At 32.6% G+C, this 72089-nt stretch overlaps 2 protein-coding genes, 2 long non-coding RNA genes and 1 pseudogene across 4 annotated transcripts; 4 read left to right on the top strand and 1 right to left on the bottom strand.

Moving 5' to 3' along the window:
• Window positions 1-5066: 5066 nt before the first annotated feature.
• On the top strand, window positions 5067-7382 carry LOC143084992 (uncharacterized). The gene has a single exon (XM_076261108.1). It carries the CDS (start codon window positions 5104-5106, stop codon window positions 6802-6804), a length of 1701 nt encoding a protein of 566 aa, XP_076117223.1. The 5' UTR covers window positions 5067-5103; the 3' UTR covers window positions 6805-7382.
• A 5746-nt stretch (window positions 7383-13128) lies between these two features.
• LOC143084991 (uncharacterized) lies at window positions 13129-17211 on the top strand. Its single transcript, XR_012981222.1, has 2 exons — window positions 13129-13379; window positions 15155-17211. It is a non-coding gene; the product is annotated as an uncharacterized LOC143084991 (long non-coding RNA).
• A 6794-nt stretch (window positions 17212-24005) lies between these two features.
• LOC143084990 (uncharacterized) lies at window positions 24006-28686 on the top strand. Its single transcript, XR_012981221.1, has 2 exons — window positions 24006-24203; window positions 26946-28686. It is a non-coding gene; the product is annotated as an uncharacterized LOC143084990 (long non-coding RNA).
• A 17151-nt stretch (window positions 28687-45837) lies between these two features.
• On the bottom strand, window positions 45838-52195 carry LOC143043098 (uncharacterized). Its single transcript, XM_076215565.1, has 5 exons — window positions 52031-52195; window positions 50470-50555; window positions 49581-49670; window positions 46597-46611; window positions 45838-46203 (listed from the first exon to the last, which is right to left on the bottom strand). Exons 1-5 carry the CDS (start codon window positions 52075-52077, stop codon window positions 45959-45961), a joined length of 483 nt encoding a protein of 160 aa, XP_076071680.1. The 5' UTR covers window positions 52078-52195; the 3' UTR covers window positions 45838-45958.
• Window positions 52196-62907: 10712 nt separating this feature from the next.
• Window positions 62908-68169, top strand: LOC143042955 (uncharacterized; annotated as a pseudogene).
• Window positions 68170-72089: the final 3920 nt, after the last annotated feature.

Genomic DNA, 72089 nt, shown 5'->3' with positions numbered 1-72089 from the left:
ACCACTATCTGTCTCATATAGATATCGAGTTATATTTAGCATCCCATGTTGTTCTACAAAAGGTTGTTATAGTTACACCAGTAATAACTTACACACCATAAGAAATTAAAAAAGATATCATATAGAAGCTTTATGTTGATGATTTGTTTTATGCATTTATATATTTATGAATAGGTATGGCAAATATGTTGATTGTTTTTAATGTTAAATGCATTGACGTACACAAAATGTATTACAATATATTGTTTTTAATGCTTTGCATTATGTTAAACCTAATCTGAACTTTCATAGTTGAGAGAAATGTATTCAATTATGATAACATAGTTATTGTAATAAGCAGGATATATTTTTGATATTGAAAGTTAAACAATATAAACTTTCAAATGAAATTAAAAATTTTCAACTTATAATAGTTATGCATTATGTTTCATTAAATACATTATTATAATTTTACTTGTTCCTAAGACATGTTCATATAAACATCAATTTCAGACACCTTCCTTATTGCCAAAATATGGGCATTTTGTTTCTGACATGCTAATGTATATTAGAAAGATCTAAATACCTTATTATACCCCCGCTTTAAAAAAGGGGGGGTATACTGTTTTACCTCTGTCTGTCCGTCCATCAGTCCGTCAGTCCGTCCGTCAGTCCGTCCGTCAGTCAGTCCGTCCCATGAAACTTTCGTCACATTTTTCTCAGGAACTACACATCCACCCTTTCTGTAATTTGGTATCAACATTTATATATGTCAGCCATACCGTGTGATGCGTTTTCAGATTCATCACTTGACAACTTCCTGTTTACCGAACACTTGTCTGATTTTACACATGATAGCCAAGTTGAAAATTTTCGTCACATTTTTCTCAGGAAATACAATACAAGGATTTCTGAAATTTGGTTTCAGGATTTATATAAGTCAGCTATACCGTGTGATGCGTTTTCAGATTCATCACTCGACAACTTCCTGTTTACCGAACACTTGTATGATTTTACACATGATAGCCAAGTTGAAAATTTTCGTCACATTTTTCTCAGGAACTACAATACAAGGATTTCTGAAATTTGGTTTCAGGATTTATATAAGTCAGCTATACCGTGTGATGCGTTTTCAGATTCATCACTCGACAACTTCCTGTTTACCGAACACTTGTATGATTTTACACATGATAACCAAGTTAAAAATTTTCGTCACATTTTTCTCAAGAACTACAATACAAGGATTTCTGAAATTTGGTTTCAGGATTTTTATAAGTCATCTATACCGTGTGATGCGTTTTCAGATTCATCACTCGACAACTTCCTGTTTACCGAACACTTGCATATTTTTACACTATTAATATTATCCACTTGCGGCGGGGGTATCATCAGTGAGCAGTAGCTCGCAGTTTCACTTGTTTATACTGTTTTTACTTCATGACATTTTGAGTAAGTATTAAATTATTTTTTTTGAGGGGAGGGGGGGGGGATTATCTTATCAGTTAGTTTATGTTTGCAAATGACATTTTGATGCTAAAATATCCAAATTATCATATTCCTAAATTTAGAAAGAATAGACAGTAGAATTTCTATTCATCCTAATCTTCAATTTTCTATTTTGCAAATGTCACTGTTCATGTAGTTTTTATTTTCAAATATTTATTGATTTTAAAATGCTTTGCTAGAGAAATGACATGTGTTATCAGCAAAGGTGAAGGTATTTTTTCATATTGATTTTCTATCATTGTTTGGTATGGTTAATTTGTCTGAATATATTTTTCATTGATGTAAAAAAAATAAAGATAGTTTTAAGTTTGTTTGATTTGGTATTTGGGATCAAAAGGTAACTTATACATTCCATTATACTGTTTGAAAATAAATAAAGCAATTATATATGTTTATTAATATTTGTAATGTTTTCATGCTTTCTAAAAATTCCTATGTTTTGGGTTTTTATCTAGTCCTCATTTGTCTTTAGTTTCTTTGAGATTTTATTCTTTATTTCACAATTTTGAAATTAATCAAATGGGCATTACCAAAAGTATGGAAAAAAAGTACTGTGGATTAATTTATTTTCGTGGGTATCAATTTTCGTGGATTAAGGAAAACTTGCATGTTCGTGGATATTCAATTTCGTGGTTTTGCCGAAGTCTGCATACAGGCTTATAGAAAATTTGTTATTCGTTGAACATTTAATTTGGTTGTTCACCTGTACCCACGAAAGCCACGAAAATTGGTATCCAACGAATAATAATGAATCCACAGTAATTGATATTTTAAATATTTTCAACAATTAAATTAAAAGAGGTACTATACTTACATATATACATGTATTTTAATTGTAGTATATGTTGATTATATCTTATATTACTACTATCATGCAACAAGGAAAACATCACAGCATAAACAAGCAGAATCTTTTAAATTTTATTCAGACAGGAAATAAAATGGAGGGGTATGATATTTGGCAGACTTGTGATAAAATTAGATTTTTGTAATCATGCTGCCCTTTAATATCAAACATTCTCCTTTAGAATATCTAATATTTGTTTTTCAATTGAAAAGAATGTGTATAATTGTCTTTGGTCTTTTTGATTTTCCTACCAACTTCAGTTTATGTAAATTTAACTTTTAGAGATTAGTTTTATGTAAATTTAACATTTAGATATTAGTTTATGTTAATTTAACAGTTAGAGATTAGTTTTATGTAAATTTAACATTTAGATATTAGTTTATGTTAATTTAACAGTTAGAGATTAGTTTATGATTTAGTACATCTAACATAGATATAATATATTTATAGAAGTATTATAGGACACACTGAATTATACATACATTTTATGTTCGAAACTTATTTTCTTTGACCATGTTTATTTATTTGCTCAAGTATTTTGCTGGCTTTTAACAATCTTTTATTTCATTGAATTGACACATAGTCAATAAAATTGTTGACATTAAAATAGTTATTTATTTTATATGCATGTGCAACCAACTTATAGGAATATTTGAGTGAAGGGTGTACAGCAGTTTTCTCTCTATTCCCCCCTAAATCTAGTGTTGATGATAAAAAGAGGATTTGGGGTATACTTAAATGAGACAGAAATCCAACCACACACATGACAAAATCAAGTTTTCAACAAAACACAGATGTCTTTACAAGATGTGGACTAGATTGATTCTTCAGGTACTCACACTTCATCACACACTTATAACTACTGGCTTGCTGTATCCCATAGAACATGGCATTAACCAGTCCATCAAAAGAGTCAACTTTTTAACCGCCCAAGTATACAAAATGCTAAATAGTGACCATAAAAGACCGTGTTCTCGTAAAAAATGAAAACTATTCACTGATGAGTTCTGTCCATTCAAAAGTTAATGTGTGCATTGACTACTGCCAATATTTTACCTTTTGCAAAAATATTATTAATATTTTTAATGCAAAAGCAGAGATTTTATAATTAAAAATATCAACAGAAAAACTTGTACTGTCACATGTTTCACATTAATCAAAACAGCATAAAAATGTCGGAATGCACATTTTACTGTTTGGTTAGGTTACTTTGATCAATGAACTCAAAAGGCACAAAAAATAGAATACATATAAAACTCTTACCTCAACTTCATTTCATGGATAAGTGATCAAGGTTAAAGTTTCATGACTAGGTCGGTTTCTCAGATACTATTAGAAGAATGTCAACTATATGTAATGTATAGAATGATTGTAAGGGGTTCATATAGTTATCAAACGTACTAGGCTTATAATTTTATAAACCAGACACAGGTTTCGTCTACATAAGACTCATCAGTGACGCTCAGATAAAAACAGTAATAAAGCTGAACAAGTACAAAGTTGAAGAGCATTGGGGATCTAAAAAGTTGTGCCGAAAACGGCTAAGGTAATCTGTCCCACATGTCAGTCTAGCCGGTTTCAGATGACTTTGACTTCATTTTCATGTTAGTTTTTTATGCCCCATTTATGGGCATTCTGTTTTCTGGTCTGTGCGTCCGTTTGTCCGTCCCGCTTCAGGTTAAAGTTTTTAGTCGAGGTAGTTTTTGATGAAGTTGAAGTCCAACCAACTTGAAACTTAGGAAACATGTTCTTATTGATATGATCTTTCTAAGTTTAATGTCAAATAAGAGATTTTACCCCATTTTCACGGTCCACTGAACATAGAAAATGATAGTGCGGTTGGGGCATACGTATACTTGGGACACATTCTTGTTCTGGTTTAATTTTGGTTCGTTTTTCAAATACTTATAACTATAGGTCAGCTATGTTTGGTGTATATGACAGATGTAAGGTTTACATATTTGTCTTATAGATATTGTATATCTGATCTTTACCTCATTTTCATAGATCATTGGTCAATGATAAGTTTTCTTAATTTTATCAGTTGATCAGATATGTTTAGCAAATAGTCAACCACATTTAGCATATGGAATGATTGTTATGTGTACATGTCTGTCTGGCCTGGTTCATCTAACCATGACCTCATTATCATAAAACATTGATTATGTAAAGGGTAGTAGATACTTGTAGTAAAATGTTCATGTCACAGACTTTCAACATACATGTAGTTTGTACATGCATCCTCAACATACTCAATGGAGGAAATTTAATTTGTGCAAGACACCATCAGTTGTTATCCTAGATTTGTATGATATTGTCTTTCAAGAGGAAGCATGAAAATCTGTCGATATTATAAATAACATTCTAATTAAAACAGACACTTTCTGAAAGGATGCAAACATACCATAAACAAATATCTAAATTTTTTTTTTTGTCAAATAGAGTTATTACTTGGGAAGGAAATTCTAAAAAGATGTTTACTAACTTTAACCGAGTTACATACATACTGATTGTTTCTGAAACTTTTACTTCAGTAAATGTACTTCGGCTTATGGTTATGCATCCACTTATTATTCATTGTTTTAGACAAAAACTGTTTATAATTGTATATACATTGTAAGATAAGAAAAGTTTATTAAATCTTACGATAGTTTGCATGTGTAAACAAACAAAACATGTTGTGATAAATATTTCAATTGACAGTTAAATGCACCCGTAAGTATTACCTGTAATGCATACACATATGTACAAGGAAGCTTAAACTTTGTAAAATGGCTGCCAAAAGTTCCTCGACGAAAGCACAAGTACACCAACAATGTAATATGTGCGAAGAAACTACAGAAGTAAAATTTAGATGCTTGGATTGTGAATATCTTTTATGTTTAAAGTGCCGTAAAATGCACGAGAAAGTGAAAGCACTACAGAAGCATAAAGTTGTTGATTTAAAAGACGAGACGGTAGTTTTTACAAAGTCGATCGTGGAAAAAACAAACAATTGTCATCTGCATAAAGATGAGACGTGCATTATGTACTGCAAAGATTGCGAACAATTGGTTTGTCCTTCGTGCATCATTGAAAATCACCAAAAACATACATTGGGAGATATGAAAGTTGTTCTTCAGAAAATAAACTTCATAGAAAAATATGGCACAGAAATTGACCAAAATATACTTCCGAACATTTCAAGGAAACTAGCTGTTTGTGAAGATCTGATAACGTTTCATACCAAAAAAGCTGAAACTACAAAATCTAAAATAAAAGATTGGTTAGGTTACTTTGCGAGAGCGGTTGAAAAAGCAGTGAAAAATCAAACTCAAGATTTTTACGAAGAAATAGACAAAAATGTCGATGAAATTAAGACAAGAATTTTACCGCAAGTAAGCACTTTGAATGAGATGAAAAAAGAAGTTCAAGAAATTCGAACAAAAATCGATACCCTTTCAAGCTGCAAAAATCTTTCCAAAACAGCTGATTTAGAAACAAGTATTAATAAACTATCCGAAAACCTTAACAAGGTAGGAACACAAGAAAGGACAAAATTCCTGGAATTTGTAGGAAAGGAATTTAAAACTTCCTTTATGCCTTTACTCGGGGAATTAAGATTAAGAGCTGTCTTTGAATTGAACCTTGTTGGTTCTATTGCAACAGCAGTGAACTCAATAGATAAAATCATATCATGTAATAATAATCAGATCTTAGTCAGAAATTGGGAATCTAGGAAAATGTGGAAATTCAAACTTGAGAACAAAAAAGCAATTGAGCTTGGAAATTGGGCTATGGATGTCAAAGATATAGCCGCTTTGAGATCAGGTGATATTTTGTTAATTCTGGCCGACAAAACGGAAGTGCGGCATATACCCTATCTTCGACAATTTGATGGCGATCATAATCAAAGTATCACCGACATTTCAGCGTTCTTCTTTGATACAACCCCACAAATACCGACTACGGTACATGTGACCCGTAAAAATAACGTAATCTTAAGTACTGTCGAACCTGGGCGAGACTGGCTACCAATGGATAGTCCGTGTAAAGTACAAATAATAGTACTGACAGAACAAGGACATATCATCTCACGCTTTGATTACGACAAGGATTTGTTCTGTTTTCCGAACAGAATCGCCTCCTTTGGTTCAGACATTTGTGTAGCAGATTCTATTTCCGACTACTCCGGTAGATTGGTAACACTGGACAGTACAGGGAAAGTCAGATGGACTTACGGAGACGAAGAACAAAATTCCGTCGTGATAGCCGATATGGTTTCTACGCCGCTTTCAAACATCATACTGTTTGACGCTTGTCAACGTGTCTTACGCGCTCTTGATTCTGAGGGAAGATTTTTAAACACATGGAGATTACAAGACTTTAGTATTAACGATGCGTATGCAATGACGATGTCAAGTGATGAAAAATTATTGATCGGTTCTGGTCATACAGGAAAAAATTTACACGTTCTTGAATTGCGAGAATAAAACAGATATATTTAAGTTGATCGAAAAGTTCATTCATGTTAACAAAAACTTTGCAAGTACAAAATCTTGCTCGTCACTGTATATGTAGTCTTAAGTTTATTTAGAATGTGTTAATCCTTATATTCATTTCTTTACGCTGCAGTCACTCGTAAATATATGTTCTAGATTAAAATCTTTGGAGTTGTTGATAAATGAAATTTACCAATTATATATAACTTTTTATAAAACTGAAACCCGAAGTCTTCTAATTTAGAAACGTTTGTAATACGCGTTTCATTTTATTTCTCACTATTCATGCGAAAACCTGTGTGTGATGGTTTCATGAACCTAATGGCAGTTTTACCAAAAATGTATATGAATTAGCAATTGAAAAACTCCCTGCTTTCGAAGATAACTACAACTTTGATTTATTGAATATACAAAAGAAAACAGTCAATATTAATTTGTTATCTCCTTAAAGTTTAATATTGGTTCAAGTTTATGATAAACTTTATATATAAATGTATATTCATATATTCACATGATTTATTATGTTCTGTATTGTTACTTAATGAAATAACTAAAAAGGTAACATTGTATAGTTATCTTATAATTATGAGGAAGTAATATTTAAAAGGTGAAGGTAGTATCCTTATGAAATAACAAATATCCATTTATTTGAAATCAAAAGATGTAGAGTGATTGTCAATGATAAAACTAATCACAATAGAACAAAGAACCCGGATGTCTATTTCTATTTTAGGTAACAACAACAAATGTTGAGCAGTAGAACTATTTTCTATGTTATATTCCCAACATGAAATTGAGAATGAAATTGTGATGAATGTGTCAAAGAGATAACAACCCGACTAAAGAGAAGAAAACAACCAAAGGCAACCAATTGGCTTCAACACAGCATAAAAATTCACTCACCCAGAGGTCGGCTTCAGAAATGTGAACTAGTTCAGTGAAAATGGACGTCACACTAAACTCTAACATAAACTAAAATCAAAAATTATACAAGATTAACAAAGACCAGATACTCTTGAATTGGGACAGACGCAAAAAAGCGGCGCGGTTAAACATGTTTTGTGAGATCTCAACCCTCAAAATATATCTCTACCCAATGTAGAAAAACAAACACACGACAATACGCACAGTAAAATTCAGTTTAAAAGAAGTCCGAGTCCTATGTCAGAATGAGTAACAAAAGAAACTAGGCAAATTGACAATTATACATGAATTGATAAAGGACCACTAGTAGTTACTGAAATGAAGTCATTTAATATAACTGAAATATTTTATCTGCAATCATGTAAGCTTTAATATTAAGACCTGTTGAACTATAAACTACTTAAAGTATATGTGTATAGGCATATTGTACTTAAGGATATTATAATAGTTACGTCATTTCCGTAGTTAATATGGTTTCAGTGTTATGGTTTAGTAATTCCGTGGTTCCACGTTTATGGTTAAACAATTTCCGTGTTTGGACTAAAATAGGCTACAGATTTGTTTCTGTTATACTAGCAGGGCTGAAAACTAAGGTTAAGATATTTCCATGGTTCTGTTATAATGTTTAATTAGAGCTCTCCGTAATCAAGGTAATTGTACTACTATGATTTAGAGATTTCATTGTTGTATTATTATGTATTAAACTTTTTCCGTGATTATACTACTATGGATTAGAGCTTTTCGTGGTTAAACTACTATGGATAATAGTCTTTCATGATTGTTCTATTATAGTTTAAGGTTTTCCTTGGATGGACTGCAGCTATGGGATAGACCTTTCTGTAGTTGAACTACCGGTATTATGGGTAAGACCTTTCCGTGGTTGTACTATTATACTATTCTGGTTTACAGCTTTTTCTGGTTATACGTTCATGGTTAAAATCATTGTGTGGTTGTTCTATGATTACTTAAAGCTTCCTGTGGTGGTACTATAGTGGTTTTGAGATTGCCGTGGTTGAAACATCAAATTTAAGAGATCTCCGTGGTTGTTTTATTACAATAAAGAATTTTCATTGTTTGTACTATAGTGGATATGAGTTTTCTGAAGTTGTATCATAATAGTTAAGGGCTTTCTGATGTTGTACTTGTTTTTTTATCTTTCAGACCTTTAATAAGCTGTTATGTAATGGTTTGGAGCTTTCTGTGGTTTTACTATAAAAGAGGGACGATATATACCAGAGGGACAGTCAAACTCATAAATCGAAAACGCCATGGCTAAAATTGAAAAAAAACCAGACAAACAATAGTACACATGACACAACATAGAAAACTAAAGAGTTAACGACACGAACCCCACCAAACACTAGGGGTGATCTCATGTGCTCCGGAAGGGTAAGCAGATCCTGCTCCACATGTGGCACCCGTCGTGTTGCTTATGTGATAACAAATCCGGTAAATAGTCTCATTTGGTGGGTCACATTCATGAAAGGGAAGGGGTTTGTAGTTACGACGTAAGGAACATGTCCGATATCATTTGTGAAATGCTTATTCCATAACGGTCAACCAACTCGTGATGGCGTCCGTAAGATTTACGAAGTGATGATTTCAACTTCACCATTTGGAACTCTTGGTTTAATAGCTTTCCTGTGAGTAGCAACCCTCTATCAAGAAAATCATGATAGGAAATGCAAGTACGGGAGTATCGTATCAATTAGGAGATATATTCCCCGTATGCAGGTGTTGCTGGAATGTTGCTACTTAGAAATGAAAAGTTCACAATTGGAAAGCTGAAATCAAACCATTTTGTCGTAAAGTTTTGTTTTCAACCGACCCTCATTGTCAATTTCTAGATGTAAGTCAAGATATGAGACATACTTAACTGTATCTGTAGTATCCTTTATCTCTAGTTCGATGGGATAGATGCGTTTCACATAGTCACCACATTTTCAATTATTTATTGAAAGAACATCATCTTTATAGCGGAAAGGATATTGCTAACTTCTTATCTATCTTTCTAAAAAGTTCCTGCATGAAGTCAGCCTCATAATAATAAAGAAACAAGTCGGCACGTAAACCATGGCCAGATCTCACTAAATTTTACATTATTTGAAAGCTCTGAACCACAAAAGTAAAACCACTATGATGTCTATACTATAAAAGTACCACTACACAAAGCTCTAAACCATAATAGAACACCCAGACAATGCTCAAAAACAACGGAGATCCTTAAACGATAATAGTACAACCATTTAAATCTCAAATACGTGAAGGTCTAAACAAACAAGTACAACTACGGTAAAACCGCGGAAAGGTCTAAACCTTTACGATAGAACCATGGAAAGTACTTAACAAAAATTTTTCAACCATAATAGAACAATCAAAGAAGGATTTAAACCATCATGAGAGACCCATGGAAAGAACTTTATAATATTATTAATAATGTTGTGTCATGTGTACTATTGTTTGTCTGTTTGTCTTTTTCATTTTTAGCCATGTCAGTTTATTTTCGATTTATGGGTTTGACTGTCCCTTTGGTATCTTTCGTCCCTCTTTTATGTGGTTGTATTTGAATGGTATTAACTCTTTTTTTGTTGTTCTGTTATGTCTGAGAGCTTTCACTTAATAAACTTCAATATTGCTCTCCATGGTTGCACTATTATAGTTTAGAGCTTTCCTTATATTATGAGTTTTAATTGGTAAGAACTTTCCGTTACTTTTGACACTAATAGTATTTCTGTAGAAAACTAAATTATATCGGGTTACAGTTTCGCTTCGGGTTTTTTCCGCGAAATGTCTAAGTATGATTTTCGCTGTGCATTATATGTGTCTACCGGAAAATACACGCGAAATTTTAATACGAAGTAATCAAAAATACAAAAAGTCAAAATTCTGAAAAAAGGTTTGAAATGATCCTCAATGCTCTTCAACTTTGTACTTGTTTGGCTTTATAAATATTTTGATATGAGCGCCACTGGTGAGTCTTATGTAGACGTACTAAATTATAATCCTGGAACTATTTACACCACTGGGTCAATTCCACTGCTGGTGGACGTTTCGTCCCCGAGGGTATCACCAGCCAAGTAGTCAACACTTCGGTGTTGACATGAATATCAATAATGTGGTCACTTTTATAAATTTCCAGTTTACAAAACTTTGAATTTTTCGAAAACTAAGGATTTTCTTATCCCAGGGTTAGATTACCTTATCCGTATTTGGCACAACTTTTTGGAATTTTGGATCCTCAATGCTCTTCAACTTTGTACTTGTTTGGCTTGATAAATATTTTGATATGAGCGTCACCGATGAGTCTTATGTAGACGAAACGTGCGTCTGTTGTACTAAATTATAATTCTGGTACCTTTGAAAACCAATTACTGACATAATCAATTTGTTATCAAATTGAAAAGTAGTAATTTAAGTGCTGTCTTTTGTCTTGTACTAAGAACGTTTTGATACTGCTTTTTGAAACAATGAACTGTGCTTTCGTTATGCTGCGAAAACGTTTTATTCTGTGGCACTAGGGCTATGCTAGTCAGCATATTTTCTCATTTCGAGTCTTTGAAACGGGCTGTTCGTAACATATGTTACAATATTCGATAACTTAGAGCTTTCAAACAGTTTGAGATTTTATTTAATTTGTTCACATACTTGTATTTTCATTACATACTAATAGTAAATGGAAAGAACTTAAGGAATGTTTAAAGACATCTTTGCAGCCCAATTGTTACGATCGTGTACCCTCCGCTCCAATCTTAAGCATAAAAGTGTTTAAAAAAAATTAAATGTTCAATTATACAGTTAGTATATATCAAACTCAACGAGAGAATTAGTATTTGAGGCGAATTAAATCAGTCATTATGTTTTACTTGAAATTTATTTTAAAAAATCATGAAAACAATGCATTATTGCGTTAAAGTAACAATTAAACTAAGTCAAATTATCTATTAAATCTTATATGCCAAAAATCTTGTAATATCAAATATCATGCCGAGTGATGGTATCAAAAATTAAATGGTCTCATTTGTCGGGGGGAAAGCAAATGAGAAAAAAACCTCCCATTATAAATTATAAAGATCTACCTTTATAAATATTATCTATCCTTGTACAAATATACATGTACATGCAATCATTATCGATCTATATATGTATACCCCACACCATATATAATTATTTGAATTTATAAAGTATTTGTTTTATCTTTCTTTATTTCTCACAAAGGCTGTCTGTATTTATTAAGCAGTTTCACTTTTATACTACATCAAGTCGTTTTTTGTTCTTTTGAAAACAGTATTCCTTAATCAGTTACTCTCGGGTCTGGTGACTAGTCATTCTATGTACAAACTTCTTAAAACCTCAATACAACTGCAACATAAAGTAAATGAAATGGGGGTCTCATTGAGGGGTTTTCTGTGTCCCGCTAGACTTAATTTCCCGTCTTCACGGTACAAAACTTTGACTTTCACGTGTCAAGGTTAAAAAAATCGGCAATGCCGCGTTACGCTTAGACCCCAATGATACCCACTGAAATTTCCAATCAAATGGGTTTTATCTTAATATGAAACATACAGAACCGTACGTACACAGCTACTTTTGCATAGGTACTATTTCTGTACTAAAAATATGTAGTACTGGAAATTTACTTTTAATATTTAGTACTATTACTTTACTTTAAAATTATTGTAATATTTAGGTACTTGTATTTTACAGTACTTGATTTGTACTAAATATTTTGGTACAGAAATAATACAATATTCCATGTTTGAAAATCATGATTTTAAGAGATTTGAAATAGAATAACTTTCAAAATGCTGAAAATGTAAAAGTAGTTACCAAAAATCTGTAGTACCTAAATTTCCAGTACAAATTAAGTACTGTAAAAGAAGAGGGACGAAAGATACATAAATCTAAAACAAACTTACAACGCCATGGCTAAAAATGAAAAAGACAAACAGAAAAACAGAAAAACAATAATACACATGACACAACATAGAAAACTAAAGAATAAACTACACGAACCCCACCAAAAACTAGGGGTTATCTCACGTGCTCCGGAAGGGTAAGCAGATCCTGCTCCACATGTGGCATCCGTCGTGTTGCTTATGTGATTACAAATCCGGTAAATAGTCTAATTCGATAGGTCATATTCATGTAAGATACAGGTACCTAAATATTACAATGATTTTAAAGTAACAAAATAGTACTGAATATTAAAAGTAGATTTCCAGTACAACAGATTTTTAGTACAGAAATAGTTCCTATGCAAAAGTAGCTGTGTATAAAGTATACATCTATTTGAAACATTACCACAATTAAAATAAAAACTAAATTTTATTCACAGAAAATGGTAGCTTATTTTAAATTCGGGGAAAATACGATATCGGAAAATTGTTACTCTATACTAAAAATAATTAACAAGATGTTATACGGAAACTGATAAAATTTCATCAGGCATTTTATCACGAAATCTACGAAAACAGGAAACCGCAAAATTTGTCACATATAATGCAAATTAATATCTCTGATAAAGTTAACTAGAAAAAAAAACCTAGTTAAACATCTTATGTCAACCAAATGGTACAGCAAGAGGAAGGTTTACTTAGACGTATCGGTATTTTCATGTTAAAGATATCTAACATATAGACAGGGTAGGTCGACTTTTAATCAGCTTAATTTACATCTGGAATTATTTTTTTTATCATTATTGAGTAAGGTCGATTGCTAGAATTTTATTGATCAAAGTAAATCACCGAGTATAAATTTTACTTTGAATTAATATTTGAATTAATATAATCTTATTCCGATAAAAATTCGAGTCTTGGAAAAAGGCAACATTTCTAAGGGTTTCCATTCAACGTTTCTGAATGGAATTATTCCAATTTCTAGTTTGACAACGTTGGTTCGCAAGAAACATATTTTTTTACATTTTCCTTCAGTTTATCAAGTAACGTGTGTAAAATCATTGTTTAAATATTTGCATATAGTCATGATTTCCTGTATCTAACGATTATCTGAATATCTTTATAGGTTGCACTTTGTAAATACAGCTGTTTCTCAAAACACGCCTCTTTTGGGGAGTAATTGAATATTCATAGAAAATTAATTTTGTTTACATACTGGTTCCCAGTTATGCTTTCTGTGTTCCATATCGCAGAGACAGAACTTGGGAATGTTACCAGTAAATAAACACGTGTATATTGTTTACATTGAAATCTGTGGTAACCTTTCATTCGAGGTAGGAGTAGTTAAGAAAATTAGTGTAAGTTTAAACTCTGAGAAGTTCAGGCCATATAAACGTTGAAAATATGCCGCACAGCCCTATATTTTGACCTTTGAAAAGAATTGTGGTGCATATGAACTTTCAATTCTAGGATAAGATTTTTTTCAAAACTTCATAGTAAAAGTGGTACAGTTTTAGCCGTAGAAGGAGTTCCTATGGGAAATTGCATTGTCAATATTTACAGAAATGCAACCTATAAATCGTAATAAATTTATCTGTGCGAAAGATTACGATGGATAAGTTAAGCCTTTCGTTGTTACAATAGGCCCCTGTTGCCAGTATTTTTGGTTAACGCTTCTTGTGTCGCAAATAGTAGACATTGATTGCTAACTTTCAGGTTTCTTATCCACTGACTCAATCTTGCGCTCATTTTGTATAATTTTTCGCTCATTCATATTATTTAGTTTCTTAATTTGATGATAAATAATTCATTTTATTTGTGTATATAATTATATGCTAGCCTTTTTTGTTTTGTTAAAGTTTTTTAGTTGTTTTATGTTGAGGGAGACGAGGGGGGTGCTCGCTTTTGCATTTCTGTGTCGAATATTTAAAATATTCTTCATTTCTAATCGCTATAGATATGTATATCTATAACCGCCATTCTGCATTTTTCTAGGACGTCAAAATACCCGTTAAATTTCATTTCTTAAGTAGTATGTCAAAGAGAACAAATTTGAACACTGACGAACCAATGAGAGTTAACAAACTAGAATTGTGAACACATCATAACCCTGAACAATAAAATGGTAGACGACCTGTTGTACGAGAATTGAACTGTCTTTGGCGGAATGTACTGCATTCCCTTTACATTATTTTATCAGTTTCATAATTTATAATGTTTTTACCTTCATCTAATAATTGACATCAAATTCAACAGGCAGTGAACAATTCGAATGCCAATGATACCCCATTGATCCAGTTTAAAAACATTTTTTTCATAGTCAAAAACTACCAGATAACTTGATAAGGTATATGGAAATTTTATATAAAATAAGATTTTTTATGTGTAAAATAATAGTTTAATACACAAACTTTTTATTATCTCATTTCGCCAGGGTAATCAGATTTAATATTAAGTGTTGTAAGTCACAACAAACAATCTAGATAATTCAATATATATATAATTTAACGACATATTCACAGGTATACATATTGCCAACAGCATTTTAAAGGAGGGAGCACAAATGCCACAATTATGCCATATGTGTGAGGAAAATTCGGATATCAAGTTCAAATGCGTAGACTGTGCACTCCTGTTGTGTCCTAGGTGACGGAAACTCCACGCCAAGGTCAAGACTTAGTATGTTCATCGAATTGTCGATCTTAAAGACAAAAGGCAATATCAAGTGGTATCAAAACCAATCGTGTTATTCCAAATCGTTGTGAGATCCACGATGACGAACATTACATTATGTATTGCAAAAGCTGTCAGCGACTCGTGTGTATTACTTGCATTGTAACCATGAATCAAAAACACGAGATGAGAGATATGAAACTAATAGATTCTGTCGAAAAAACAAAACTTAAAAAGTATGAGGAGAAAATTGACAAAATAATTCTTTCAAAAATATCTAGAAAATTTGATAGATGCGATGATTTGATGGAATTTCATGCAAAGAAGTTCGACACAGCAAAATCTGAACTTCATGAATGGAATATTTACTTAAAGAATACTATTATAACATAAAATTGAGAATGGAAATGGGGAATGTGTCAAAGAGACAACAACCCGACCAAATAAAAAACAACAGCAGAGGGTCACCAACAGGTCTTCAATGTAGCGAGAAATTCCCGCACCCGGAGGCGTCCTTCAGCTGGCCCCTAAACAAATATATACTAGTCCAGTGATAATGAACGCCATACTAATTTCCAAATTGTACACAAGAAACTAAAATTAAAATAATACAAGACTAACAAAGGCCAGAGGCTCCTGACTTGGGACAGGCGCAAAAATGCGGCGGGGTTAAACATGTTTGTGAGATCTCAACCCTCCCCCTATACCTCTAACCATATTTGGATGACCAAGCGGAGACATTTTGTGAGAAGATAGACAAAAATATGGACGAAATAAAGCAAAACATTCTACCACAACTTTCCAAACTAGACGACATAAAGACAAATATAGCAGTTGTACGTTCTGAAATTGATCGTGTAACAAATTCCAAAGAATGTACAAAAATGATTTATATTGAAAATAGCATTGAGTCGTTTCTTAAGGATGTAAATGCACAAAATATGAAAAAACGGACACACTTTTTCAAATTTTCTCAGAGCGAACTAACATTTCCAAAACTCGGGGAGCTGACATTAACGGCGGTGTTTGATTTACAATGTACCCAATCTATTCAAACTGCACTGTCGTGTATTGATGAAATGACGGCGTATACCAATGGTGAATTACTGGTTAGAAATTTGAAGTTAAAATATATTTGTTTATTGAAAACTGAAAATGAGAAATTTATTAAAGTGCAATAGTGGAAATTCGAAGTGAAAGACATATCCGTTTACAAACCGGTGAAATTATAGTGATTCTCTTTGATAAAACAGATTTGAGACTGGTGTCGAACAGAGAACATATGCCTAGTAAAGCCATAGATGATTGTACAACGATATTTTTTGAAACAGCCCCACAGATACCAACAGCATTACATACTACAAGGGATAACAAAGTTATTATAAGTACAGTTGAAGCAGGACGAGACTGGCTTCCAATGGACGTCCCGTGTAAAGTTGAAATATTAGTTATTACAGCAAAAAGTGAAGTTATTTTTCGTTTTCTGTTCAATAAAGATTTGTTCTGTTTTCCTAATAAAATAACGTCGATCGGTACAGACATATGTATTGCAGATTCCATTTCCGATTATTCTGGGAGATTAGTTACGCTGAACAATAGAGGAAAGATGAAATGGACTTATGGAGATAATGAGACAAATTCTGTTATTATTGCAGATATGGTAGCATATGAACAATATTGTATTATTGGATCCATGCAAAAGTGTGCTACGCGTTCTTGATTCAAACGGATCTTTTCTAAATACATGGGGATTGCGAGACTTTAAAATAACTGATGCGTATGCTATGACTATGTCAAATGATGATAAAATATTTATAGGATGCGGACATCATGAAAGCAATTTACATATCGTCGAGTTTAGAGAGTAGAATAACTCACTTCAAATTCAAATAAATGTTAATAAATATTTTATCAGATTTCCTTCAAAAAACAATATAAAAAAGAAGATGTGGTATGATTGCCAATGAGACAACTCTCTTCAAGCTAAGAGACCAAAATGACACAGCAATAGACAACTATAGGTTACCGTACGGCCTTCAACAATGAGCAAAGCCCATACTGCATAGTCAGCTATAAAAGGCCCCGAAATGACAATGTAAAACAATTCAAATGAGAAAACTAACGGCCTTATTTATGTACAAAAAATACCGGAAAAAAACCCAAATATGTAACACATAAACAAACGACAACACCTGAGTTAAGTCCGGTTTGGAACGGAGTTTACTTATAATGCAAACTCTGTGTACAAATTATAAAATGACCAAAACAGATCAAGTGATATAAAGCAATAGAGAATGTTAGTCCAAAATGTTTGTTAAAATATCTAGCAATATTGGCGTAACATATGTATAGAGGCATACACTTGACTATCATATTTATCCCGCTAAAAATGCAAGACAACCAAACTTAACAACAACCCTACCAAAAGCCGTATGTTGAAACTAGTAATCGTATATTGAAACGTCATTTTGTCATTTCTAGTTAGTGCTTAGTACCAATCTGATTAGTCTAGCTGTGTTTTAGATTACTTTCCCAGTATGTATTGACTGTACAGTCGGCGGGGATAGTTATTTTCTCAGAAAAAGTTACTTTTCTACGTTCTTTGCAAGCTTGAACTTAGCCAGGAGCATGCAGTATTCTATCTGTATCTTGCTGTTTGAGATTGTATTTTTGGTAAACGCTTCTATATAGCTAGTAATAATCGACCTGTTCATTTTCACTAACGAATTATTTCACAGCATAAGTTGTCATCCTTTGGCCCTTTATATTTGTCTGTACTGTAAGTGTATTGCTCATTGTTCAAAGCCATGAAGTGACATGTAGTAGTTCTTTGTTTATTATTATGGTGGATCATTATCTTAAACCAATTCTGTTATACTAATTTGAATAAGGTACATTTGAGACCAAAAGATCAAATGATACATTATGCTATCTCTTTTTGTCGTAGAAATGAAACAAAACGTTACCAGAAATACTGGAATTAATGACGTTATTAATAAAGCCTCTAAAGGCGATTTGATGATTCGAAGTGTTAATTGGAAATGTTGTTATGTACTACAAATGACATAACGGTGACAGAAATGTGTGATACGCCGCCCTTTGTAAAATGTAAAATAACAAAAATACAGATAAAAAGTCAAAACAAAAAGTCCATAATCAAACGGCAACTAAAAAAACTAAAAAAAAAACAACACATGAAACGAATGGATAACAACTGTCATATTCCTGACTTGGTACCGGCATTTTCTTTAGTAAAAAATGGTTGATTAAAGATATGCTAAACTCATGATTTTTTGAGACTGCCGAATTGTTAATATGATGAGTCCCCATATATATTCGCTATTTTCATTCAGTTTCGTCTAGTATTTAAAAAGATGTCAATAGTTGAAAGGTTGATATATGGATCTATAATTAGTGTAGATGCATATATTCATTTTTGTGTGAGTTATTATTCATATTTGATAAAAAAAAAAAAAGAAAAAAAAAAGGGACAGTTGTACATTTACATCAATTTATACTTTCCAACGCATTCCATTCTTTTAAAGGTGTATTAGTCTCTTTTAGATTAAAAAGAAGAGATAGCAAGTGAGGGAGGCTACTATTAATGATTTTCTGATGTCGTTAAATTTTTGTTATCTCCTTTCAAAAGGTTGTTTCATAGAATATAATAGGTTTCATATACCCCAGTTACACATTATTAGTATGGTCTTTTAATGCTTTCAAGGTGTACTCGGGATTTAGAAAAGATTATTTGTTTACGAGTTTAGAGATGATGGCGGTTGTTGTTTGGGTAGAAGCAGTTTTTTTTGTGTTTTAAAGGGGTAATCAAAACATATATGTAGTACTCATTTTTCTCTAATTTTATCATGTTTCCTCTATCAAATAAGAGCGCACATGCTGAAATGTCTCGTCTGCTTTTATGACCAATTTTGTGTTGATAGTTCCTAAATGAAAAGCTTTACTCCAAGTATCACATAAACTTACATGATCCAGGAAAATAAAACCCATGTCAGATAAAGCAAACAGGAAATATATGTACAACACACAATCATTCCATGAAATGTATATAGTCCACCTATTGCTTATAGATTCTAAGAAACAAACTTAACCTTTAAGACTTTGACCAATGTACCATCAAAATTGGGTCAAGGCCAGGCAGGTATTTACACCTTACAATCAATCTATGTATCAAATACAGTTTAAATATTACTTATAGTATCTACAATAAACTCATCATAGATACAAGGACTAAATTTTGTCTATACGCCAGACGTGCGTTTCGTCTACAAAAGACTCATCAGTGACGCTCGAATCCAAAAAAGATAAAAAGGCCAAATAAAGTACGAAGTTGAAGAGCATTGAGGACCAAAAAGTTTTGCCAAATCCAGCTAAGGTAATCTATGCCTGAGGTAGAAAAGCCTTAGTATGTCAGCACAAAAAAGGATGCCTACTGGACTGGTGATACCCTCGGGGAAATAAATCTCCACCAGCAGTGGCATCGATCCCGTGGTTGTATTTAAACTCATCATAGATACCAGGACTAAATTTCGTATATACGCCAGACGCGCGTTTCGTCTACAAAAGACTCATCAGTGACGCTCAAATTAAAAAAAAACTTAACCATGTAACTTAACATTGAAACTGACCCATGAAAATGATATCTGCAAGACAGACATATACAACTATAGTTGAAATAATTGTACATTCGCGCAAGATTGAAAAGACAGATGCGCAATAATAACAATTTGTTTAAACAAAAAAGTCGGATAAATTCTTAACATATTGTGAATTTTTTATAGGTCATAGCTGTTTATCTTGATCTATATCTTTCCAGGAAATGATTTATAACTGTATAAGACATGTAAAAATTATTTCAAATTATACCGGAAAATTGGACATATAGGTAACTCAAACTTACCTGTTGATTGATTTTTTTTTTCGTGTTAAAACAAGTTGAAGGACAGTCATTATCCGTTTGTTAATATCGATGACATGATACGTGTTTTCCTGTTACTGATAGTGACTTTCTGGCACAGAAATTAACCCTTAAGTTGCATATATGCTTAATTAATATCTAATCCCTCTACTTGTATTGTTTTTATTTCAGTAAATATACCAATCAGAGGATTTGTTTGAATGTGATATACACATCAAGACATATCATGATAATGTAAAATCATTTTTTTGTTTTGCATACTCATCGCAAAGAAGTAATTCTTAGTAATTATACCTTGTAACATTTTTTCATTTCTAGTCAAGTTTTGTATTAAAATATTGCATACATGTATAAACCGCATAGCAAAACAAAACTCCAAGAAAAATTCAAATCGGAAAGTTTTTTTTTTATCAAATGTCAAAATCAAAAGCTCAAACACATCAAACGATTGAAAATGAGCTGTCATATTCCTGACTTTGTACCTACATTTCCTTATGTAGAAAATGGTGGATTAATCTTGGTTTTATAGCTAGCTAAAACTTTCAATTGTATGACAGTCGTTAAAAATTCCATTATTTGTAACATATGTCGACTAAAAAAAGCTACTTTTAAATTATAACATAAAAATGTAAAGACCCAGCAACAAGAACAACACAGTGGATGATCACAGTTGGTATGCAAGGGTGGTTATATCCTGATCCATGTTTTGCCTTTGGAAAGCTTTATTGCTGAAAAAATATACAGAAAAAACTCAATCCCAAAGCAACAGTATTGACAACCCTCAAATCATCCTATAAATCTATTAATATAATTGAATATGTTATGGAAGTAAAATTAAGAAAACAAATTAAACTATATAATCAATGCATTTAGTGACGTTAAAGCTGATATAAACATAAAATAAAAACCGTATTTTACAAATTGCATGCTTCCGAAGCGCTACTTGTGTCACTTAAGTCTCACTTAACATGTGTTTTTATGTTAAATATATATCAGTCAGTTAAAAGACATGTTAACTCAGAATTATCGTTTTCATTGAAAGGTAAACTAATAAATGTCTTGTACAGAACGAGTGTGGCAAATGAACACAGTGATTGAAAATTATTACATATCTGAAATCTGAATTAACGCACCCAACTCAAATTTTGGCAGTAAACGGCGATTTACTATTGGTAGCTAGGAGGCTGATATACCTTCGCGATATATAGGAACTGAGGTACAAATGTAGGTCAGGGGGGCTGGTATTTGTCCCTTCGACACACAAATTCACCAACATGTTTCATCTATTAGGATCCGTAGTTTAATCTTTAATTTGCAACAGATCTTTATAGACCTCAGTAGCCAATAGTGAAAAGTAAAATATTCTTCATGCTACAAAATTAATTTAAATCTTTAAATTGTTTTGGTCTGAGTCTTTGTTGACGAAACCTATACAAAATTTTAAGCATGGTGTATAAGGTGAGTTAAACTTTGTTATTTGGTTTAATATTAAAAAAAATTAAAAAAAAGATTATTTGGTATGATTGCCAATGAAACAACTCTCCACAAGAGACCAAATGACACAGAAATTAACAACTTTAGATCACCATACGGCCTTCAACAATGAGCAAATGCTAAATATTGTGTTTTAACCAGGTTTTAAAAATAACTAATTCGTATGCTTAACAGGTTACCGAATTGCTCTAGCTAAATCCAAATGTTTACCGTATTAAAATTGACCAATGAGCATAAACCAGCTAATTCATTTTAGTCCGGCCGGTTGGTGCAGATATAGAGCAGAATTGCACACTTGGTGAGGAAAGCATGAAACTTTGCATAGTAGTTCTTGGTTATACACCCTTTGATTTCAGCTATTGACCCACTCTGAAAAATCCAATATGGCTGACATTTTCAAGATGGCGGAAAAACGGTATAAATATCAAGATTGTCCTTAAGGTATTCTCTATAATTTCGGAAATTAAAGAAATGATTCTTTAAAAATGGACATCATGTTCTTGAATTTGTTATCAGTTAATTTAAAAATATAAAAACAATAATTTGGTTATTTCTATAACATATACAGACTACTAGCAGTTAACTGACATGCCAGCTCCAGACCTCAATTAAACTGATTGAAAGATTATGTTTTCATCAGATGAATATCAGCACAATCCCCCCGTTAGGGGTTTAGTATCATACTTTCATCAAATATATGAGAAGAACATAACCCGTGTCATGCCAACAACTGTTTTTTACTTGGTTGTACAAAATGGTTTTGAGCTTTTCTTAATGGTACTAATATCGTTTAGAGATCGTCAAGGTTGCCTGATTATGGTTCATGCATTTCATTGCTTGTACTATAATGGTTGTTATATTATTGTTCAGTTTCATTTTTCGTTCCATTTTTTTGGTCTAAAGCTTTCATTGATTATACAATAATGGTTGTTATATTATTCTAAAGTTTTTCCATTGCTTTTCTCTTGGTGGTTTTGACCTTTCCTTGATTGTACTATTTATATGGTTAGTATATTATTGTTAAGTTCTTTCCACTGTTTTACCTTAACAATTTGCACATTTTCCTGTATCATTATTATGGATGAGAGTTTACCGTTGTTGTACTTATTTTGTTTAGACCTTTACGTTTTGAGCTTTCCATGGTTGGTCTGTTATGATCGTTAAGTGATATCCGTTGTTGTAGAGCCTTGTGTGCTTGTTCTTTTTATGGTTTATTGTTTTTATTTCCCGCGATCTAATGCCAACGTGGGCAAGCACAGTTTTCGCTGTGTATTATATCCATGGACCGTTAAAATACGCACGAAATTTTAATACGAAGTAATAAAAAATACAGGTTGTAAAAATTCTGAAAAAAAAGGATTGAACTAACTTTAGTACTGATTGAAATAGAATCGATGAATAATCAATTTGTTTACAAATTGAAATGTAATAATGTTCAGTGCTGTTCTTAGTCAATTTACTATGTCTTGTACTGAGTACTTTTTGGTACTCCCTTTTGAAACAATGAACTGTGCTTTCGTTTCGTCGGCGAAATCGTTTTTTTTTTCTGTAGCACTAGTGCTAAGTGAGGCAGCATATTTTTTTTAATTTCTAGGCTTGAAATTGGCTATTCGTAATATATGTTACAATATTCGATGGATTAGAGTTTTCAAACAGCAAATAAAGAAAACCGCGCATTATTGCGTTCAAATTAAAAACCAAGTTAAATAATCGGTAAAATCTTATGATACCAAAAATATTGTAATATTAAATATCATGACGAGTGATGGTTAAAAAAAAATTAAATCGTAATTTCTTATTTGTCCATGGAAAACAGTATTCCTTAATCTGTATCTCGGGTCTGGTGACTAGTCATTCTATGTACAAAATCCATGAAACCTCAATACAATACAAGTGCAACATAAAGTTATCGGAATTTCAATCAAAAGTTGTTGTTTTTTTTTTTAAATATGAAAAATAAAGGACCGTACGTATAACATATAACTGAAATATCGCAAGCATTATAGTAAAAGGAAACTGACAATATTATATCCCCACGAAATAGTAGCTTATCTTAAATTCCGGGAAAATAAGATACCGAACAATTGTAACTCTATTTTTAAAAATGTATCGCAAGCATTATAGTAAAAGGAAACTGACAATATTATATTCCCACGAAATGGTAGCTTATCTTAAATTCCGGGAAAATAAGATACCGAACAATTGTAACTCTATTTTTAAAAATGATAAACAAGATTTTATACGGAAACCGACAAAGTGTCATCAGAAATTTGATCACATAATCTACGAAAATAGGAAACTGGAAAATTTGTTAAATATAATGCAAATAAAGATTTCTAGCAATGTTAACTAGAAAAGACTCACCCAAGTAAACATCTTATGTCGACCAAATGGTACAACGAGAGGAAGGTTTACTTAGACGTCATGTTGATCTTTTCTGGTTAAAGATATTCAAATATATACACAGGGTAGGTCAACTTTTAATCAACTTAGTGTAAATATTTAGAATGTAAAAACATTATTATTTCTTTTTTTACTTTGTAAGTAATGATGAAAACTGTAATCTAAGATTGTTTTTTTTTTTTTGTTTGATTGGTATTCTTTAATGTTAATTAAATGGATTCATGAGTTTAAATTCATTATCGTTATTTGTTTTAATTAGTTTGCATTATTATCGTAATTGTAAAAAACTACTGAACTGAAAAGAAAATTGAAATAGGAAAGGCCCTTATCAAAACTTAGAGTGTCCCACAATGCTTCAATGTATAAAAAATAAATATTGCTTGAATGGGTGATCATTAACAGTGCTGACTTAATGTATTTTTTAAACGATCAGCGTTTATAGACAACCGTTGTTTCATACTGTTAATATAGAATATATACATTATGTATATTCCCTCCAAATACACACTGTTTATGTCAAAGTTTTTGCGTTTCGTACCCAAGGGTATCACAAGCTCAGTAGTCAGTACTTCGGGTCTGACATGAATATCAACTATATTGGCATTTGAATTAATTTTCTGTTGACAAAACTGTATTTTTTTTTGAAAAAACTAAGAATGTTCTTATTCCAGGAATAAATTACCTTACCTATATTTGGCAGAACATTTTTGAATTTTGGGTCCTCAATTCTCTTCAACTTTGTACTTGATTTGCTTTATAACTATTTTGATATGAGCGTAACTGATGAGTCTTATGTAGACGAAACGCGCGTCTGGCGTATTAAATTATAATCTTGGTACCTTTGATTACTTTACACCACTGGGTCGATGCCACTGCTGGTGTACGTTTCGTCCCCCAGGGTATCACCAGCCCAGTAGCCAGCACTTCGGTGCTTATATGAATATCAATTATATGGTCGTTTTAATAAATTTTCTGTTGACAAAATTTTAAATTTTTCAAAACACTAAGGATTTTCTTATCCCAGGAATACGACAAAATTATTTTATATTTCTTCCTGTGTGACGTTTACATTCTGAAGTCAAACACGCGAAGTAAGCAATGAATATGGTTGTTAAATTTGATAAATGCTTTTTGTGCTTCATTGTTAAATATTTGTATGTTTTTGTTCTAATTGAGATTGTGACACAGTGATGACTGCTGGACCCCTATTTTGAAATTTTCATCCGTTATGTCTGTTTTGTTCACGCATCGTTGTAAATATAATAGAATTTCATGCGATTGTCATACAAAAGAGGGACGAAAGATACCAGAGGGACAGTCAAACTCATAAATCGAAAATAAACTGACAACGCCATAGCTAAAAAGTGTGAGTTTTAGCACTATAAAACCAGGTTCAATCCACCATTTTCTATATTTGAAAATGCCTGTATAGAGTCAGGAATATGACAGTTGTTGTATATTCGTTTGATGTGTTTTGTCATTTGATTTTGACATTTGATTAGGGACTTTCTGTTTTGAATTTTGAGCGGAGTTCAGTATTTTTGTGATTTTACTTTCTGCCATGGTTAAAAAAGAAAAGAACACATAATAATAATACACAAGACACAACATAGAAAATTAAGACTAAGCAACACGAATCCCTCCAAAAACTGTGGTGATCTCAGGTGCTCTGGAAGGGTAGGCAGATCTTGCTCCACATGTTGCACCCGTCGTGTTGCTTATGTTATTGCAAACTCGGTAAATAGTCTAATTCGGCAGATCACATTCGTGAAAAGGAAACGGGATTGTAGTAACGACACACCTAGAGTAGGGATGGTTTGTCAATCAATATAGATAGTCGTTAGTTACTGGAAATCAAGACTATATGCAAATATTTAAATAATGATTTTACACATGTAATTTGATAAATTGAAGATGAATATAACAAATTGTGATTCTTAATTTAATAATTATTAGTGAACTGTATTTATGTATATAATTGTTTGATTGTTTTTTTTTTATTTTTTTTTGTTGTTGTTGTTGGGTTTGTTTTTTTTTTTTTTTTTTTGTGGGAGGGAGTCTTTTTTTTATTCTGCTCACCTTTGAGACTGCGTTGAATATTCAAAATATTCTTCATTACATATCACTATAATAGATATGTATAAGACGTCAATTCTGCATTTATCAGGGACGTTGAAGTACCCGTTATTTTTTTAACTGTGTTATGTAAAGGAGAACGGTGTATACAATCACGGTGGCTTTGCGTAAATACTGTATATGGCTGTCTGCATTTCAAACATGAGTTTGATTTAATACCAAATGTGAACATTGGCTCTATCAATAAGAGCAAACAAACTAAAATTGTAAACACATCATAACCTCCAAAAATAAAATGATAGGCAACCTGTGTTGTTCGAGAACTGAACTGTGTTTGGCGAAATACAATTACATAACCTGTCACACATAATTTTATCAGTTTTATAATGTCTAATGTGTTTTACCTTCAAACTGATGATGGACGTCAATTTTAACAGCCAGTTAAAGTGTTATGAGGCCGTCCTCTTCGTTCATACACTTAAAAACATCAACCAAGTTTTAAAATTCTAACGGCATAAGCGGATGACAAGAATACCACATTGTACTAGTTTAAAAAAAAATCATAGTCAAAAACTACCAGCTGTCTTAATAAAGTATTTGGGAATTTATGTAAAATAAGATATTTCATGTGTAAAAATATAATTCAATAGACAAACTTTTTATAATCTCTTTTTCACAGGGTATAAAGATTTAGTAATTTAATATATATACTATTTAACGACATATTATAGGTCTATATATTGCCGACAGCATTTCAATGGAGGGAGCACAAATACCACAGTTATGCCATATGTGTGAGGAAAATGTGGATATCAAGTTTAAATGCTTAGACTGTGCATTCTTGTTGTGTCCTAGGTGCCGAAAACTCCACGCCAAGGTCAAGACACAGTATGTTCATTGAATTGTCGATCTTAAAGACAAAAGGGCAATATCAAGTGGTACCAAAACCAATCGTGTTATTCCAAATCGTTGCGAGTTCCACGAGGACGAACATTACATTATGTATTGCAAAAGCTGTCAGAAACTCGTGTGTATTACTTGCATTGTAACCATGCATCAAAAACATGAGATGAGAGATATGAAACTAATAGATTCTGCTGAAAAAACAAAACTCAAACAGTATCGGGATAAAATTGACAAAATAATTCTTCCAAGTATTTCTAGAAAATTTGATAGATGCGATGATTTGATGGAATTTCATGCAAAGAAATGCGAAACAGCAAAATCAAAAATTCATGATTGGAATACTTACTTAAAGAATACTATTATAACATTTTTGGATGACCAAGCGGAGACATTTTGTGAGAAGATAGACAAAAATATGGACGAAATAAAGCAAAACATTCTACCTCAATTTTCCAAACTAGACGACATAAAGACAAATATAGCAGGCGTACGTTCTGAAATTGATCGTGTAACAAATTCCAAAGATTTTACTCAGATGATTTATATTGAAAATAGCGTTGAGTCGTTTCTTAAGGCTGTAAATGCACAAAATATGAAAAAACGGACACACTTTTTCAAATTTTCTCAGAGCGAACTAACATTTCCAAAACTCGGGGACCTGACATTTACGGCGGTGTTTGATTTACAATGTACTCAATCAATTGAAACCGGACTGTCGTGTATAGATAAAATGACGGCGTATACCAATGGTGAATTACTTGTTAGAAATTTGAAGTTGAAGAATCTTTGTTTATTGAAATCCGAAAATGACAAATTTATTGAATCGCAGAAGTGGAACTTCTATTTGAAAGACATATCCGTTTTGCAAACAGGTGAAATTATAGTGATTCTCTTTGATAAAACAGATTTGAGACTGGTGTCGACCAAAGAACTTATGTCTTGTAAAGCCATAGATGATTGTACAACGATATTTTTTGATACAGCCCCACAGATACCAACAGCATTACATACTACACGGGATAACAAAGTTATTATAAGTACAGTTGAAGCAGGACGAGACTGGCTTCCAATGGATGACCCGTGTAAAGTGGAGATTTTAGTTATCACAGCAAAAAGCGAGGTTATTTTTCGTTTTCTGTTCAATAAAGATTTGTTTTGTTTTCCTAATAAAATTACATCGCTTGGAACAGACATATGTATTGCAGATTCCATTTCTGACTATTCTGGAAGATTAGTTACGCTTAACAATAAGGGAAAGGTGAAATGGATTTATGGAGATAACGAAACAAATTCTGTTATTATTGCAGATATGGTAGCCACCCCTCTGAACAATATCGTATTATTGGATCCTTGCCAGAGTGTGTTACGCGTTCTTGATTCAAATGGAGCTTTTCTGAATACATGGGGATTGCGAGACATTAAAATAACTGATGCGTATGCTATGACTATATCAAATGATAATAAAATAATTATAGGATGCGGACATGAAAGAAGCAATTTACATATACTCGAGTTTATGGAATAGAACAACTCACTTCAAATTCAAATAAATGTTAAGAAATATTTCAACAGATTTCCTTTAAAAGACAAGTACGGATTGGAACGGAGTTTAATGCAAAATCTGTATACAAATTTAAAAATTACCACAACAGATCACGTGATCGAAAGCAATATAGAATATCAGTCCAAAACTAAGCTCTTGGCATTTTAACATTTGTTAAAAATATCTAGCAATACTGGTGATACATATGTATAGAAGCATACACTTCACTATCATATTTATTCCGCTAAAAATGCAAAACAAACACAACTAACAACAAATCTACCAAAAGCCATATTTTGAAACTATTAATCTTATATTGATACGTCATTTTGTCATTTCTATTTACTGCTTAGTATCGATCTGAGTAGTCTAGCCTTGTTTTAATGACTTTCCCAGTTATGTAATACAATCAGCGGGGATAGTTATTTTCTCAGAAAAAGTTACTTTGCTACGTTCTTTGCATGCTTGAACTTAGCCAGGAGCATGCAGTATACTATCTGTATCTTGCTGTTTGGGACATTGTATTTTTGGTAAAAGCTTCTAGTAATAATCACCCTGTTCGTTTTCAATAATGAATTATTTCACATCATAAAATGTCATCCCTTGGCCTTTGATATTTCTCTGTACTGTTAATATATTGCTCATTGTTCAAAGCCGTGAAGTGAAATGTAGTAGTTCTTGGTTTATTATTATGGTGGACCATTATCTTATACCAATTCTGTTATACTAATTTGAATAAGGTACATTTGAGACCAAAAGATCAAATGATTCCTTATGCTATCTCTTTTTGTCGTAGCAATGAATCAAAATGTTACCAGAAATACTGGAATTAATGACGTTATTAATAAAGCCACTTGAGGCGATTTGATGATTCGAAGTGTTAACTCGAAATGTTGTTATGTACTACAAATAACATAACGATAAGAAACGTGTGAGACGCCGCTCTTTGTAAAATGTAAAAAACAAAAATACAGATAAAAAGTCAAAACGAAAAGTCCATAATCAGACGGCAACTAAAAATTTCAAACACATGAAACGAATGGATAACAACTGTCATATTCCTGACTTAGTACCGGCATTTTCTTATGTAAAAAATGGTTGATTAAAGATATGCTTCTAAACTCATGATTTGTTGAGACAGCCACATCGTTAATATGGTGAGTCCCCATATATATTCGCGATTTTCATCCAGTTTCGTCATGTATTTAAAAAGATTTCAATAGTTGAAAAGTTGATACATGGATCTATAAAGGCAACAGTAGTATACCGCTGTTCAAAACTCATAAATCCATGGACAAAAAAAATCGGTGTAACAAACTTAAACTGAGGAAAACGCATTAAATATAAGAGGAGAACAACGACACAATAATTAGTGTAGATGCATATATTCATTTTGGTGTTATTTTTCATATTTGATAAAAAAAAAAAAAAAAAAAAAAAAAAAAAAAAAGAAGGGACCAGTTGTACATCCACATCATTTTATACTTACCAACGCATTTCATTCTGTTAAAGGTGTATTAGTCTCATTTAGATAAAGACGAACAGATGGTTTTGCTAGTGAGAGAGGCTATTATTAATGATTTTCTGATGTCGTTAAATTTTTGTTATCTGCTTTCAAAAGGTTGTTTCATAAAATATAATAGCTTTCATATACCCCAGTTACACATTATTAGCATGCTCTTTTAATGCTTTCAAGGGGTACTCGGGATTTAGAAAAGATTATTTGTTTAAGTGTTTAGAGATGATGGCGGTTGTTGTTTGGGTAGAAGCAGTTTTTTGTGTTTTAAAGGGGTAATCAAAACATACATGTAGTACTAATTTTTCTCTAATTTTATCATATTTCCTCTATCAAATAAGAGCGCACATGCTGAAATGTCTCGTCTGCTTTAATGACCAATTTTATGCTGTTAGTTCCTAAATGAAAAACTTTACTACAAGTATCACAAAAACTTAACATGATCCAGGAAAATAAAACCCAGGTCAGATAAAGCAAACAGGAAATATATGTACAACACACAATCATTCCATAAACTATATATATTCCACCTATTGCTTATAGATTCTAAGAAACAAACTTAACCTTTAAGACTTTGACCAATGTACCATCAAAATTGGGTCAATGCCATGCAGACATTTACCCCTGACAATCAATCTATGCCTCAAATACAGTTGACATATTACTAATAGTATCTACAAAACAAACTTAACAATGGTAACTTAACATTGAAACGGGGTCAAGATAAGATGATATCTGCAAGACAGACATATATACAACTATAGTACATTCGTACATTCGCGCAAGATTGAAAAGACAGATGTTCAATGATTACAACTTGTTTAAACAAAAAAGTCGGATAAATTCTTCACATACTTTTTATAGGTCATAGCTGTTCGTCTTGATCTATGACTTTCCAGGAAATGATTAACTGTATAAGACATGTGAAAATTATTTCAAATTATACCGGAACATTGTACATATAGTTAACTCAAACTTTCCTATTGATGTGGGTTTTTTTTTCGTGTTAAAACAAGTTGAAGAAGTCATTATCCGTTTGTTAATTTAGACGACATGATGCGTGTTTTCCTGTTACTGATAGTGACTTTCTGACACCGAAATTAACCCTAAAGTTGCATATATCACCCTGTATAACCCCGATACAGATGAAACCGGACGTTGACGCGTTCGAATCGAACATACCGTGTAACACTGAGTTCAGACAGTAAGACATTAATACTTTTAAAGAAAACTCGATATCTATTCTTCGGATATTTTTCTTTGCCATACTACTCATTAGTTACTAACATCTAAAAAGCTTTATATGTAAAAAAACAAAAAAACAAAAAAAAAAAACAAAACAAAAAAGATAAAGCAGTTGGAATGCCAGCTAAGGCATTCGGCAAAAAAAGTTCAACGAGCTCCTATGTCTGCTTTCGTCTATGCGAATTTGGACCAACATCAGCATTTGGAAGAGCCTCAAATTGTGAAAAGGAAGTCATTAATGTTTTAATGACTGTTCTATACTTTTTGAAACTTTATTTCCTCCGGAAGATATTTATTAACGGTTTATTTCATCTGGAATAACGTTAAAAGTTCCAATTTTCAATAGAAACATATAATCCTATCAGATGTACGCTGGTTAAACACTGCAATTTTGGCTTTGGGTGACTGGTGATTTAAGTTAAACTACTTTTACTAATTTAATGGATAAACATTTACAATGAAATACAGAAAAAAGGGTCGCCGAAATCATCTCGAATACCTTGACAAGAAAGTGATTTGTAATATCTAATCCCTCTACTTGTATTGTTTTTATTTCAGTTAATATACCAATGAGAGGATATGTTTGAATGTGATATACACATCAAGACATATCATGATAATGTGAAATCATTTTTTTGTTTTGTATACACATCGGGAAGAAGTAATTCGTAGTAATTATACCTTTTAATATTTTTTCATTTCTAGTCAAGTTTTGTATTAAAATATTGGATACATGTATAAACCGCATAGCAAAACAAACTCCAAAAAAAAATTCAAATCGGGAAGTTTTTTTTATCAAATGTCAAAATCAAACGCTCAAACACATCAAACGATTGAAAATGAGCTGTCATATTCATGACTTTGTACCTACATTTCCTTATGTAGAAAATGGTGGCTTAATCTTGGTTTTATAGCTAGCTAAAACTTTCAATTGTATGACAGTCGTTAAAAATTCCATTATTTGTAACATATGTCGACTAAAAAAAGATACTTTTAAATTATAACATAAAAATGTAAAGACCCAGCAACAAGAACAACACAGTGGATGATCACAGTTGGTATGCAAGGGTGGTAATATCCTGATCCATGTTTTGCCTTTGGAAAGCTTTATTGCTGAAAAAATATACAGGAAAAACTCAATCCCAAAGCAATAGTATTGACAACCCTCAAATCTTCCTATAAATCTATTAATATAATTGAATATGTTACGGAAGTAAACTTAAGAAAAAAAAATTAAACTATATAATCAATGCATTTAGTGACGTTAAAGCTGATATAAACATAAAATAAAAACCGTATTTTACAAATTGCATGCTTCCGCAGCGCTACTTGTGTCACTTAAGTCTCACTTAACATGTGTTTCCATGCTAAATATATACCAGTCAGTTAAAAGACATGTTAACTCAGAATTATCGTTTTGATTGCGAAGTAAACTAATAAATGTCTCGTGTGTGAACGAGTGTGGCAAATGCCATGAACACAGTGATTGAAAATTATTACATATCTGAAATCTAAATTAACGCACCCAACTCAAATTTTGACTGCAGTAAACGGTGATTTACTATTGGTAGCTAGGAGGCTGATATACCTTCGCGATACACAATTTAAACATACTATGATTGTACTGAAACACAATATATATTTGTGTCTTTCAAAAAACGAGTTTTGTTTCAATCCCAAATGAAACGTGGGGCAACCATGAAGCCTTAAGACGGCAATTGTCAGCACATTGATACCAGAAAATAATATCCAAGACGAAAAAATATAAAGGAACTGAGGTACAAATGTAGGTCAGGGGGCTGGTATTTGTCCCTTCGACACACAAATTCACCAACATGTTTCATCTATTAGGATCCGTAGTTTAATCTTTAATTTGCAACAGATCTTTATAGACCTCAGTAGCCAATAGTGAAAAGTAAAATATTCTTCATGCTACAAAATTACTTTGGATCTTTAAATTGTTTTGGTCTGAGTCTTTGTAGACGAAACCTATACAAAATTTTAAGCCTGGTGTATAAGGTGAGTTAAACTTTGTTATTTGGTTTAATATATAACAAAATTAAAAAAAGAAGATTTGGTATGATTGCCAATGAAACAACTCTCCACAAGAGACCAAATGACACAGAAATTAACAACTTTAGATCACCATACGGCCTTCAACAATGAGCAAATCCCAAATATTGTGTTTTAACCAGGTTTTAAATAACAACTAATTCGTATGCTTAACAGGTTACCGAATTGCTCGAGCTATATCCAAATGTTTACCGTATTAAAATTGGCCAATTAGCATAAACCAGCTAATTCATTTTAGTCCGGCCGGTTGGTGCAGATATAGAGCAAAATTGAACACTTGATGAGGAAAGCATGAAACTTTGCATAGTAGTTCTTGGTTATACACCCTTTGATTTCAGCTATGGACCCACTTTGAAAAATCCAATATGGCTGACATTTTCAAGATGGCGGAAAAACGGTATAAATATCAAGATTGTCCTAAAGGTATTCTCTATAATTTCGGAAATTAAAGAAATGATTCTTTAAAAATGGACATCATGTTCTTGAATTTGTTATCAGTTAATTTAAAAATATAAAAACAATAATTTGGTTATTTCTATAACACATACATTTGCAAATATAGCTGCATATACAAAAACAAATAGTGAAATTCAAAATGTTAATCAATATGTTAAATGTAAGTGTAATTGTTCTGTAAACGCTTTCAGTTTTAATGGTTGGAATGAAATAGGTTGAAACGAGTCGATTGAACGCTAATATAGGTCGGTTAAATGTGGTGAAATAGTAGGTAACTCATCTGAACTTTGAGGCAGTGCCGAGTGCACCTTTTCTCGTGTCTCTTCAATGCCACGTCTTACGTTACGTTTTCATCTGCCGTATCCACTACATTGTCAAATTATTCTATGTAATCAATAAGTGTACCTTTCTTCAGGCGGAAGAGACGATTGCCATAATTTAAAATGGTTAAGGTGTAACTATTTTCTTTTCCAACTACGTGCGAAACCAATTCGCAACTATTCAGCGAGCATGGTCAGCACTTTTATTAGTTTTAATGGTAACATTCATTTTTGAGTTTGGCGGAACTGTTATGGTTCGTTTTATGCAAACTTGCTGAGTTGAAATCTCGTTTCCACTGTTAACAAATGCAGCAATTATCACTTTATTGTTCAAGGTAAGTGTGGAAGTACTCAGTGTGATAAAAATATCTAGCCTATGTATAACATCGTCTGTTAATGGCTCTTTGCACACATCCCATTGTATGTTTACTCTATTAATGTCGAGAGTCGTGCTTTATAATCTTCAAAATAAAAACCTGTTAACCTAAACTGCGTAGCGTTACGTTCTCCAAATCTCCATTTTCTGCCGGAATTACTTATTCATTTACTAATGTTATCATTGCAGCAGTGTCCGCAATCATGCTAACATTCTGGCCATGTATATATAGTACCTCGTACTGCTAAGCTCTTTCAAATGTCTGATGACACTATCGGGCGAGGCCGTGGGCCTCTGTTCGATTTTGTGATGAGGTGATGTTTCATGGCCAATAGACTTTGGAGTCATGCGTTGGCCTACTGGCCCGATCATTTGATGTTTAAAGACTCCGTATTTGGGGGATTGCACTTTGATTTGATCGGTATCCTGGTGAAGGTGACCGTTGTCTGAAATAACCGGGATTTCTGGAGTTTGTCCGTTGATATGCTAACCGTTGTCTTAAGGGACTGTATGACCCTAGCATAGTGGGGGTTCTGCTGATCGATAGGAATTAAGCTTGAATGTATTTCTATCAAGCGATCTGTGGGCTTCGGCTCCAGTTCCTTGCACCAATATTATCTTGCCATCGGGTATATTCTCTCTCCAATGAGGAGTCTGAGAAGAGCTGTTGCAACACTCTTTTTGTTTCCTCTGCCCTTTCCTTGGTCATTCAGTGGAGTCAGCTTGCTGTTATTGGAATTCTGTTAGGAGCTCCAGGAGCTGACGAGGTTGTCATAATTGGAGTGATAAATGTGGGATTTGCCATTGACTCGACGGGCATGATACCGTAAGAAGGCACTGCATTCAGCATTTGAGAAACTTGATAGAATCCACTTGCAGCCAATTGTTTCTGTAATGGTGTGCTGCTCTGAACCAAATATTATTGACTCATAGTAGATGGTAAGTGTGCGTAAGAAGACACATAAGCCTTTTGATGGTATCCTTGATTAGTACTAGAGGTTTATAGTATGTTCTTAAATAGAGATTGTTGTTGAATAATTTAAACTGTCTCATGCTGCAGGTCCACGGGCCCTGACATAGGACTTTTGACTTAAGGTGATGGTTTATACGAACTACAATTGGGGAAAGACCCAAGGCATTGATTTTGTTGTGTACTTTTGGTAAACTTGCGTTGTACTGGCTAATGTCAAATTTTCGCTTAGATGATGTGTCCATTGCAGGAATTTTAACTTCTTCATTTCGATTGTCCACTAATTAACTAACAACAGATGCCAGTTGTTAGAAGGTACCCTGCTGTTCGAATGCACTTTTAAATTGAACTGTGTCTCCTTCCTCAGTTGTTGTCAGCTTTGTCCATCCGTTTCACTACAACATTGAACATCTTATTGGTCTGACCATCAATTCCGCCAAGCAATTACTACTAGCCTTTGTTGTCTATCCTGTCTGTAGACTGCTGAAGTTGCTGATATATTGTTCCAATCTGTTCGTTATTAATATTCATTGCATCTTTCTGTTCCGCTTGAATCGTAATGAGACCAACACATATTTTATCAATTCGCGCTTCGCTCTGTTTTTTATTGCGATAAATCTCAGCTGTTCTTTGAGCATTAGATTTTCTGCAAAAAAATCTTGGAACAATTGTTAAAATTGTCATTTCTGAGCTGTCCTCTGTTAAAGCGTCTTTAGCTGTGGGTTTCCCCAAGTGATTCAGTATCTGCCATTTCAATGTTCTTGTCCTTGTTGTCCTCAATTCCTGCCATTTCATTGATATGTGTTTAAATGATTCTCAATTCACAGTATAGTATCTCAAATTGCAAAATATTGCGACCCAAGAAATAAGATAGGCACTGAGTAATATCTTAAGGCAGATAAATCCGAAATTACAGCTTTTATGTGTGACCCAAGACAACAAATGGTGCAGCTTTTAATGAAAGCTACTACTGCTGCTTTTTATGAAAGCTACTACTTTGCATATGAAATGACAAGCAAGGAAAAATCAAAAAGGACAGAACTGGGACAGATACTAAATGACACTATACATCAATAAAATGCTTATATTCAGGTCACTTCTCAATAATGAATATTTGATTATTTTTCAAGGCGGCCATTTTTTAAAATAGCCGCCATTTTGTTTTTCAAAGATAGATCAAATAACAATCTTGCTAGGTACACCAAGTCATTCAAATATGTTGATTTTTGTGCTTCCAGCATCAAATCCACTGTGGTTTGTGCAATACTTGAAAATATTTTAGAACGTTTGGCAGCCATCTTGAAATAAGCCGCCATATTGAATTTTGAGGGTGTGACCATAGCTTATATTGCTCAGTACACAAAAATGTACCATCATGGAAACATTGGTGCTTTCCTCATTATTTGAGCAATTTTTTCACCGATCGGCCGGACTAAACAACACTCACGGTGGGTATGGTTGTCCTCCGAGAGAACGTTCTGTGCTGGTGATTTGGTCCTGTCAGGTGCTGGTGGGTTTGTTTACATTGTATCAGAACGGCAATAAAACGACTGTTTTGTTGCTTAATTTTTCTCTGATGCGTCATAAGTACCATGCAAAGTATATTACAACAATATTATATTGCAAAAGTCGTGCAAGTTCGTTAAACGGAATTGTCCTGACGCTGTGCTGGTGATAAGAAAAACGGTCCTGGTTCTGTGCTCATATGTCCTGGTTCTGTGCCTTTATATTTTAGTTAAAAGTGGCATATATTCAAGATCATTGATGCTGTACTGTTATTGACTAATTAACTGTTGTCTGCTTTCTTGAAATTGACATTGTTGTGAATCTGTTTACTGTTATTATGAGAGAAAAAATAACCCTTTTCTTTTTTAAATTAACTGTAATCTTATTTATTGACCTGTTAATGGAACCCTTCTTGCCCCCTTTTAAGATAAGAAAATAAGTTTACGATTTTCGGGATTACGATCATTTTGCAAGATCACCAAAATACGTTGTAATTTATACAATACTTATATAAAGTAGATGATGTGGTATGTTTGTTGTCAATGGACAAATTTCCATAAGAAACCAAAGGAAGTATGTGTTAACAACCATACGTCATCGTACGACCTTCAACAATAACCCATAAAATAAAAATGTAAAAGGTTTTGCATAAAAATGGAGAGCAAAAATATAGAACAAAGGACTTTCTGAGCGTTTGAATCATATGTCTTTAGCAGCTTAAAAACATTTGTTTGTGAACAATTAAGTGCTGACTATAAGAATGACAATAGTATTGCGGGTTTGTTTGTTTGGGTTTTTTTTTTGGGGGGGGGGATAAGTAAGAGCGAGGTTACAGTGAAAGTTTTAAGCTTGGAATAGTTTCCCGTAAGATTTAAAAGTTGTATTTTAAAACAAAAATGTATCTTATAGCTATTAAGAATTACTTGCTGTATCTGTAAGATTTTTTCAACATAATTTTTTTGTCTGATCAGGTATTTTTTTTCGAGAGTTCGATAGAACACTAAAAAAAATCACTATTTTATGAAAGGGCAGACTAGAATATGTCAATTTCAAAATTTAAAATATCTCGTAGCTTCATACTACTAATTGAGTATAAAACAAGTATATAAGTTTAAAAAAGAAATTCTTAAGATTAAACACCTACATTTAACTTTAAAAGGTCATAACAGTTTAAAACAATACAAATCTACACACACAAAAAACTGGCTTAATTTCAACTGGTTATCAACCCGAATCGCTATAAGATCATATATAAGCTCACCTGTGTCAATGGGTCGTGTGAGGTTCATGTATTGTCTTTGCGTCCGCAATTACAAAAAGATCTTTTCTGAAATTACTTGACCAAATGTTACCAAATGATTTTTCAAGAGTGAATCTAGGAAAAACAATATTCATCAACAAACATGACCACTGTCTGTTAAAATGTATTCGAGTTTTTAGTTACAGCCGATTCCATTGAGTATGTAGGCAAATGTAATATCTTTGGTTAGCTTACTTGTTAGCTAAACCGTGAGGTCTGTCGGGTCATTGTTAGGTAAGGTATACTACCCTCCTTTCGAAGTAGCCTGGTCCTACAGACAGAAAGATGTGTCATTTGTCGGACTAGTCTACTCTTAAAGTAGGGTAGTTTACATAACCTAACAATGACTTTACTGTTCAGCAAGCAAGATAACCAAAGATATTCCCTTTGTCTACACACTAATTGAAATCGGCTTTAATATTGCAAAAGTTCAAGCAATTGGGGTAAAACTTACCGAGTAAACAAAATCAAAAGGCCAATGTCTATCTACCTTGCACATTTCAGAAAATTCAGATCAGATAACGAAACTGGGTCCAGCAACATTTATAAGCAATTTAAGATTTTGACCCTCACAGTTTCCATTCACCACAAATATTCTCGTTACAACGAATCATGTTAAATACAAAAATACCAGTTGCAGCCTTTTGTTTATCTATTAATATATGTATACGGATAAAGTTATGAAAGGCAGCAGGGTCACCAGGGTGAGGAGTCCATGTCATCTGAAATAAATGCTAAGCATAGATCTAGAAAGCGACAGCTAGATAATCATGACAATAAAAAAACTCTCTTCTTTTCGACTTTTTTCGAACAAATAGACACATACAATGAATTATATAGTATTGTGGAATTTTTAACTTGTGTTCAATTCATTGGTTACACCCTTTACTAGGATAACAATCCTGTCAAGTATGAGCTGGGTAAAATATTTCAGAAAAGAAGATGGAAATGTGAAGGTTTCCGTGCGTCAGGTGCAACAGCATACGAACAGCTAATATGCCTCGTCAAGGTGGAAGCTAAAAAGTCCACGAAAATTTAGTTTAAAACCTTTATTCGTTCCAACAAAGTTATTGAGATTTTGTTGAGGATTTAACCATCTACGACAACAAGAATTTTTTTTTTTAGAATTAACAGCTCTTCTATAAATATATGCAAAGCAAACCATTGATCAAATTGCTTGCTATGATTGTTTTGATGTTTGTAAACGTCAGGTAAGTAGTCTGTTTACTATATACTAGAATTTGTTTGGACAATAAACATTAACTTCAATTCCTGTCAGTTTGTATTTGTCCAATCAAATCCCAGTATGTATTGAAACTCCGCCTACCTATTGTTTGAAAACATCCAAGCAAACATAGCAAGCAAGTCAATCAAAGTTTTTTTTTTTGCATGCTTTTATAGAAGAGCTGTACTATATAATGCAAAGAAGCGTTTAAGTCTTTCGCCAAAAAATACTATCAATTTCTTTTTGTCCTATGTAAACTTCCATACCATTTCCTTCCATTCATGATCATTAAATTGAACTGTAAAACATTTCTTGGTACCTTCTTAATTCCTTAACAATAACTGTTGTGAGCACAAGATTCACTGCACACTTTTAAAGTTCTGCTTCATCAAACTTTAAAATGTGAACTTTAGTTTTGAACCTTTTTTAATCGACACGATTGGGATTTTTGTATATGAGAACATGGTTTATCTAATAGTTGAAAATGCGGCTTTGAAGTAGCTTTCAGTACCTGCGAGCATTCGTTGTTCAATAATGTGTGTCTTTGTGTTATTATTTTATGTGATAAATTGTTGTGTTGGTACACCACTGTAACAATGAAGGAGGAAATGAGGAGGGGTGGTTGGGTGGAAGTGGGGAGGGGTATGCGGAGCGCTAACAAACATGTCTATGCGGCATGGGCTTTGATCATTGTTGAAGCATCAATGTAAGGGGCATTTAATATCTTAACAAAACTATTCTTATTTTAGATACTATATATTGTTATCTGATATTGGACGAAAGATGTTGCCCTTTTATGTAATTATGTAATACAAGTTACGATCATTTGAAAACACATATTAAACAGCGGGCTCTATGAGCATTTTTGTTTTATTTTTTCAGTTCTCGATTTTCTGAAAATGAGCATTTTTGTGTTACGCTTACAGAAACAGTTTAGAGGGTCAACTTTTTAGTGGTTTACATATGAACCCATAAGAAACAAAATTGAAAAATCTCAACTGTTTTCTTCCTTTTTTTATGAGTGAAAACGTCAAAAATCATCATTTTCGTCTTTGTTTACATTTTTTCATTGATCACCAGCACCCGTCAGGACCGAATCACCAGCACAGAACGTTCTCTCGCAGGACAACCATACCCACCGTGACACTGGTTGTATTAAGCGCAAACTTTTGTTCTTAGAATACATTTCGTGTACATTGAAATGGTTCAAGTATGCTATAAGAACTAACGAATAATGTAAAATTATGGATATGTAGTATGTTTGCCAATGAAACAGCAATCAACCTCAGTTCAAACGAAGTGAGTGCTTAGAAGGTATAGGTAAAAGAGGGACGAAAGATACCAAAGGGACAGTCAAACTCATATTATTAAATCTAAAACAAACTGACAACGCCATAACTAAAAATGAAAAAGACAAACAGACAAACAATAGTACATATGACACAACATAAAAAAACTAAAGAATAAACAACACGAACCCCACCAAAAACTAGGAGTGATCTCAGGTGCTCCGGAAGGGTAAGCAGATCCTGTTCCACATGTGGTTCCCGTCGTGTTGCTTATGTGATAACAAATCAAGTAAATAGTCTAATTCGGTAGGTCACATTCATGAACGGGAAGGGGATTGTTACGACGTAAGGAATATATCCGATAACCTTATCAATACAAACATTGTTCATATCATTTACTTCACTTTAATTATCAATTAATATTGGTGTTCCGGACCATATGAGTATTTGGACCATACGCGTATGGTCATGACCATATGTATATACTCATATGGTCCGACCATACGCGTATGGTCGGACCATATGAGTATAATACTCGTTTGGTTATCAACGGGCCGGACCATATGATGAGTATTTGGACCATATAGGTATTTTTTTTTAAATTTCATTATAAAAGTTTCATTAATATAAAAACTTTTTCTGAAAAAACAATGCTGGTTAAATGACAATGCATTATTTTTATAATTCAAGTACTACGTAAAAATTAAATATAGATGCCATAGTTAGTTTTCATCGCTAATTACATTCTTGGGGGAAGGCTTGGTTGGCATTTACTTCCACAAGATATCATAGCTTTTTTTCCATTTGCAAGTCTTGGTTGTGCACGATCCTTTTCATCTACTCCTTTTGCTTGCGAGGGAAAAGCTATCCTTTTTGTAGCTGCGTACAGTGATACAGAGGTCTTTAACCGTTCCGATATGTGTACGGTGTTTTAAAGCAGCTCAAGATCTCAAATATCGTAACATGACTGCAATACACCATATTCACAAGACATCTTAAATAAACTATATTACTTTCCAGTGACTTCTTGTGTAACGGTTCATTAAGACATATTTGGAGTTTAGGGTTTTATAGATAGATATAGGAAGATGTGGTGTGAGTGCCAATGAGACAACTCTCCATACAAATAACAATTTAAAAAGTAAACCATTATAGGTTAAAGTACGGCCTTCAACACGGAGCCTTAGCTCACACCGAACAACAAGCTATAAAGGGCCCCAAAATTACTAGTGTAAAACCATTCAAACGGGAAAACCAACGGTCTAATCTATATAAACAAAACGAGAAACGAGAAACACGTATATATTACATAAACAAACGACAACTACTGTACATCAGATTCCTGACTTAGGACAGGTGCAAACATTTGCAGCGGGATTAAACGTTTTAATGGATCCAAACCTTCTCCCTTTTTCTGAAACAATAGCATAACATCACAACAAAGAAAAACATACGATAAAATATCAATTGGCAGACTTAACTCAATCAAAAAACGTAAGATTAAACATTCTGCCAGTCACTCGTAATAACAAATCGGTATATGACCATCGGTAATGACCATCGGTAATGACCATCGGTATAAAATGTGTTTATTATAGTTTTGACAAGTAAGTTAAATTAACTATGTGAAACATGTAATTTTTATTTAACTAATCTTTTTATTATAATATAATAATAAAATTACCTATATGAAGGCGTCTTTTTAATGAACGAGATATGAAGAGTTTAGAAGTATTGAAAGTGAACTGTAACACTACCCCGACCATACGCGTACGGTCCGACCATATGAGTATATATCCATATGGTCATGACCATACGCTTATGGTCCAAATACTCATATGGTCCGGAACATAGGCAAGTTACTTTCACGTTTATTTGACTTTTTTGTTGGTCATCGTATTCCTACAGCATGTACAGTGTTGGGTTACTTTTTCGTCCCTTTTCAGTTCATGGATTTTAGCGTTCCTAATGAAAAACTACACAAAAAGGCCGTTTGGACACACAAAAAACAATGATAGGATATTTTCATTAAAATAAATTATTTGGTGTTATGCACGGACTGTGAACACGATTAAAGATTACTAGAAAACACCCGAGAAATCGCGGGCATATACAGCTTGTGAACTGTTGTAGAATGATTTTTTTGTAAAAGATATTACGTATGGAGAATTTCATAAAAGGTATCAAAAGCCTTATAAACATACCAATGGTAGGATATGAATCATGTATAAATTACTAAGACCGACTTAGACTTATTTGAGGGGTGGTCGGAGGGGTCCTGATCCCGAAATCCCGAGATGCAGAATTAAAGAAATTCATATCCCAAAATCCCGAAATCGAAAAATATATTCCCGGATTCCGTAAGGATTAATCCCCAAATCCCGAGCTTAAAAACACCCGATCCCGACGCCCCGAAAAAGGTCCTGCCTCCCTCTAATCTCTACCTTACTTTCATTTTTGCCAAATCACTATTTTCCCTTTCAACCATAAATGTGTATGCCCCATTTATGGGAATTATGTTTTCTAGTCTGTGCATCCGTGCGTTCGTTCGTTCGTTCGGTCGTCTGTCCGTCTGTCCCGTCAGGTTAAAGTTTTTGGTCGAGGTAGTTTTAGATGAAGATGAGCATGTTTTACTTATTAATATATATGCAAGTGGTATGACCCCTTAAATAGTAAACATTTCAAAGAAAACAGTAGACAGAATCAGGGACTTTCTATACTAACACTGAAAGCCCCTGACAGAATACAGAGAGTCTCTATATATTAAATTAGTATAATCGTAGTTTACATGTAATAGTTGTGATTCTTGCGATCTAAACACCATGATATGGAAAACGCTCTGAATGGCTTATTTATTTTCCATTTTTGTTATCTATCATACGATTGTTTGTACTTGTGTCACATGTTTTACTTATCTTGATATATATGCAACTGGCATGACCTCTAAGATAGTAAACGTTAACATTTCAAAGAAAACAGTAGACCGAATACAGAGAGTCTCTATATATTAAAAAGTAAAATCACAAAAATACTGAACTTAGAGGAAGATCAATTGGGAAAGTCCATAATCACATGGCAAAATCAAATAACAAAACGCATCAAAAACGAATGGACAAGAACTGTCATATTCCTGACTTGGTACAGGCATTTTCAAATGTAGAAAATGGTGGATTAAACCTGGTTCTATAGCGCTAACCCTCTCACTTTTATAATGACAGTCTAATCAATTTCCGATATTTTTACATTGATGCGTTAAATAAACAGACACAATAAATATAATAGTCAAAATATGGGTACATCAGTCATCATCGTTTAACAATTTTAAAAGGAACAATTTAACAGAACACAAAAACATCTACTATCTACGAACACATTTATTGAGTGTCTGACGTCAGAAAATTTTATACGTCACATAAATTTGTCGTTCAATGTGCGTACAAACAATTTTAAAATTTTCCTGGGAATGTTAGCATACAGGGTTAAAAAATCAAAAGTATGTAAGAATAAATTTAAGAAATAGACCGAGATTTAAACTAGTCCAAAAGTTATATATAGAATTTATAAGAATCCAAAAATAGTTAATACCACTACGCGATTGAATGATTTTGACGTTTGTGGTTCAACGTATATTGTAATTCATAATAGAAATATATCATAATGACATATAATAGAACAATATCATACTGACGGGATCTTTTAAAGTACAGAGTCACGTTATAAGAACAAAAGAAATACAAAAGGTCGCAAATACAAAACAAACCACAAAAAAATGAAAGCCAATACAAACACATTGACGAGATGTATAAGTACCGAGCCACGTGAAACGGATATCACATGAAACCATTTAACAGTAAAAGTAATATTAATAATAGAACAAAGACAAATGAAAGAACTGTAAAACACGTTGTTAAGATGATAAACAACATCAGTACGAAGAATCTATACATCAAGACCATCGTGTATTATTTGAGAAGTTGATACGGAATATTTATCAACAAGGTCTTGGTACCTTCCGATGAACTTTTTTAGAAAAAGAACGAGACGTTCTTTGACATACCCCTGTTTCATCAACTTTCTACTCAGACACTGATGACGTATTACAAAGTCTGAGTAGGAGCTGCAAGCTCTTGAATATCGAATAAGTTGGGAAATATATATCCCATATGCAGGTGAAGTTGGTATATTGCTACTAAGGTGGGGGAAATTTATGATTTCAAAATTAAAATCGTCTCGTTTGTCATAGATTCTGGTACTGAGATGACTGTGTAAGTCAAATTCGAGATATAAGTAAAGTAGTATAATCGTAGTTTACATGTAGATAAACGCGAAAAATAATTGTCCTCTATAAGGAGGTATAATAGTTGTGGTTCTTGCGATCTAAACACCATGATATTGAGAACGCTCTGATAGGTTTATTTATTTTTCATCTTTGTTATCTATCATACGATTGGTTGTAGTTGTGCATGTTTTAAACCGGAAGTCTTATCTATGACTAAAATTCAGTCTGATGACGGAATCATATCCGGACTCCTTTTTTGTCGTTTTTCTCCCAAAATAACTCAATCATAAGAATGGATGACAAATGCGACTATACATGTTACCTATAGGACACAGAGGCATGATGATTGATTTATTGTGGAAGGAAGAGAAGCGACACACAAAATGAGGTCTTCTCGTTTAATAGTATAGATTTATTGTGGAAGGAAGAGAAGCGACACACAAAATGAGGTCTTCTCGTTTAATAGTATAGATTTATTGTGGAAGGAAGAGAAGCGACACACAAAATGAGGTCTTCTCGTTTAATAGTATAGATTTACTAAAAGAAAGAGAAGGCTCCAGAGAGTAACTCGATTGAAAAGTGACAAAACTGTGAAATCAAATAGTTTTTATTTGTCTTCTTTGAATCCACATATTTGGATTTGTTATGAACTATGTCACTAAGGATGTCGGTGATTTCTCATGGCACTATATGATGACACTAAGGATGTCGGTGATTTCTCATGTCACTATATGATGACACTAAGGATGTCGATGATTTCTCTTCCTGCAATGACTGCGATAAACACGAGTCGTTGTCTTTGTTTCAGAAGTACTTATAGGCACACTTGTTGTTAGTTCAGGCGTGGTTGTTGTTTGTTCTGTTGTGGTCGGTGTAGGAATTGGACATCCAGAACCTTTAGGGATGACGTCATTCGCACTACATGCTTTACCAGGTGAGGGACACATTGAGGGTGTATCGCAGGATTGAGTCGGTGGGGGTGAGGCTTAAAACATATTCAAATTATTGATATTTCTGTAATGTGTTCATTAACTTTTTTTGCCACAAGTAATTATGTCATCAATTCATGTGAACAGTATGAAATATTATGTTTTTTTTTGTTTTTTTTTAAATATGTTACAAGTTTTGATCGAACTGAATATTTAATTACATTTCGATGAAGTTTGCATGCATAATAAAAATACACACTTACACATGCCACAGTTGCCTTGGCAGACATCTACACGATACAATCATGTCCTTTGATGTTAAAACAATAAAGCTTTTTCAAAACTGTCAATGAAACTGGCGAATACACAAGGTGATGAGTTATTTTAGTTGGGTATTGTTTGGTCGTCTTAATTTATGAATTGAAACAGAAATGCCTAGATATACTTACAAGGTGATCCTGGAACTGCAAAGTAAAACAATGATCATTTTACAAAGATACAAAAATAACAAGATACCAGGAGTATCACTCAGTCAAACAATGATTATTATACAAAGATAACAAGATACATGTAGTATCACTCAGCCAAACAATATACATTATACAAAGATACAAAGATAACAATAGACCAGGAATATCACTCAGCCACACAATGATCATTATACAAAGATACAAAGATAACAAGATACCCGGAATATCACTCAGCCAAACAACGATCATTATACAAAGATAACAAGATACCAGGAATATCACTCAGCCAAACAACGATCATTATACAAAGATAACAAGATACCAGGAGTATTACTTAGCCAAACAATGATCACAATACAAAGATACAAAGATAACAAGATACCAGGAATGTCACTCAGCCACATAATGATCACAATACAAAGATACAAAGATAACAAGATACCAGGAATGTCACTCAGCCACACATTGATCACAATACAAAGATACAAAGATAACAAGACACCAGGAATATCACTCAGCCAAAAAATGATCATTATACAAAGATACAAAGGAAACAAAATACCAGGAATATCACTCAGCCAAAAAAATGATCATTATACAAAGATACGAAAATAACAAGATACCAGGATTATTACTCAGCCGAACATTGATCATCATACAAAGATAACAAAATACCAGGAATATCACTCAGCCAAAAAATGATCATTATACAAAGATACGAAAATAACAAGATACCAGGATTAGTACTCAGCCGAACATTGATCATTATACAAAGATAACACAATACCAGGAATATCACTCAGCCAAAAAAATGATCATTATACAAAGATACGAAAATAACAAGATACCAGGATTATTACTCAGCCGAACATTGATCATTATACAAAGATAACAAAATACCAGAAATATCACTCAGCCAAAAAATGATCATTATACAAAGATTCAAAAATAACAAGATACCAGGAGTATCACTCAGTCAAACAATGATTATTATACAAAGATAACAAGATACAAGTAGTATCACTTAGCCAAACGATATACATTATACAAAGATACAAAGATAACAAGAGACCAGGAATATCACTCAGCCAAAAAATGATCATTATACAAAGATACAAAAATAACAAGATACCAGGAGTATCACTCAGTCAAACAATGATTATTATACAAAGATAACAAGATAAAAGTAGTATCACTTAGCCAAACAATATACATTATACAAAGATACAAAGATAACAAGATACCAGGAAGATCACTCAGACAAACAATGATCATTATACAAAGATACAAGGATAACAAGATAACAAAATACAAGGAGTATCACTCAGCCAAACAATGTTTATTATACAAAGCTACAAAGATAACAAGATACAAGGATTATCACGCAGCCAAGCAATGAATATATAACAATGTTACAAAGATAACAAGATACCAGGAGAATCACTAAGCCAAACAACGATCGTGAAACAAAGATACAAAGATAACAATATACAAGGAGTATCACTCAGCCAAATATTGATCATTATACAAAGATAACAAGACACCAGGAGTATCACTCAGCCAAACATTGATCATTATACAAAGATACAAATATAACACGACACCCGGATTATTACTCAGCCAAACAATGATCATTATACAAAGATACAAAGATAACAAGATACCAGGAATATCACTCAGCCAAACAACGATCATTATACAAAGATACAAAGAAAACAAAATACCAGGAGTATTACTCTGCCAAACAATGATCACAATACAAAGATAACAAAATACCAGGCTTATCACTCAGCCAAATAATGATTATTATACAAAGATACAAAGATAACAAGATACCAGGAGTATCACTCAGCCAAACAATGATTATTATAGAAAGATACAAAGATAACAAGATACCAGGAGTGATATGAGCTGGTGATCCTTTTCCGACTCTTCAAAATTTTTCCCAAATTTGAGTGAATTATACGGTCTTCAAAGTACCATTTCGATTCCGAACATCTCTGAAGAGCCATTAATTTTCAAAAATATTGTGTTAATTTTTTCACCTTTTGTTTTGGGTAATTCATCTTTTCCACAAGTTTATTGTTTTCTGTTTGGTATTGAATATAATTAAAATTTTGTTACATCTTGTGATCTGTTTATTTGGCAATGTCAGTCGACATCCGTTTTCGTCCTGCTAGTCAAATGCATTTTGTTAAAATATACTTTTTCACTTTCCTAGTCTGTTGGAAATGTTGTGAGTGTTGTATTTGAACTCCTCTACCTAGAAATTTGTTTTGGATTCACACGCGTACGTATAAAAAAAAATATCCAACTCAATCATAGGTTTGAACGTTGTTTTAAATTTAGACTTGTTTATATATAAACACGACGGTTCCATTTGTTGAGCAGTATATGTGTAGCTTTTCGGAGCACCTGATATCATTCAATGGTATGCTTTGTATTTTTCAGTCGTTAGTATTTCTATTTTATGTGTAATGATTATATGTCTGTTTGTCTTTTCTTATTAACCATGGCGTTGTCAGTGTATTTTTGATTAATGAATTTGAATGTCTCTTTGGTATCTTTCACGACTCTCTTTCAAGATATTATGTACACATCTATCCTGGATAAATCTTTTTAAAAGGAGAATCTAAAAATAGAAGTTCAGAGTAGGGCTTAATTGAGAAGTTTGAAAGGAAATAATATATGATGCTAGTGCTTTACACTCATAAATAAAACCAGTTCGTTTAATGAAATAAATGAGGTATCAAAGTGTACTGAAAAGTTATATAAAACAAGCATTGATATTAAGTGTGTTCAGACTTAACATGTATCGCTTTGATTGATGTATCACATCACATTCTTATCTTCAACGGTATTGTTTATAAAACAAAAGAAATTTCAATATACAAAGGATGCATGCTATGTTGTGTTATAGAATGAGCAGATTTTAAATATATAATTCGTAAAACTGTCCTTACCTTTAGCTACCGCATAGACAGTTGGCATTTTACAGACTTCACATATATCTGTAAATTCTCCCGTTTGGTTGGCAAACGTTTTGGCTTCGTCTAAACGATAAAGAACGTTTAGTTATGGAGTGCTAAATGCATTTATTATATACTTAGTAGTAAATACAGATAAATTGTATGTGTAATACAATCATTGACAAGCGTGCTGTATCAGCCACCCATAATGGTATCGATATCAGTACGGTTGCAAAGGTTTATCAAATCCCTAATCTGTATGACGTCATGTCAAACCTATAATCTTTATGACGTCATTTCAAACCTCCTTATCTGTATGACGTCATGTCACATAAAAAACATCTACTTTAGGTATATTTTATATAATAAAGTGTATATGATATGGCTTTTTCAATATTACACACCGTATCAACCCTCAACCATGTCTCGGGTTAATACGGATGCGATATTGAAAAAGCCATATGATATTCTCTATTTATATCATAGTTGTAATCTTGTTATTGATGTCCAAACGAATATCATAGCTAGTTCGGGATTGATTGAAAGTAAAAGACCCCTGTCACTAGTTGAAGAGTAGACGTTAATTCCAGTTATTTTTGAATAATTGGGCATGCGTCTTATTGACGTGGCCTCTTTAATTGTTATCCCTGTGGCGCAATAAAAAAAAACTCGAACGATGTATGTAAAAATGTACATTACGTCTTAACTGCTGATACTTGGTAGGTCGAATCACAAAAAAAGATATTTTGCCGTTATTGACAAAAACATGTATCGAATTGGGTTTGAATGTTTGTATTTATATCCTTAACAAATAAGACATGTTTAGAAATGCCAGAAACATTCTTACAAAGTGTACTGAGTTCATTAGAAAGTTACGACTTACCTCCTATTCCGATTGTAAACATTAAAGGAGCACCTTGGAGATTGTAAAAAATCGGATAACATGAGAAGTCCTCAGAACCCTGTAGTCTAAAAGTATAAATATCAATTTGATTCGCAGCTAAAGATCAATATACACCCATTTCTCTTCCGAAAGATCACTTGCATACCATTTCAATTGATATCATCATTGTGTAAAGGGGTATAATGCTCTTCAATGCTCTTTAACTTTGTACTTGTTTGGCTTTATAAATATTTTGATATGAGCGTCACTGATGAAAATTATGTAGACGAAACGCGCGTCTGGCGTACTAAATTATAATCCGGTTATTCAAATCATTTTTTTCCTTTCACTATTTGACCGAAATATTTAAGTTTAAGTAACTCCCTTCCCTTAGGTGTTTTGTACTCCCTTAAGTGTTTTATAGTGCCTTGAAATATTATTCTGTCGGTCGATCATGCAATTTAATACTCAAACACATATTTTCTATTAAGTTTTTTTTTCTAACATATCTATCCAAGTCAAGAAGTGTTGATGACTTAAATCCCGCACATAAGGAAATCTTCAATAACAAACATTATTCTCTCAAACAATGCATAGTGGTATCATCCAAGGGAAATATTCAATGACAAACATTATTCTCTCAAACAATGCATAGTGGTATCATCAGAGGGAAATATTCAATAACAAACATTATTCTCTCAAACAATACATATAGAATAATAGGTAGTTGAGTTTTTGATACTGACTATATCATGAAGAATATCTAGACGAGCCCGTTAGTGCGAGTTAAGATATTCAACATGATATAGTCAGTATCAAAAACTCAACTACCTATTATTCTGTTTATCGGTAATTATGACGTCAAGCAATGTTATGACGTAACGCAATGTATTGCCTAATATTTTCAGTGTTACAGCCAGTACGTTGATACTCGAAAATATTAGGCAGTAAGATCAAAGGGAAAATATACGTATTACCGATAAATAGTGATATCATCTGAGGGAAATCTTCAATAACAAACATTATTCTCTCCCACAATACATAGTGATATCATCTTAGGAATATACTACTAAAGTAATGAGCATTAAGAAAAAACAATTATATTTTGAGGTTCCAATGATGATACACTAGATTCTGAATTCGACAAGTATTCTCTGTTCGACAGTTATTCCTAATTCGACAATTATTCTTAGTTCTACAATTGATATTTCCATATTGATGCTAGATTTCAAATTCTAAAACAACTACAATTATCAATGAAAAAGAGAGAAAAAAACAAGCCAAGATGAGAAAGCCAGTACTATGCACCAGGGAGAGATGTTTTATGATTCCAAAATCAATTACCTAAATTTAAAACAACACATTTCAATGCAACGTTTCCATAGTTGTATGCAATTTTTAAAAAACTGGCTTAATGAATGGTGATATCCTCAGAAACTAACAATCAACTGGCCCCGGTATCGACACATTTGATGATTATTTTATTTTTTTTCTGTTTTCAGAATTTTCAGGATTGAGTAAGTCTTTTATTTATATTAAAGAACTGTAATTAATAACATACCGGACAACAAGGAAGCGTTCTGTTATTTGATGACACAGCCATGTCATTCCGACGTTAGTTGTATATGTTTGGCAATCAGTGTTAAACTGCAAATAATCAAGATGAGTACCAAACGAAATAATTGAAAATGATTGGTTCGACCATGGACTTGGAAAGGTACATGGAAATTCCGTCACAGCTGAAATGAAGAAAGAATTATCAAACGCAATGTGAGTGTAAAGAAAGTATCTGAATACAAAATATTATGTGTATTATCTATCTTCACTAGGAACATAATCATGCTAATAGTAAGAATATGGACATCATATTATTGGATTCGGCAATAGACATTATCAAGAAAACTCCAACATAGCTGTATCCAAATGCAGCTTATTAGAGAAATAGGTGAAATAAAATATACAAACAAGGTAATCTTAATTTTACAGAATATTTTCGATCTTGTTTAATATGAAGTTAATAAAAGTGTTATTCCAACAACTCCAGATAACTTATATGATCCAAGTATAAAATTGTCTAATCTGTCAAATTTCGATTTCAGTATTAACAGCTAATACGAAAATCTTTAGATCACTCTAGAAGAAAAACTTTTGATGTTTATCTAAGCTTTCTATAAAATTGAATTCTACGTAGAAGTTAAAGGCAGAGTTTGGGGGTGGGAGGATTAAACCCGTTTCTTCGGATCCAAGTTTTTTTTTATCGTATTAACATTTAAACAGCCCCTCTATATTTCCTTCTGAACCCATATTTTTCTAAACTAACATCAATACATTTTTGGCAATAATTGACCCGTCTTCGCCCTCAATTCCGAAAAACATTTTGTTTTGCTATCTACTTCATTATAAACGTGTTTTAAAATTCTGTCATATCCCTTACACACCGTTCTGATGTCAAAAAAATCAAAACATTCAAAACAATCAACAAGATTCTGAAACCAATATCGGAATTCTCAGTAACGTTTGACTTACACTAATAGCTAAATATTGTCTATTTATATTAATTTTATTTAAAAATAAATTCAAAACGTTCAACATTTGTTTTCAGTTAAACACATTGTATTTAATACTGTTCTTTACCAGGAACGTACTCATGATAATAATTAGAATATGGATATTATAAGTTATATGGTTCGCTACTGACCCCATACGGATGCATAGAGGGTTAGTAAAATCCATAGGGGGTGAGGCCGGAGGCCGAGTCCCCTATGAATTTTATTCACCCTCTATGGATCCGTAGGGGGTCAGTAGTTAACCGTATAACGAATTTATCGGACGCTGGACTTTTTCTGCGGCGTTTTGTTGAAAAATAAACAATGAAACACAACAACGGTAATAGATGACGTCGCAATTAACGCGTCATGAACCCCATATGAAACTTACTAACCCAATACGGTCTCATAGGGGGTCACCACGTGACGGCATTTAACCAATCACAACGTGATAATTCTTCTGTGGTCCGATAAAATGATATTGTATTCGGCAATAGACATGATAATGATAAGAATATGGAAATAATGATATTGTATTCGGCAATAGACATGATAATGATAAGAATATGGATATAATGATATTGTATTCGGTAACGGACCTGATAATGATAAGAATATGGACATAATGATATTGTATTCGGCAATAGACATGATAATGATAAGAATATAGATATAATGATATTGTATTCGGCAATAGACTTGATAATGATAAGAATATGGACATAATGATATTGTATTCGGCAACAGACATGATAATAAAAAGAATATGGATATAATGAAATTGTATTCAGCAATATACATGATGTTAATAAGAATATAGATATAATGATTTTGTATTCGTCAATAGACATGATGTAAATAAGAATATAGATATAATGATATTGTATTCGGCAATAGACATGACGTTAGTAAGAATATGGATATAAAGATTTTTTATTCGGCAATATACATGATAATGATAAGAAAAAAGAAAAATCACAAAAATATTGAACTCCGAGGAAATTTCAAAAAAAGGAAAGTCCCCAATTAAATGGCAAAATCAAAGTTCAAACACATCAAACGAATGGATAACAACTGTCATATTTCTGACTTGTACAGGCATTTTCTTATGTAGAAAATGATGGATTGAACCTGGTTTTATAGCTAGCTTAATCTCTCACTTGTATGACAGTCGCATCAAATTCCATTATATTGTCAACGATGCGTGAACAATACAATATGGACATAATGATTTTGTATTCGGCAATAGACATGACAGTAATAAAAATATGGACATAAGGATATTGTATTCGGCAATAGACATGATGAAAAAAATCTCAACTCCAACAGAGCTGTATCCAAAAGCAGTTTGTCAGAGAAATTAACAAAATAGGTAAGAAAAGTATACATACAAATATGATCAGATAATAATTCTACTCTTAACCTTAATTGTACAGAATATTTTCAATATAGTATAATATTTAGTTAATAAAAGTGTTAATCCCACAACTCCAGATAACTTAAGTGTTCTATGTATAAAATTTTCAAATCTGTCAAATTTCAATTTCAGTATATGCAGCTATCCCGAAAACCATAAGAACACCGTAGACAAAAAACTTCGAGAAAACATTTAAAAGGAGACTTCTAGAATACGAAATACAATTACAATATCCCGTTTCTTCGGATCGAGTTATTTGCATTTTGTTAACATTTAAACAGACCCTCTATATTTCCTTCTGAACCAACTCATATTATTTTCTAAACACCCATCAATTTATTTTTGTTCCGCAATGTCGAATACCACTTGTTGCCCGAAGCATTAAGTGACACAATCTTCAATTCTGAAAAGTCCATGTAGTTTTGTAATTTACTTTATTATAATTCTGTCACATCCTTTACTCACCGTTCTGATGTAAAAAAAAAAAAATCAAAGCATTCAAAATAGTTTCAAAACAATCAACAACAAACAATTATTTTACCTGACAAATCTTAGTAACGTTTTACTTATACTGACTGCAAACTATAGGATAGTTATATTAATTTTGTTTGAAAATAAATTCGAAACGTTAAACATTAGTTTTTAGTAAAACACATTATTTTAAGTAAACTAAAAGGCACAAATGCTTTCAGTACCAAAATTCTAATAAAATTTTTGTATTTCTATTACTTTTTTTAACATACACGTCTAATTATAAACTACAGAAAAGGAAGAAAGAATATCAAAGTAATATGTTACATGCTGTAACTAATTAGAAATACCTCCAACAGTTAAATAAAACAAATATTCATGAAAAATGCAAGGTTTATGAAATTCTATAATGTAATCAATCGCAGGAGGACCGCCTATATGATACTTGAAATTCCTTATAATATACTTTTCATTTGAATTATCATCAATGAAATAAAATTTTAAATAAAACAAATTAGGATATGTTAGTAAAACAACAATTCTGAATGAAATGCTTATTAATCAATCAAACGCTATTGCTTGGACTGAATTGAACTTCAAAAAGCATTTGTTTTAAAAATAAATTTTAGATCTAAAATACTTCTTTTCCTGGCTGATAAAAACAAAATGAAATATAACAAAGAAAGCTTCAAAAACAGCTGTTCATGACTAAACGTATCTGCGAACGATAAATTGTTATCTCTTTTTAAGAGGGTGGAAAAGGGTTATTTTCGTGCAACGTGTTTTTCCATTTTTATATCACGTGCAGCCGTGAAAAAGGTTCGTTATTCACCGTGTTTCGGGAAAAAGATCAACGTTCAAGAAATTTTTAATTGTTCGTCCATCGTGAAATGGCAATTTTATTTCGCGTTCTGCCGTGCAGATATCCCCCTTTACGCCCCTCTTCTAACACTAAAATGGAATTAAAAACCTGACACTCCAGTCAAACGCACATGAAAACACTTGGATGAAAGTGAATTCCGCACAGGTGTACAGGTGTAGCCAATCGAAGGACACATATTAAAAATATATTCCCAGACATGAGAAGACCGTTCCTAATAAATAGATGATAAATAAAGGCAACAGTAGTATACCGCTGTTCAAACTCATAAATCCATGGACAAAAAACAAAATCGGGTTAACAAACTAAAACTGACGGAAACGCATAAATATAAGAGGAGAACAACGACACAACACTACAATGTAACTAACACACACAGAAACGGACCAAGCATCAGACAAAATCCCACGAGAATAACAAATATAACATCAAAACCAAATACATGAATTTGGGATAGACAAGTACCGTGACACGTCTTATCGCAATGTCAATTTACACTCAAAAATAAGAGAAAACAAACGACGCAACGTTAAATTGTAACACACACAGAAACGAACTATAATATAACAATGGCCATATTCCTGACTTGGTACAAGACATTTTTAAAGGAAAAAATGGTGGGTGGAACCTGGTTTTGTGGCATGCCAAACCTCGCACTTTAATGGCAATGTTAAATATTACATAGAAATGATAAAATTCATATCACTCAATCTTTTTTCAATGTCTCACAATTGTAGTCAATAACAAAATTTGCATTTATATGCTACATACAATCAAACTCAACATATATTGCAGGATTAAATTTTGAATTTGCAAAAACAAGGCAAAATAAGGTACGAAGTTGAACACAATTAAGGACCAATAATTCCTAAAAGCTTTGTCAAAGACAGGTCAGGTGATATATTCCTCAGGTAGATCAGCCTTAAGATTTTAACAAACTTTCTAAAAGTTTTGTCAAATACAGCTTAGATAAAAGTCAAGTATGGCAAGCCGTTCTCGTCAAAACTATGTTTAAACCTTTTTTTCGAAAAAAATACACACTGAGTTTAAAAACCTAAAATAACACACTGAGATTAAAAAAAATACAGTGAGAATTCAAATTTACACACTGAGATTTAAAAAAAATACACTGAGAATTCAAAATTACACACTGAGAATTTAAAAAGACACACTGAGATGAAATAAATTGAAAAACACACACTGAGAATTGTTAATTACACACTGAGATTAATATGCAAATTACTAATGAATATTTATGAGATGAATAATTCAACAGATTAAAATCTTGATCTCAAGAACTCTTGTCATAATGAAATGCGATTCCTTCAACCAACATTCGTAATAAATTTCAAGACTTAATCCCGCTAACATGTTTAACCCAGCCACATTATTTATGTATGTGCCTGTCCCAAATCTGGAGCCTGTAATTCAGTGGTTGTCGTTTTTTTATGTGTTACATATTTGTTTTTCGTTAATTTTTTTTACATAAATAAGGCCGTTAGTTTTCTCGTTTGAATTGTTTTACATTGTCTTATCGGGGCCTTTTATAGCTGACTATTCGGCATGGGCTTTGCTCATTGTTGAAGGCCGTACGGTGACCTATAGTTGTTAATGTCTGTGTCATTTTGGTCTTTTGTGGATAGTTGTCTCATTGGCAATCATACCACATCTTCTTTTTTATATTAACATCTCTCATATTCATAAGTTTGTTGCCTATATTTCAGATCATTACTACCAGTATATCGGGATTTTTTTTTACTTAAAACCGTTTAAGCATGGGTCCCTTTTCAAAAGTCTTCCAACTGTTACCCTGATTTTGCAAGGTAATCTTTTATATTTTTGGTACGTTTATATGCTATAATAAACACTTGAGTAAACATTTCACTGCATTCTTTGGTTTTTTTTGCAGATTGTTCCAATGTTTTCTTATAATTTTAATAAAGTTTTTCACCATTTGATATATTTTGTAATAAGAGTAAGAGGTGTTTTTCTTGTTCTTGTATTTCTAAAGGTTTTTTTTATAAATAATTTTATAATTATTCCAAGTCAGGAATATGACATTCGTTTCTGATGCGTTTTGTTATTTGATTTTTCCATGTGATTATGGACTTTCCGAATTGATTTTCCTCTGAGTTCAGTATTTTTGTGATGTTACTATTTTTTGGAATCAAATCGAAGGACTAACGAGTTCTGTCCCCTAGTTGTTTTAAGCTTGTAATAGATTCAGATTAAATATGCTAATTAGATATGTGCGCAAACAAAGTGTGCACAAATCTCAGTGTGTAATTTTAAATTCTCAGTGTGCAATTTCAAATTCTCAGTGTGTGTTTTCAGTTTATTTATTCTCAGTGTGTCTTTTTGAAATCTCAGTGTGTAATTTTCAATTCTCAGTGTGTAATTTTCAATTCTCAATGTAATTTTCAATTCTCAGTGTGTGTTTTTCATTTTTGTAATCTCAGTGCGTCTTTATGAAATCTCAGTGTGTTTTTTTAATTCTCAGTGTGTATTTTTTGATTCTCAGTGTGTAATTGTAATTCTCAGTGTGTAAATTGTTCGAAAAATGGTTTAAACATAGTTTTGACGAGAATGGCTTGCCATAGTCAAGCTCATAGTTTTATCATTACCAGATAGAAAAATCTTACCTGCAGAAACAGCAAAAAAGAAGAACGAAAAATAAATCATACTTTGACTGTAATTATAATCTGTTCTATACGACATGTGTCTCTCAAATCTCTCAATTAAAGATACGATTTCTACTTGTTTTATGTAGTAATCATATTGTGCAGATGTGACGATATACCAAGTCGTTTACGACTTCCTACGCAATAAAGTATAAATGATGCGTAAAAGTACTTTTGGGAGTTTTTTTTTAATTTAATGTATGTGTCAAAAACCTATAATCAACTTCTGAAACTGAATACAGTATTTGTTGTCTAAGATTTGGTTGTCAATCACAATTGTAATTATTCACTTTGTGGAAAGAAGAAACGCGAGATGTAAAATTCACATCTTTAAAAAAAAATTAGATAAATCCACAAATACCCGAAACATTTGAGTTAAACAATAGATAAACATTTCAATGAAGGATACCGTAAGTTTAAAATTAAACCAGTTTGTGTTTTCAGAGACATCAGTGGTAGAAAGTTGTTGAATATGATTTGTATCAAAAGTAAAACGTATCAGCTCTTTCAAGTGTAGTGTGTATTAGGATTGTTCATTTTAAAATACTTTGACCAGGGACATTCATGAGAGATAATTTTGTCAAAAATCTTAACTTGCGCAGTTGAAATTGTCCCTTGATGGTTTTTTGACGTTTTGATTATGATTTATACAAACAATAACACAATATAGTTTACAAACATGTATATAGCAAACTATATCATAAGATATTGAAGGAGTAGTTTATAAGATCAATTTATAGTCGTTGAATTTAGTATCATGTAAATACATTGCAGTTGTTATATACAAGAAGTACAAGTGATACAATACTCAACACTACCAAAAGATTAGCAGTATAATGAACAATTAACACATTAAGATAATACTCCTTAAGATCTAATGTATTTTCATACATCATACTTCTGTTGGTTCACATGTATTCATGCGTTAACAATTTTGGGAAATTTCGTTGTGAAAGATCATCCACGAATTGATTTTTTTACGAAGGAGGCATTTTATACAGGTCTATACACAGACTCTGCTAAATCAACGAAATTAAATATTCAGGTAAGTTAGTACCTTTCAAATTATTTTAACCCATTGAATGAAAGAAATTATACTAAGATAATCATTATTTGTATCTATAAATTGTGAATTATAATTTTTACGACTACGTGACAAGAAGTGACTGACAGAAATAAAATCAGGAAAAACGATACTATTTCATTGATTATGAGTTGCTCCTCCCCAATCCATATGCTACATCTTAGACAGCATATGTTATAGTCAGTCTTCTACTTTTATCTGGTTTAATATTTAATGTACTGAAACAATATCAATTTTTGTTATCAACATAACAAATAGTAGCTACTGCATATATGTTCTTTTGTTTGTTGCTACATCGAGATTGTCGATGAATTCGCGTGTATTTAATTTTGAGAACGACAAATAAAAACAAAGTTCATAAATATAAGAAAAATCAGTCAAGTATGCTTTTGGGCATTCCTCAATGTTCCTTGTTATCTTCGATTGATTTGAATTGATCATTGATTTTGTTTAAACAATTTCACATTCAGGAAAGTTTATGTCCGATAAACATGAATGTACAGTCGTATTTTAATGTGAGGTGTAGTTCTGTTTGATAGGAACGCGAGCTGCAATTGGCGAAGGGATTTTGCAAAACTATTACAGTGGTTCAGCATCGTCAATTTGTTCTTTTCGATGATTGTAATACTGTGTATACTCCAATGCAGCCGCAATGTTTAAAAACGATTTTGAGATTCATATCATTAAACGTAAAGTAACATAAAAACCGATCTCCTAGGAATATTCTTTACAGAAAGTCCCAGAGAAAATGATAAAATCAAAATCTCAAACGCATCGAATGAACGGATACCAACTTAATACAGGCATATTTTTAATGTAGAGAATTTTGGATTGAATCTGATTTTATAGTAATTACATCACTTATAATCTCATGAAGGAGAGATACAAAAAATCTTTTTTTCAAAGAATAACATTAACGGTACCAATTAGTATGCGCCAAGTGGGCATTGGGACAATTGACGTCTTTTCAGTGATTCATGTGGCAAAAATGTAAAAAATCCCCAATCTAATAAAACTATAGAAGAGCTGATCAAAAAGTAAAATCACAAAAATACTGAACTCAGAGGAAAATCAATTCGGAAAGTCCATAATCACATGGCAAAATCAAATAACAAAACGCATCAAAAACAAATGGACAAGAACTGTCATATTCCTGACTTGGTACAGGCATTTTCAAATGTAGAAAATGGTGGATTGAACCTGGTTTTATAGCTAGCTAAACCTCTCACTTGTATGACAGTCGCATCAAATTCCATTATATAGTCACCGATGCGTGAACAAAACAAACAGACATAATAGGTAAAAATGTCAAAAATAGGGGTACAGCAGTCAACATTGTGTTATCATCTTAATCACTATAAAAACAACAAATGTAACGAAGAAGCACAAAAAGGCATACATCAAATTAACATCCTCATTTTGATTATATTATACGATTATATTTGTCTATGTAAAATGCACCCATCAAGGAAGGAGGGTATGGGTACTGGTGTAAAATTGCGCGTTTGAAATTCGCACAGGTAGACATGAAATAATTTTGTCGTTCAAAGTATGACGGGATGCATAAATACAGTCACGCAAAATAGATATAACAAACACTGACTTAGCAGTTAAAGTAATAATAATAAATAAAATAATAGTGTGGTTCAAAGTATGACGTGATACATAAGTACAGAGTCAAAACAAAAAGAATCAAAGGTATAACTAACATCTCAATCATGATTTTCCTATAATAATTAAAGTGTTGTCAGCCCTAAACGATAGGTTTTCATCAAATCAACATATTTCAAATATTAAATTATGTTTATTGTTTGTTATTTGTGTAGGTGTGAAGATTTACCAAGAAGAACATTTATAAGTTAATGTTAACGATGCACGATCATTAATAATGCATAATAAAATTGAGAAAAGAAATGGGGAATGTGCCAAACAGACAACAAACCGACCATAGAAGAGACAACAGCAGAAGGTCACCAACAGGTCTTCAATTCAACGAGAAATTCTCGCACCCGGAGGCGTCCTTTAGCTGGCCCCTAAACAAATATAAACTGGTTCAGTGATAAAGAACACCATACTAAACTCCAAATTGTACACAAGAAACTAAAAATTAAAATGATAAATATGGATACATTATTATTCGTGGAATACCAAATTTCGTTATTCCTTTCTTCATTCCAGTGTCTTAGACATCAGTTGATGTTTGTGAAGATGTAAAATTGGCCAAGATGTGACATTAAAAATTATTACATACGCTGCAAATTTATTAATTATGAATAACACCTCTTCATTCCCTAGTCAACAGATGTTACAGTAAAGCTGTTACGTGTGTACACTCACGTGTACTGTGTATATCTTACTGTGATAATGTCGTTATCCTTACCATCATTACCATAATAGATAATGAAATACAAATGTTATAGATTTTAACATTAGCAAACATTCTTATGGTAATAAACTTAATCATATCATTAGTTTGACAAATTGATAATTTGTTATAGGTGTTTTGTTTGTTTTCTTTTTTGCATGAAATAAATTTCTTTCATACATGGATACCCCATATCTTTCCTTTTCTATAGAAGTAAATATGAAAAGACCAGATCTAACCAAAACATGGTCTTACCAAACAAAATCCAGACTTATGTGATAAAGAGGGACGAAATATACCAGAGGGACATCAAACTCATAAATCGAAAATGAACTGACAATGCCATGGTTAAAAATGAAAAAGACAAACTGACAAACAATAGTACACATGACACAAAATAGAAAACAATAGAATAAGCAACACGAATCCCACTAAAAGCTATGGGTCATCTCTGTTGCTCCACATGTGACACCCGTCGTTTTGCTTATGTAATAACAAATCCGGTAAATAGTCTTATTCGGTACGTCACATTAATGAAAGGGAAGGGGACTGTAGCTACGACGTTAGGAACAAATACAATATCCTGCCTGATATGTTTTTGAATTGAATTATTATCATAGAATTACTACTTTATTGTTCAAGACAATCTTTGACTCAATATTTTTGCACATTTTAGGTATGTCATTATTTCAAGCGTTTCTTAAAAAGCCTAATCTTACAGGCCTTTTAAAATTTGATTAAAATTTACAAAATGTCTGTCTTAAGAAAATGCCTATAGTCTTGTTTACTAATTTGATATGCATACATGCGCATCAACGGCTCTGGGTGGATGTGAAAATGTCGGTACCACCCACAATGTTGTAGTTACAAAACATTTCATTTCATTATTATAAAATTAGAAATGTTATTTCCAATGCATTTTAACAATAAAATATAAAACACGAGAATACATCAATGATACCATAACAATATCAACTGTTTACAGTAAACAAGTATGGCGACCCGGGAAAATTTGAAGAAGCTATCTATCGACAATCTCCGCAAACTAGCTACATATCTGAATATAAACACCACTTTAGAAAAAAAGATGATCTCGTAGGCACATTATTGGTCCACAATGTCGCTGAAACTGGTTTAACTCCTCTTATAACCGTCTCTGAAGCTACAAACATAGGTCCAGGAGCTAGCGGGAATCTATCCCTGTTTCTGTCAGTACACTTTTCGCCTCTGCTACCTACTTTTTTTTAGAGTACCCCAAAGCCATCCTTTGCCACAATATAAAGTTTTATGATCCTGAGACCAAGAGATAATGGTGGTAGTGTCAATAAATTCAAAGGACTTCACAGATCTGTGCATTTTGATGCATGGGATAACCATGAACATTTGTTTTCCAAGGATAAGATTAAAAAAAAAAGAATTGAATATTTGATCTGTGGAAAAATGAAGTACCTTTCTCCTTCCATCATAAGCGTATGTGCATCTAATAAAAACAAAGAGATGTTGTGTCATTGCATATGTATGAGACTATCCAATTAAGATCAAATGAAGTGAAATTAATTAGAAATATATTGACAACTATAATTTTTCAAATTTGGGAAAACTCATACCGTTCAGTCAGCTATAAAAGGCCCCGACATGAAAAGATAAAAAAAACATGAGAAAACTAAAAAAAATTATGAGCGACATGAACTAACATCGACCACTGAAATACATACTCCCGACTTTGAACAGGTACATTAAAATATGTGGTAGGATTTAGTCACCCCCTTACCCAGGACATTGCTGCCTTGCATAAAGCAGATCTGACACATCTATAAGTTATTAAATCAACATATGGTGGATTTTAACCAATGTTATATGAATGAAAATTTAGTTTAAAATATAACAGATAAATGAGTTTTGTTTCTGTTGTGAATAGATCCATGCAATTTTTTAAATATAGCAATCTTGTCTCAAATTGATATAAATGTACATATATCCAATCAAAGAACTTTGAATAATAATTTAAAAACAACACAATATTAGATATGTCATGATATGATCTGTAATCTTATAATACTGTTGCTACTAAGAAAAACAAATACTTCAATTATATTTCTTACTTTTCTTACAGATTGATGAAGTAACATTTACATATTAATCTAATTTAAATGTTTCTGCCTGGCATCTATGAAGAAGCAGCGCTATCAAGTTAATGTGTGTGTTACTGTTTCACCTGACCAGAAAACTATAACAATTGATTTTGCCTATTGTCAGTGTCCTATTGAGTATGTGAAATTTATGTTATCATTTTTCCTTGTCGTAATGTGTCATACTTCTTAATTCTATAATAGGTTAAAAGACCTACTAACAGTAGATGGGATGCAATAAAAAAATATACATGCAGTTAGGCATTGAAATCTAGTTGCACCTGGAAAATGTGCACCGTATTATCCTACCTGTTTTCCTCCAGAAATGGACTTTAATTTATAATTGACTCCTTGAATCATTGAGACTGCTAAGCCTGTCTTTATAATAAATTATATGAATATACCAATATTAAGATTAATTCAAATTAACCAATAAACACTTTTTTAAGCTTAGCCCAGTCATGCAGTCATATTGGTGGATTACTGATTGCATTCTCAAACAGCCCCTCTAGTAAGCAGCAACAGGAGGATAAGAGCTGCTCATCATTGCCGTGCCGGTGGAAGGTCCCTAGAACAGTCAACCAGAAGGCTCAACCACTTAATTGTCTTGATTTATCAAGACCAAAGATAAAGAACTATAAACCGGAAAAGATCACCACCAGTATAGCAACTTTTGACCCACAGAACTCCTGATATCAATAGAGCACTAGATTATCTGACAGAGCTTAAATCAGTATTTCCCAACAGTGGTAAGGATGAGGCAATAAGACTTTGTTATAAAATTTTGAAAAGAAGCTGTTTACTTAATTTTGCAGACTATCAATTAAACCACTCAATTTTCGTTTTTAACAAATTAAATACAGACAACTTATTACATTTATATGTACACACTATGGGACTCTTTTTCTTTAATAAAGCAAGAAACACAGTATGAATGAGGTTTTAAAACTGTTTTAAACATAAATAGATGTATATATTAATAACAAAGTGTAAATGACTAGATCATAAAAGATACTCATTCAATAATCATAATAAATTAGAATTTTTGACACACAACATGTACATACTAGTTTCAAACTTTTTAACTTTATTGTATCTATTCATAATTATTGTTAATTGTTAATTTTCATTTTGTACTTTTTCTCATCAATAGATTTGTAATTTTCACTCCAAAATGTAACAATCTTATAGAGCCGTAATAATTTTGTCTACATGTATAATTATGATAACACAATTTCTTATTTAAACAGAAAAAATAACCCATTTGCTGTGGCCTTCACATGTTATGTACCTACAATGTCATAACAACATGCAGAGAAACACTATTGGAATAAAACAAGCAATATGGAGAGTTGTCTCATTGGCACCTACACCACATCTTCCTATATCTAAATAGATGAAAATATTGCACTTTTAACTATGACAAAAGAAGATAATCTACCAATTTATTTTAAATGTCTGTGTAGCCTTTGGAACATCCCGGATATGGTCATAGAAGCAATGGTTGTTGAGGAGGTCGCTACAACAGAGTCTCCACTTCTGCTCGCTATGAAAAAAAATGGTGTTTACTTCAGACAATAGTAAGCGTTTTAAATAACAACAAAATCAAGTTATAAATAAGTCTAATTTTTAGCATTGAAAAAAAAATATTCTTAAGGTATTATTTTTATCTATGGATTATCCCTCTTTGATCGTGATAAGCACCATTTATAAATTTCCAGCGTATAAAGTTTTTTTACACAATCATAATTCTGTTACTTTATTTCAAATTTTTATTTTCAGTTCCACCAATTGAGATAAGCATGGAATTAGTAACATTTATGGAAAAGGAAACTTCTGACCACAAACAAAACCAAATGTGGAAAGACCTTCACATAGGACGTAACACAAGCAGTATGTTTGGTGATGTTCTAAGATGGAATTCCTCACAAGAGTATCTGGTGAAACAGATTTTAGATAGAGGTAGCTTGGATAGGTACACTTCTACTTTCATTTTATTCATATTAAATAATGGAAATAAAATGCTTATCTGTACTTCATATAAGACAAAACTTAAATTTAAAAAAAAAACCGAGAAAATAAAATATACTGTTTGATGCTGCATTTTCTAACAATGAAAGTGAGGTTAATGCTTTTATGTAAACACAGAAAGTCACTGATGCATGAACTATGTTTATGCTTTATCATTCTCTTATTTAGCATTGTTTTATAGTTTTGGTTTTAATGAGCCTTCAAGTTAAACATTCATGCACTATATTTTGTAGTTGAATCAATGAAATAGATAATTTACTGTAATTTATAGTTAACTGCATGTATTTACACTCAAAAGGAGTTGGCAAACACCACATAAGTATGTCATTTCGGGCTTAATACATACCTTAAGGTACCAATCTTGTATTACAACTCCAGTTTCTGGTGCATGTCAAAACATGGAAGGATATAAAATAGTCCATTTGTTCTGAATTTTTTCTGGACTCAATTTTTTTCTGTTCGATTATAGGTTTATGCTGACTTGAAACATATATATAGATTCCAAACAAATCTTGCAAGTTTTTTTGGGATATCAATCCAAGGAAAGTGGAAGGATATCATGTTTACTGGAAGTGGCGCGACCTATTAAAAACAGCAAACAGAAAGTAGAAAAAAAATGTTTTGACTTCAGGGTTACGTCACGTTTTATTCTTTGTGGCATGACCCCCTTTTTTTCGATTAAATCACAATTTCACATTAGTACATACATGTATATGAAATGAACATGAATTTTTTTTTCTATGTAGCATTTTTTTTTTTATTATTTTAAAAGATCAGCTGTTTTGCATGTAAGCCTATGGAGCAGTCTATTACAAGACTGCAACCTTAAGCTAATGAAATGTTTGTAACACTGATAAATTCTATAAATAAATCCTTTCATTACCATAGTATGATGCTACTGATAGGTAACATTAAATATAGCCACAATTTACTTTTCCTTATTCGTATCTTATTCCTACAGGTATCATCAATTACTAAAGGTCAAGCTTTGGGGTGATGATATGGAGGACCGGGCAAGACAGTAATATATAACTTTCCAGAAAGCATTAAAGGGAGATTTACAGTGTTACCCACTGGGCTCACCCTTACCTACATATGTGAAATTACTGATAGGAAGGTTTTAGACGGTACAGAAACTGGGTTACTAGAGATTAAATGTCCCTTTTCATGTTTTACATTTTAAACCTGAATGCTGCTGATTTTTATTTAGAATGGGGACCAACAGGACCACAATTGAAGAGAAATCAGAAGTGTCATGCCAAAGTGCTAGGAGAGATAGTAGTAATGGGTCTACCATGGTGTGATTTTGTTGTATGGTATCAAAAATAACATTTTTATTGAGGGAACCTGTTTTGATAAAGCTTTTTGTAATGATCATAATGATATGTTGCCAAAACTGCTTGATTTTTATATGCAATGTATTTATTCAAAAATTTGTGAATGAGATGAAATGTAATGTTCAAACTCTGATTAAATACTTTTTCTCAACAGTTAAACACATATTTATTATCAACAGCAAGCTCAAGGTTAAGTGTCACAAGGCCACTCAAAATTATTCACTTCTAACCTTTCAGCATTTCAAAATTTAGTTTGTAATATTATCATGTCAAAATTTAAGTATGATATTTTTAAATATTTTCATCACAAACATGATTTAAAGATTTAAAGATTTACAATTAATACATATATTAAACATCACAATGCTCAGGTTAAAAATAATACCTATTTATGCTTTCAAAGTTCACATTCAGTTTAATACATGTTGATTTAAATCAGAAAAATAAATAATAATTTAATGTTAATTATTTAAAAAGTATTATTGTGCTATTGATGACAATTTTTTCTTGTTTTAAAGATTTTGCAGTATAATAGACTGAATTTTACCTGGCAAGATTTTAGAAGGTAAACAGGGGAAAAACCTTGCGATTTGTACAGCAGATTTGAATGAAAGATCATCTATATTATCTTGAACTAATAGAACATCTAGATTTGTCAACCACCAACATGTCTTGGTACTAAGTGGTGCAATTGACAATGGTAGGACTCCCTCTACAATATGGAAGTTTTTAACACGTTCAATACTTCTTTCAGCATGAAAGCAAAGTTGTGCTATTTCCTATGTCTGAAATACTTCCGCTGTTGAAAATTGGTTCTTTATACCTCTGAATGGTGGAATATTATTAAAAGCGCACTGACGTTTTGCTACAAAAGCACTGATGGTAAATCCTTTATCAGCCATAACACTATCACCAAGCTCTAGTAGATCAAGAATACCACAGATGGGGTGATGTCAACTAGAAATATACAGCATTATGGTATTTGTAGCTTGAATGTGTTAAACTCTGGTTTAAAAGACTTGAAACTTTCTGAATAAAAATTTCAGTACAATCTATGAAGACTCTGGTAGACGGGTTTCGATCTCTTAAAGAATATGGCATTGTTCTAGTAATGATATCTCTAGGAGGAAAAACATTTAAAACTTCGAGTTCAGCATGAATAAGGTAAAGCCAGGTTGTAAAATAACTGAAATAAGAAGAAACAGAAATGGAAAATCTATCAGCTACATCCCTTATATACAATCCAAGACGAAGTCTACTCATCACAGCTAAAAACTGTTCAATGGGCTAAAGTCTGGAAATCGACTTCCTCACTCTATCTTTACTGGATTTATTTCCGTCTCCCTTCCAGTACTGCATTCTAGAACTCTTTGAACATAGGTAACTGAAACAGAATCAAATAATTTTGAATGTCTTATGCAAATGTTTAATGAAAAATTCTGGCCTTTTCATGTGTTTAACTGTAGCGGTTTTAGGTTCATAGTATAGTTTATTATTATGTAACATATTTTTTTAATAATACATTCAGGTTGAATTACATTTCTATAGGGTTTCGCCCGGTCTTTTTATCTATTTGAACGGTATCTATATTATTGAAATTCCCCGCCCGGTGCCCCATCTTTGTAACCGTCGGGGTACCGTCCGGTACCCGATCTTTGAAACTGTCAGGGTACCGCCCGGTAGCCCATCTTTAGAACCGTCAGGGTACTACCCGGTATCTTTAGAACCGCCTGGTACCCCATCTTTTGAACCGTCGAGGAACCGCCTGTAATTATCTATATAAGGGGATGCGAGAGAGATCAGAGTGTGGAGATTGTTAGTTAGACCTGTTTAGATGATACTGTGTTCTTGAAGAGAGTTATCAAAGGTATCAGAATTATAATTTAGTACACCAGACGCGCGTGTTATCTACATAAGACTCACCAGTAACGCTCATAACAAAATAGTTATAAAGCAAAACAAGTACAAAGTTGAAGAGCATTGAGGATCCAAAATTCCTAAAAATTGTGCCAAATACGGCTAAGGTTATCTATACATATCTATTCCTTGGATAAGAAAATCCTTAGTTTTTCGAAAAATTCAAAGTTTTGTTAACAGAAAATTTATAAAAATGACCATGCATTTGATATTTATGTCAACACCAAAGTGCTGACTACTGGGCTGGTGATACCCTCGTAGACAAAACATCCACTAGCAGTGGCATCGACCCAGTGGTGTTAAAAGTTATCAACGGTACTAGATAAATGATAAGGATTATTGTTCAGCTGATTTATTATGTTAAACTGATATCGTATATTTAACAGATTACATAGTGATTTGAATTGAGACTTTGTGTTGTGATTTGTTTCTTTGTGTCATTTGAACATGGATTTTATGTAATTGACGCTACCTCAATATAACACATCGACAAACAAGAATCCATAAAAAAAAACCGGCAACGCTACAAATGGGGAGCGACCAGATAGCCATACACAAAGTTTTATATATTTGTAATGAGGATAATTGTTGGAATATCAGTGAGATTTAAACTGTTTAGATACATGTTAGAATTTACGTTACAAGTTGTATTTTAAAAATGTTGGATTTTCCTCTGATTTCAGTATTTTTGTGATTCTACTTTTTATTATTAATGGAGATTGATAGAAATAGAACTGACTGTAATATTTATCCAATGGATTTTACGAACGTTGGAGAAGAGACTGTTTCGGGAGAACAAAACTTGAGGAAGCTTGTATTCACCAGGATCATTTTCACCATCTCAAGATTTCCAAGGGGTACCTGATTCCATTCCAAGGACACCATGATATACCAGAACCGAACAACGGACGGTCCCTAGGACCCCATTGCCGACGGTGCCGACGACAAACATTTGGGGTGGTTTCGACGGTAGCAGTAATTGAAAGGATGAATCTTTTATTTCGAGCACACCGTCAGATATAAACCAGAAACAACAAAATGCTATTCAGCCAGAACTGATTATAAATGGGACAAATTCGTTCTTAGATAGAATAGATTTGGTTTATCTTAAGTTTGATACTTGTGATCGGATGGTTTTCTAAAAATGAGGAAAAACGTATTTTTTTAGGTAGAATTTGCCAATAAAGGTTTAAATGCTGTAAATATTAGCAATATTTACCATCAGAAATCTGTACAAAAAAACCATACCTGATTACTTCAAAAATAAAGCTACACCTGTTATTTCGTATACTTACACCAAGTCTATTGCATCCAAGATTTTCAACCACAAGAGGATTTGAGAGACCTTAACCTCAAAGATATGAAACCCAAGCGTCCGGATTGCTCATTTGCATCGTTACAATACAACTATAGTCCAGCTGATCATGTTATTACTGGTGACCTTGGCATCGTTAACAATAAACAACTAAGACAATGTTAGCCAAGGGACCAAAATATAAAATTCCCCAGCCCATCAACTGCAAAAAGAACTTCAAGTTACTGATGGATGCAGTTGAGGAAGAAAATGGATGAAGCACCAACCAGACGAACCAGAACTAGACACTTTGTCTGAATGGATCAAAGCTATTCGATCATGCATTCAGAAGCGCATTCAAAAGTTAAGATGTTCTATGAGCACAAAAGTTACAAACCCTTTCAAGAATCCGGATTTTGTGGTGGCTTTATCTTCTTTGCATGACAAATATGTCGTTGTTCCAGCAGATAAAGCCTCTAATTATGTTGTCTTCATGTGTAAAAACTATTATTTGTAATGTCTCACAACAGAGCTTGAAATGAATAGAACAACTGGTAATACTACATATTCCTTAACATTATTTACCAAGGACGAGATTTTACAAAATCACAAATCTGTCCTTCTTTCTTTTGGTACCAACATCAAAGAAAATTTACCATCATTATACTGGATACAAAAACTACACAAAACTCCATATAAAGACTATACATAGATGGATCGTCAAAATGTTCGACTAAACATCTTTCTAAAATACTGACTACTATTCTTCTACAGTTAAAGATGGGCTTCAAAAAAATTTGTGATGAGATACAGTCTACCAATGGTGTTAACCAGATGTTGACTCGTAAAAATTCTAAAGATCTACTGCTTAATCTTCGATCACAATCTTTGCAATTTTGCAGCAACATAAAGTCTTTCGATTTTTTTACCCTTTACACTACTATTCCCCATACTCAGTTGAAAGTTCGACTCCACCATCTCATTAAACAGAGCTATTTCTATAACATGGAAACTGTAGATACACATTTCTTGTTTTGGGTTACAATAATTCATATTTTGTGAAGAACCACACCGAATTTACCAGAAAATTGTGCACCCTTACTAGCCGATTTGTTTTTGTACTCGTATGTAGCAGAATTTAGTCAAACCCTTCTATAAGACAAACAGAAAAAGCATCTTGCGAAATTCTTTAATTTCACTTTCCGATATATTGATGATGTCCTATCGCTGAATAACCCATATTTCAGCCAATACTTGCATTTCATATATCTCAGTGAACTTGAAATTAAAGATATAAGAACTGTTTCATAACTTGATCTTTTCCTTAATATTGACACAGATGGGAGACTTCACATGAAAATCTATGATAAACGGGACGATTGCAACTTCCCAATTATCAATTTCCCATTTCTCAGCAGTAACATACCGTCTGCCCCTTCGTGTGGTTTTTACATTTCAAATAATACGT

The sequence above is a fragment of the Mytilus galloprovincialis genome, chromosome 8 (assembly GCF_965363235.1).
Source record: "Mytilus galloprovincialis chromosome 8, xbMytGall1.hap1.1, whole genome shotgun sequence".
Taxonomy (NCBI): domain Eukaryota; kingdom Metazoa; phylum Mollusca; class Bivalvia; order Mytilida; family Mytilidae; genus Mytilus; species Mytilus galloprovincialis.
Note: the sequence above shows the minus strand (reverse complement) of the source record. Positions and strands in the feature narration are given on the sequence as shown.

Bases quoted from the DNA above. Each gene is read 5' to 3' on its own strand.
- LOC143084992 (XM_076261108.1), top strand. From the start codon at position 5,104: ATGGCTGCCAAAAGTTCCTCGACGAAAGCACAAGTACACCAACAATGT.
- LOC143043098 (XM_076215565.1), bottom strand. From the start codon at position 52,077: ATGACATGGCTGTGTCATCAAATAACAGAACGCTTCCTTGTTGTCCG. The intron at 50,556-52,030 runs GTATGTTATTAA...TTATACTTTTAG, and splicing joins GAACGCTTCCTTGTTGTCCG to ACTACAGGGTTCTGAGGACT. The intron at 49,671-50,469 runs GTAAGTCGTAAC...TTTATCGTTTAG, and splicing joins GTTTACAATCGGAATAGGAG to ACGAAGCCAAAACGTTTGCC.